The sequence below is a fragment of the Onychostruthus taczanowskii genome, unplaced genomic scaffold (genome assembly GCF_017590055.1).
Source record: "Onychostruthus taczanowskii isolate IOZ18803 unplaced genomic scaffold, ASM1759005v1 scaffold14, whole genome shotgun sequence".
Classification (NCBI taxonomy): Eukaryota; Metazoa; Chordata; class Aves; order Passeriformes; family Passeridae; genus Onychostruthus; species Onychostruthus taczanowskii.
In genome coordinates this window covers 122498-189043 of record NW_024498573.1, presented here as the reverse complement: position 1 = coordinate 189043, position 66546 = coordinate 122498, and the positions used below count along the sequence as shown (strand labels likewise).

Sequence of the window (66546 nt, the reverse complement as noted above, 5' to 3'; positions counted from 1 at the left end):
AGTTAATAGATGACCATTTTTTGGCCCATGACAATGGGGTTACCTGCTTGGTTGCTAATTGCTTTTAGATCTTGTGTCTTGGGGCTCAAAGGTATCAGTTGAGTGTGGTGCTAGTTTTGTGTGCTCTGTACATCTCACTATATCATTTGTTATATGACTGACTGGGACAAAATAAGGCACAAAGCAGTGGGAATAGTGTTTTCATCTGCTCCAAGGCCAGAACTCAGTAAGATGGGACCACACAGGGATTAACATTATGGTCAGTGTTCAGGATTATATTTGGAGGTGCTGAAGCTTCGTTACTGGCTCTTGGAGGCTCCCTCTTTATACTGAGAAATGTGACTCCTGGATGTGAGTGCATCCCCAGGGGGGTGCCTGGTGTGGAGGAGCCTGTTTCATGCAGCTGAGCTCCTGCCTTTGAGTGCACATCAAGCCCACCAGCTGCGTTCCACTTTCAAGATTGCAGTGGACCAGAACTCCATGCAGCATTTGAAGACACAAATGACCAAGAAAATGGTACAGTGACATTTTCCAATCTCCGTGCTTTCCCTAGTTATCCTTAAAATGGCATTCAGCTGTTGAACACTGACCTGCAAGGTCCCTCCCTTGGCAGAAGTGCCTCTCATAAATGGTAAACGTTAGTCTATAATTAGGGAGTCTGTAATCCATGGATTAGTGGCTCCGTGCTCTAAAGTCTCCATCTGTTGTACACACTGAAATCATTATATCTCTAGTCTCAGTCCTGTTTCAGTCTTCTAAAATGGTTTTCACAGGATTTTCTTTGTTGTGTAAAGCAGCTTGTTCATGGCTGGCGCTTGCTGTCCAGGCGCTGGAGCAGATGTAGCACAATGGCCTCTTGTCAGTTTAGCACAAGCTATGGGATGCATCTCTGCCCAAGCAGAAACAGGGCTTTGAAATGTATATGTTGGTCATGTGCAGACTTAGCCCCCCTCAACACAGAGCAGGGGGCGCATTGCTGGTTTTTAGGGCTTTTACAAGATCTCAAACAATGGAAAACTGTTGCCATCCAAAGGGGCCACAGAGACAGCCCAGAGACCTTCCAATGCATAGTGAGACTTCAGTCTAGCCATGAACATATCTGAACTCTGTCATGGTAAATAACTAAATCTAGATCCAAATTTCTGTATTTTGGACCCACTTAATGTGTTTCAGTCTTCTAAGAGCACTTTAAAGATATGAACATCAGTTCTTGGGGACTGGATCTTGGGATCTCCGGCCCCGCCCTCAGCTCCGGCCCCGCCCCAACATCGACCCCGCCTCCGGCCCCGCCTCAGCCGCGGTCCCGCCCCAACGCCTCAGTGCCGACCCCGCCTCCGGCCCCACCTCTCTCCCGGCCCCGCCTCAGCCGCGGCCCCGCCCCGCGCAGTCCCGGCGGCAGCCCGCCGCTCTCCGTTCGGTGCCGGTTTGTGCCGGCAGTGAGTTCGCTCACCCGGGCCGCTCTCCGTTCGGTGTCGGTTTCCGCCGGCAGTGAGTTCGTTCACCCGGGCCGCTCTCCGTTCGGTGCCGGTTTGTGCCGGCAGTGAGTTCGCTCACCCGGGCCGCTCTCCGTTCGGTGCCGGTTTCCGCCCCGGCCCGGCACACGGCAGCAGGGCCGTTCACCCCGGGCCCCGCTCGCTCTGCCATCGGTGTGCTCCCAGCCCCGGCTGTGTCCCAGCCCCAGCCCCAGCTCAGCCTGAATGTGATCCCTCTGAACAGGCTCCAGCTGTGCTGAGTATCTCCGTGAATGGAAAGTGTTGGTTGGTTTTTTTTTAAAAATGCTGCTGTTTTATTTTTTATACAAACTAAAACACCAGAGGTCATTGAATCCTATATTAAATACATAAATTAAAAAATAACCATTCATAAAACTTTACATACAATAAGGATTCTCTCCTACACGTTAATACATATAGTACAGGTACATGTCCAGTGTTTATCAAAGGGTCATTCTGCCAAGTAATTTACAGTTTTGTTCTGGAAGAGACACCAAAAAAATCTGGAACAAAAAGTATATATAAAACCACAGAGGTGCTGATGTGAGAGAGGGCAGGGGAAGAGAAAACCCTTTGGATCACCGCAGCTGTGTGTTTGTTCTCATGTCAGGAGAGCCTGGCCTGGGCAGTCCTCTCGGGCTGCCACAGAACTGAAAGCTTTGGGTGTCAGAGGATGTTTCCCACGGAGATAATGGCAGGTGGCTGGAAGATTAACAACACCCAAAAACAATTCTCCATTGTCCTCCAGGCGCATCAGTAAGAGAGGATGCACCTGTGAGCCAGGCTGGTAACCTGCAAATACCATCTCCTTACTGCAACCCCAACTGCCTACGTTCATCTCACGTAACCAGGCCCTCATCTGAAGTGCTTAAATTCAAAAAATAGTCTTCAAAGTCTCTTAACTTGGTCAGTGGGGGAAAAAAAGCAAGTCAAATTGTGGTCAAGCTGATTTGTACTACCTTCTGTGGCTCATCTCCTGCTTTGGCAGGATGGATAGCCTGGAGTGCTGCTGCTCCTGAACAGCCTTGAAGGGATGCACGGGAGGGATCCAGGGCTGCATTGCCGTCCTCAAAGGCTGCAGTAAATTGATTTTTATTTTTCTTGTTGCTTTTGGGGAGGGGAGGTTGGCTGAGGATTCTCAATCCTTTGTGTCAATGAACATCAGGAACAGCAGAAAGCCCAGGATTAACAGTCCAAGGAGAGAGAAGGGTCCAGAAAAAAAGAATAAGAAAATTAGCTGCCCATGAGAAGTGAAACTAAATCTGGAGGAATGTACCAGCTGTGGCAGCTAAACAATCTTGATTCAGTTCCCCATGCCTAGACTGAAGTATACTTTCGTAAGCTACAGCAATAATTTCTATATACAATAGGGAATTGGTAAGTATATGCATATATATGTATATATATGTACATATACATATAGATACATGTGTGTATATGTATACACACAGACATGAAACTCCTTTTGATCTAGCTGATAGCAGAAAGTTCGTATTAACGCACATCAGCATGTGTGTTTTAGGCATGGCATGTGTTAATTTTGCAAGGAGAGTAAAGCAGCGGAGGTTCAGCTCCCTGGAGGGAGGAACAGTCTCTGAAGTTTGCAGACCCAGGTCTGCTGCAGTCAGACTAGCAGCCCCCATCCCACCCTGAACCTTTGGGAGTGCAATACCTGCATGCAGGTGTATACACACAGCAGTAAGGAGGGCAAATTAGACCAAAAAAAAACATTAAATAAGATAACATGACTTAGGAAGTCTAAATAATGAAGCCTGCCACAAGACCAGTTAAGTATGTTGTGAAAGTGTGTATTTCTAACTGTGCCATAAACCTTCTGTACGATTGCCAGAAATAAATGTTTCTAGGGGTTTTTTTTAAACCAAACCAGTGGTGGAAGCTATTGCACCATCACTGAAACCAAGAGCTGCTAATCCTTCTGCAAGAAGCACTCAAGTGCTTTAATTGCCAGCCCTAACACCGAGGAAAGCCACCTGAAGGTGTGCAATTACCTGATGCCAACAGAGGAGAAAAAAGTGAGGTGGGAAGAAGGAACAAGCAGAGAGAAAGCTCCCTCTGCAGCTAACCAGCTGCTGTTAGCTGCTCAGTGATCTCCAGCTGTCACAGGAGTGGGACCACTCTTCCAGGGCTTCAGGACTGAACTGCTAGCTCATGGAAAGCACATGTACATTTGAGCCAACCTTATCCACAGAGTCTTCTGCTAGGGAAAAGGAATTTGAACAAAAAGCACACAATGTGCCTGCAATCATGTAACATATCTACCTACAAGCACATTTCTTTAAAAAATTAACCAGCAAGCATACAGCTTGGTGCCAGAACTCAGTAAACCCGTTGGCTGAACCAGAGTGTTTCAACAAGATGTGGTCATTCTATAATTTAAATTAATTTTAAGGAGTAGGAAAAAAAATCACTTGCTAATAACTTCTAATTTTCCATGGAATATTTAACACTATCTCCTGGCACTCCAGAAATAAGGATGTTAGCAGTCTTTGTGGAGAAACTGAGCCCAGAATTGCAATGCAGTTAGTGAAATAGATATTACTGATTAAAAGCCATTCTGGCCAAAAAAAAAAAAAAGTATCTGTGAGGGGCAGGCATCCTTGATACAGTTCCTTGATAGAGGAACTTCCTCCCTCCTATGGCTAAGGAACTGCTTTTGATGTGCTGAGTTGCTCTGGCAAGTGACCTCACTGCTTTGTGCCTCAGCTGCTTAGTCTGTAAAAGCAAACAGGCAATCAAATGAGAAAATCTTCAAAAAACTCTTAGAAAGCTCTTTAAAAGCTTCTGATGTGCGTAAGATGTTGGTGCATGTGATCCCTGCTTTGAAGGTGTAATGCACAAGCTGGATTCTGGCCCTTAATTTTCTAGTTTCTAGTACAGAAATCAATTTCTTCCAGTTAAAATTAAGGTTCCATCGCAGAAGACAGAACCTGGCTACAGGAATCCCAGTCTGAACAGGCAGGACCCATTCCCCAGGAAATGCCACCAGAGGCACTGAGAAGTGTACTGTCAGCCCATCAGGGAGAAAGGGAGGCTGGGTGCAGCTGGCTGCACAGGACCTCCCAGTGACTGCTGTGGGCATTACGCTCCTCAGGGAGCACTCTTCTGAAAGATGCTGGGGAGCAGGGACTACATTTCTGACAAAGTGCTGGGTGCATGGACCTATGACCTCAGGGAGGCACCACAGCTGGGTTCCAGTGATCACAGAGGTAAGTAATGCTTTCAAATGAAAACTGCTTTTAGTTATCTTAACTGTGGAAAAAGCTAAACAGACTAGCAGTATTTCTTATTTGTAATAAGGTTGTGTTCACAATGTTTTCCCCATTTTTGGTCTATGTATCATTGATCAGGAAGTCAACTAACAAAGTCACTTGACAAGCTCAACCAAAACATTTTTCCAAGCTGGGACAAAACAGTTGGAAGCTGATGCTTTGTGAATCATGTCACATGGATAAGGGGATTAGCTTTCCTCCCTGCCCTGTCCTCCAACATTTCTTTTCTTTCTCAGAAGCAACTCTGCAGGTCTAATTCAGTGATCCTCAGTGGTTACTCTACAGTGAGACCAAGTATAGTCATTATTATCTCAATGGCAGTCTTTAAAGAGTATGAAAAGTATCTGATAATAGACAGGCTGTTCTTCATGGAGGGATGGTGAGGAGAGAGAAGGCTTCAACTCCACTGGAAACCCTCCTTATGCCATTCACCCTCTTCTTCCATTTCTTGGCCAAGGCAGGTGGTGCTGTGTAACAATCTCAAGCACAAAACATGGTGACCTGTCCTGCCCATCCTGCAGTAACGCAGACTGGGGCTTTTTCCCTTTCTTCCTTCCACATTGCAGCTGTCATTTGTTCCTGAGGTTAAAACCAAAGAGGGAGAGCAGGAGTCCCTGCAGCAAGAAAGCCACACACTTCAAATCGAGCACTTAGTTGTCAGCATCTCTTGAGTCTCTCCTACTCTGATCTGTTCATTTTTGATCCATTTGTCAGATGACAGGGTGTCATTTAAATGATTGCCCTGCACAGCAGGAATAGATTTTTCTATTGTAACTTTGGTTCCATGCCCAAGACACACTGACTTGATCAGCTGAAAGTGGTTCCTTCCCTTTAAGTTCTTCCTAGGTGATGTAGGTTGTCAGTTTATTTTTCTTCCCCTTTTGTAATTTCAACATACAGGATTTCATTAAATGCAGCATATATCATAGCTTTAGACAGGAATTGTCAGGTAACAAATTTTGAGTGATGGCTTTAAAATACAAGGTGGTTGCAGTCTTGGCTACAGGTTGTTCATTTTTATACTTTTGAAAATAGGTGTAAACAATATTCTCTTCATCGAGGGGTGGAAGCATTTGCCTTTATAAGGACTTATCTGTGTGGTCGGGCACTCTAAAAGTTAAAAAAAAAAAAAAAGAAGAACATCTTATCAGTATCAGATAAGGTATAAGTTTGTAAGTTCCTCTACCTACCTATCCCAGATTTGCCAAAATACAATCAATCTATCAATCAGGAAGCTGAAAAGGCTAGTAGTTATCAGTGTGAAACTGGTTTTGTCTGCATGAAAAGCACTTGTGAGAATTCTGTGTATTTTGATAAGCTTGTTCATTTAAACCCCACAAAGTTCAACCCTGTGGTGCACAGAAGTCCCCACAGGCATGTTCACATGAGTAGTATGCGTAAGTTTCAATGACTCTTGAACCAAAGCTGCCTACAATTCACCTGTAACAAGAGCCACGGCAGCAGGCAATATCCTTGGGGTGTCAGAGCTTTGGCTAATGCAGCACTGAGGCAAACAGAAACTGCTGCTGTTCTGAGAAAGCCTACCCCACCTATAGAAAATAACTTTGGTTCTCAGGTTTGAGACCAGGGAAAAAAGGGCATATTTTGTCTTTGTTATCTCAGCATTCAAGCCTACATAGTAAAACTCACTGGGTACAAAATCCACACAGACCACACTTCCTTATGTGATCACAAATAAGTGAATACATATGTTCACAAGCACAGAGAAAATGCAGGTAGGAAAATCCCATATAAACAGGAATTCGAGAGCTTCTGGATACTGTATCTGCTGCACATGGCTTCCTTTATTTGCACATTCTTGTCCTTGGTTATTTCAGTACAGCAGTGAGTCAAGTGTTCAGTCTGGGTGAGAAGGAAACCAGAAAGTATTTTCTGTGACCACACTGGAGGTTTCTGTCTCCTGGCTAGAAGATTGGTAAAGGATAAACTGCACTGAGGCATGAACAAAACCAAAGACTTTTCATCATCAAGTGGCTGCTAGGATGAGCTGGGCTTTTTGTTTGTTTTGTCAGGGATCTGTATGAAGTCCCTTATGATAAGGCTAAGACAGTTCACTTGCATCCACTGGAAGTAAAGCAATTTTGCAATATATATATATACATATAGTATATTATACATATGACAAAATATACAGCTCAATAGTTGTAAGAAGAAATACTGATGGCACACTCCCCATGCCATGCTCACCTTTGCTGAATTAAATCACCTGGGTAGGCAGGTGTTTTTTAATGCAAATGGGCAACACAAATCAATGTTAGTTATTCTCTCCAATTCCACGTATTCAAGCTTTGCAAAATATGACTTTGCTAAAATCCCTCTCCATCTTGCCAATACCATTCCCAAATTGCTCGTGTCTGGAGATTTCCCCTCAGGTACCGAGGGGAGAGGATCCCATAGAGGAAAATGCAGGGGTGAAGGCAGGGGATGAGGAGCTTACCATTACCTTGTTTTTGAGGAACTGCTACAAGACTTGATGCTTTGCACCTGTGGAGTGACTGGCCTTGGTAAAACACTCTACAGGTGTCATGCGTGCTGTGATGCTGGGCCTGCTGCAGCTGTCTTTACAGTTCAAGGGAGTTCACAGCAGTGCAGATCCTCTGGAAAAGCATTGAGTTTATATATCCCCCACACACACCTCACCCATAAGATTTTTCCACCTTCATAGTCAGTGTCAGTTCTCTAAACCACTGTATCTCCACCACTGTCATGACTCTTTTCCTCTGTCACTCAGCTCACCATAATCTGTCTTGTTGATTCCTACCTGATGTTCATAAAGCCAAATATGTAAAAGCAGGATGGGAAAGGCAAAAGAACCCTTCATCTCCTGAGTGGTCCTAGGAGTGTCACTATTGCCTAGCAGGCTTTATGGGGCTGTAACCCACATTTCAGCTCCTGCTGATGCTTCTCATCTTCTCTATGTGGAACTAGACCCCTGTGTGCTCCAGGGACCAGCCACTATGTAGCAACAGTGACTTCAATGAGTGAAACTCATCTTGGCATTGTAGTTAGAGCAGCATTCCTGGGCTCAACAAAGTGATCTCGAAGGTATTTACACCTGCTAAACCTTAGATGTTATGTAAAACAGGAGTAAAACCCACTGAAGGAGATTGGGCCAGAATGGGGGTGGAGGGTGGGGAGAGAAAGGGCGTAGGGAGGGAAGTGAATTGTTGACACAGTCCCTAAGGGATCCATGTGAATTCCCCTGCAATGACATCAGTCAATGGTACAGCTGGGACAGCTTCGTCAGCCCTACAGACAGCACAGAAATGTTTATGTTGTTTTGACTATTAGTCCTGTTCAATGAACATGAAAGCAAGGCGTGCATCAGCTCTGAAGAGCGAGAGCTGAACAGGACCCAGCAGCCCAAGGAGGCAGGATGACTCCACGTGAAAAACAGCAAACTTAGGAAAAATATGGAGTTCTGACCTTAAGCATCTCATTAGCTTTTCTGACCAGCCAATACCTGCCCTCAAACTAGGGCCAAAAGGACGTAAGTGTTATCAGCAAATGGTATTAGGAGATTGGTATTGGTAATACCAGGACGTATAAGCTTCTCACCAATTCTGCAGCTGTACTAGAAGAGGCAAATACTCACTAGAGAACCAGTACCATACCCACACTGGTGGAAAATGTAGGTGCAAACTGTAAATATATAAAACTCTGAACCTCTTATTGCCCAAGTTTTTCTCATATGCTGCACAAGGACATTATTTTAGTTATTATAGGAACAGAAAACGGACAACAGTACAGGCAAATGGAAAAAATTCATGCAGGCAGGTTCTCACAAATGTCACTACCAGTTCCTGCGATTTTTCAAGGTGCACCTTAAATCCAATAATTTTTTTTATTTGGAATCTCTCTCTAGTTGACTGCTTGTTCTAGACTCATGATTCTGTGGTACAGCAAAAGACACAGTCTTATAAAGTTATTTGCTACTACTGTGTGCTGTGAAAATTCTGGCTTCTTAAAATTATTCTGTTTGGTCACTTCAGAAGAGTTTCTGATTTTTTTTCTTCATTATGAACACGGAAGAAACTGTGAAGTCAAACTTTCACCAGTCAGAGCCACCTAAAACATCTCACAGTCATACCATGCTGTACCATGGTTCTCAAAAATCCTGCAGTAAGAACACAAGTATGCAGTCATAACTTAATGTGTTTCATAATCACTGGATCAAGGCAGTATGTTTTAAACAGAAGCAACTTGAAGAAACATGATAATGATACTGGCTCTTGTTCACAAGAGCTGTGATCACTATCTGTCCACATTTCTCCTAATTCGTCTCTATCGGTTGTTCCCTGTTTAAGCCAACCTCCATGTGTATTGATGCCTCAGCCCATGGAAACATTTATTTTGAGGTCTGGTCAAACAAGGACACAGTGGATTCCAGTTGATGTGGATACTTCTGAGAGTTGTCTCTGCATCAGCACAAAACTGCAAATGAAAGCTCTGACCTAGTTGAAATGAAACACAAAGTAGAGGCTTTTCCTTAAAGGGAAAAGGAAAACCCACCAAACTGGACCCATGCCACTTAATTATAATCAACACCTTGAATTGTATCTGGAAACAAAGAATGAGCTGGTACAAATGGTGGAAGGGCATGGCAGAACATCTTTCACATAACTGCACCTCAGCTTGTCTCAAGTGGAGAGCAAAGCAATTATTCATTGACACAGCTGAAGCCAGAGCCAAGAGAGACAGAGAAATTTAACAGTATGGGTCTGTCCTCAAATCAAAAAATTATACTGTCATCACCTGTTCTTGAAACTTTAACATTATGTTTTATGTTAACACATACATTAAACATTATTTTTTATGTTAATGTTATACATATGTTAATGTTGTACACTATGTTCTACTTTTGTTATCCTGGATCAAAAGAAATATTGTCCTAGCCCAGCATCCTTGTTCTGGAAGTGGCTAGCCACAGAGAAAAATGGGACCATTATAATTCTGATTTATTTCCCCATCTTCACATCACCTTTTGCATTCTGAACTTTCAGCTGCTGAGTATACTGTGACAGCCAGAAAAATCCTTCAATTTCTCTCTCTCTCCCTTCTTGTCTCTCAGCAGCTGATCATTCTTCCTTGTCCTTCTTTGTATTTTTTCTGCTGCTGGACAAAGAGCCCTACCTGTTTTAAAATCCTGATCTCCTTCCTGAGTGTTAGTTCAGAGTGTGTTTACATTTGAGGTTATTTTAACTGTTTTCCACCTGTATCCCTTTGTAAACATCAACATTAATTTTCCCCTGCAATTCCCTTAGCTTTTTAATACTGTGAAATTCCTTGTTAGTTTTTATTTTTACAATTATGAATAGCACTATATCACCAGCAACTCAGCAGTACAACAACCCCCTACTGTGAACTATTACAAATTGACAACAACCTGCTGCATTCGTGAGTCCAAACATCCACAAGAGCACACAAGGATGTGATCCTCCGGTCTGTGCAAGAAGTGCTAGCTTTGACAAAATAAATAAAAGTCTTACCTTTCCAAGAGGCACATTGACATCAAGGCCAAAGAATAAAGGCAAGAGAGAAGAACAAGAACAGAAATAGAAACTGTAGAAGAAAAATAAGACTGTGTAAAAATGAAAGGTAATGGCACTGTAAGCATCAGAATTATTTTTGCACTCTGCAGAACAGTTAGAGTATTTATTCATTCAGAAAACACTGTTATTTCCCTTGTTACTTCTGTAAGTACCACACCACCTCCCATGCTTCGAAAACAGATCCAGATAATTTTGGTGATGGATTACAACTGGCACCACATTGAAAGCCTGAGGTGTAGCTGTCACATCATGATACCCCATGGGTTGACAAGTCATAAAGCTGGATAACAAAAATAGCACACATGGTATTTTTAAGCGTGTTAAAAGATAGTGGCTGCAATCCATACCAGAAACAGCCTGGACATATAAATACATAAATATAAATATATAAATATATATATGTACACATGTATGTTTATAGGTACCTACACACACACCCATTCCAAACACCCACCATTATATGTTTAATAATGTAATGTAGTATTTTAAGATTAAAGTCTGTATCTACTGACACAAACTGAAAAGAAGGGACAGTGGACCACCACCAACAGGTGCAGCTGACTGAGCAGAACAGAAATGTCATGTAGTTCAAGAGAACTGGATGATTACTTCAAAACAAAGTTAATCAGTGTGCTTCAAAGGATAACAGAACCAACCTTTTCCTCCAGATCCTTTATCTGTCTCTTTTGGATGTCAGTTTTATCTTCTAAATCTCGGATCCTCTGGAAATCAGAAAAGAAAGCATATACATTAAATTCTCAGTAAATCTATCCCACTGAACAAGTAGCTTAATGTTCCATGGGCCAAAAGCCTAGAAATCAACAAATCCACTCCTGTGGCAGGGACAATCTTGTGTCATACTGTGACTCCATCCACTCATCCTGCCAAACCACAGCTTTACCATGTGTGCAACTGCTCAAAATATCATCCTGCATATATGTAACTGGATCCTTAAATGCTGGAAATTAGTATCAATGATGGATCTGGTTTTGCATTATCTATTTATTAATACTGTGTTTAACAGACAACAGTGTAAGATCATGGTTACAATCTTTAGAATTCACACATGATTCATTAAGATTTGTCACAGTTTGATGTGTCGAAAGAGGATTAAAGTGGTATTATTAGATCCAAAATGATAAATGTATACAATATTATGAACATATTGATTCTCTGGTGAGTAACATATATGTAACTTATACACAAGGTGTGTATTTTTAGCAGAGTTAGATACTTAAAAAAAATTATGTAGCATGACTTAAACTTTTACCTGCTTGGGAGGAGAGATCCCCCAGAACAGAACTTCTAAGCACAAGAAATGAGGCCTTGAATCTCAGTATCTTTTTTTTTTTTTTTTTAAATTAAGTCAGGTCATAAGACAGCTGTCCAACAAATAGCAGAAACCCAAAGAGGCAAAGCAGGAAACACCTGATCACCTGGGAACAGGTGATCTGTGAATGTCTTCCTCAGTGTCTGGACATGAGATTACTAACTTATGGCAGCATTCAAATTCTGTGGAAGCACAAAATCACAGAATGGGTCAGGTTGGAAGGGACCACAGCAGTTCACCTGGTCCCACCTCCCTGCTCAAGCAGTGTCATCCTACAGCACATGGCACAGGATTGCATCCAGATGGCAGTGGAATATCTCCAGGGAGGGAGACTACACATCCTCCCTGGGTAATCTGTTCAGTGCTTGGTTACTCGCACAATGAATAAATTCTTTTTCATTTTCAGGTGGAACATCTCCTACAGCAGTTCTGCCCACAGCCTCCTGTCCTATTGTTTGGCTATCTCCTCCTTCCTTTGCCTCTCAGCCACTTCCAACTGAGGCTGGCTCAGTCATTCTGAGAAGCCAAACGAGCTTACCAAGTGTCCCTCGGGGCAGTGTCCCTCGGGGCAGCTAGCATGTTTAAAATCAAGAAGCTTCTTATGCGCAAAGGCCTGGGAACAAAAGGTAAGGATGGACCCAGTCTCAAGTGCCCAGCTCAGGATCTCAGGATCACACAAGACTGTGAGGATCACTCAGACTTCCTGTGAACCAAATCCCCCTAACCACTGGGGATGTGCTTCTTCTCTTACTCCCCTAAACGTCTGAGTCAGATCTGTTTCATGGTGCAGCTTTCATGTTATTCCATGTGCTGTGACAGTTTGCAATTTTACTCTGGGACATCACAGCTTGCAGAGCAGCAAACATCAGTCTTCTAAGGTGAAATGCAGTACCTTATCTCAGCAGTGAAAAATCCAAATGCCCACTTGGAAGGGACAAGTAGTATCTGGAAAAACAGACAGCTCTCCTGTGCCATCAGCATTTACTCCGTTTCTCTTGTGCCCAGTCCAGTAACTAGGGATGACCATTTTTATTACAAAGCTATCACTGTGCAGACAGAATTCTGGATGAAAACTTTAGGCTAGAATTTGAAAACTCAAAATATGCCAAAACAATCTTGCACAAGCTAGTATTATGTGTGCTTGCATGCACAGGAAAGACAAAGTATGAGACAATTCAAAAAGCTGGATGCCAGGCTCCCTTATGGCCTGCAGCTTGCCTAGATTCGAGCTCAGACTGTGTTCTTACACAGAAAGGCTGAGTAGATACCACACGTGTGTGATTTCTTCTTCTTACTTACCTGATGAGCCTGCTGGAGCAGCTCCATCCTCTCCTGAAGAATCTGGCAATCATATTCTCTGCTTTTCCTCAGCATCTGACGTCTTAGCTTTTCTACTGCTGTCCTCAGCTCTTCCTGCTGTTTTTCAGTGAGTAGTTCCCCAAACTTTATTACTGTTTCTTGCTGCAAAGCATTGTACAAGGTGGCTTCAAGCTCCTGGATCCTCTGGTTGATGCAATACCAAAAGTCAGTTAGAGATGAAACATGGTTTAAACCACATTGGAAGCTGGGGGATTGGTGGCAGATTCAGACCCCTGCATGAGAGGCAGTCCCTGTGCTCAAGTGTGCAAAAATGTGAAAAACTGAACTCAGAAAATGGTTCTATGTTCTGAAAAAAGGACAGGAACTTTTAAAGTATTTTAATATTAACTTTCACTGAAATCCTTCATTTCTACTCTTTTTTATGGAGTTAGAGTTGGATGGAATGTTCGTATCTGAAGTGTAAATTATTTCACCAATTCTAAAATTTCCACCTATTGCACTAAAAAACTCCAGCTGGACAAGCCAATATTCATGAACAATATCTGCCTTAAACTGACAAGAGTTTCAGACTTCAGGAGATGTGCCTTTTTATGACATGAAAAGGTGAGCTATTGTGTTGAAGCTGTGCAGATTGCATGCTAGTACATCAGAAGAATGAGAAATTTTTAAAAACCCAATATTAACAAAAAAGCAAAAATTTCTCCTCCTGATTCAACAAACGTCTGTGTGCTGTTGCACAGTTGGCCAGTATGTGCACATGCTGCAGAATTTCCTTTGTACATACCATGTACGCTTGGTCAAGAGCTTGCTTTCTGTAGTCTAATTCTTCCTCCAAATAACCTTTTATTTTGCAGAATTGCTCCTACAATGAAGGATCACAAATTAGTTACTCCAAATACTTTAGGAAGTTTTATCAAATCATTTACAGATATCTAATTCAGCAGGACGAGGAGACTGGTTCTCAACTGATACTCAGCAGAGTTATTAATATCTGACTCAGGCAGAAAAGAAGGAAGGGCAAACAGCTGTAGATTGATCTTGTGGGTGAAAATGTCTGATGTACATGGAACTAAATCCATCCTCTCTGTTAGTTTCAGTGGTATTGCTTGGTGTTTCAGTAGTGATTTTTCTAAAGATACTTCCTCTGGCATCAGGAATTACTCTTTTTCTGCCTTCTCTTATTTTTGAAGAGGTGCAGAAGTGGACTGAACTAAACAGGAACTAACTACACATTCACATTCCTTGGGGGCAGCTGCTGTGCTTTATCTTATCAGTCCACCTTAAGCTGAACAGACTTAGGTACAGACATACCACAGGAACAAAACACATGCCACTACAGCTGTCTAATTCTTGTAGTTATGTTTGTTCATCTCGTAGGCTACTGCCATTAACTAGAATAAGAACAGGATAAGATTACTTAGTGTGTAATGAAAGCCAACAGTGTTATTATTCAGGTCAACAATTTCTCACATGCTGGTCCTGAATAAAATGCAATACAAGAGCTGATGTTTAGGCTGTGAATCTTATGAGACATATAATGCATGTATCTCTGAAAATTATTGAGAAACCTTTGAACCCTCTGTACTTGTTAATAAACAGTCATCCTGACAGAAAGAGAGAGGAATTTTTTAAACTTGTACTATTTCTACTACTGTTATTCTGCATGTGAACTGGACCAGGAACAATTTTATGGATTCTCTAATAATCAGAGAAATGCTGCATAGTTCATTTGTCAATACACTTTCCTAGTTATTTTTTTGGCACATCAAGTAAGTGTGACACAATCAGTGTCCCTAAAACATGTAATAAGGAAAGTTTTCTTACCATATCACTTTCCAGTTCCATCATCTTCTGATGCAGAGCAGCTTCAGCTCCCTCAATCTGCTGGATCCACTGGAGAGAACAGAATGAGACCTGAAACTTGCTGCTGTGTTTTCTAGCACACAAGCAGTGGCAAGTGGGATATGTACAGCATCTTGTTAGTCAGTTTTTAGCAGCCTATTGCTGCTGGGCTCATTCTGAGGCTGTTTGTGACAGAGGCCATGATGTCTGCAGGTAGCATTTGGCAGGGAAGCAAGCAAGAGGATTACCACTGCTGGGTCACCAGAGGATGGAAAAGCACACACCCTTGGATGGACAAGGAACCAGTCCATCCCATGGATAAAGGCCCACAATGGGGCTATAGCATCTCAAAAATAGCTTAGCTGGCTTTATGGCAGTTCTGTTTGAAGCGGAGGCATTGTTGTGCAGAGTCCTTGGAAGCTGTAATGTTGAAAAATCTGTATGCTGCATTTGAGCCTTAGAAAGCAATTTTAACCAACCTCCACTTTCTTCTTAATTTTTGAAACAAGAAATGTAGACACACACTTTCAGTGAAATCTTGGCATACAGAATTTTGGAAGCTTTAGAAATCTCAGGACTGTAAATCGCAAACTTTAACTAATTACAGCTCAATTTTCTGATGATTTCTCATTCAGTTTCCAATTGCAAGTTTTGTTTCATATTATTTTTGTATTTGTAGTTTCTTCTACTGCACAGCTTGGGCCAGCTCAGTTTGTTATTTTTGCTGCTTCAGCAAGGTGTTTGGGACTGTGCTGGCACAGTTCATCGGATTTGGGGAATACTCCCAACAGTAAACAGTTTAATGATATTATTGATGACAACAACAGGGCAGAAAATATGTTAGATGAGGCTTTAGATAACAAGAGAAGAGCAAGTACGTGATTTACCTTTTCTGCTAAGGACAATACCGTGGAAGCCTGAATTATGGCTACTTGTTCTTCATTCCTTAAGTTCTGTGAAGGGAAAGACAGGAAAGAGGAAAATTGGCAGCAGTTTCCTTCATGAACAAAGACAATCCAGCCTACAAACCAGGTCCACACTTTTCAGAGGATCCCTGTAGTACAGAGTATTCAGTTTCCATTGAAATATTCAGAGTCTGTTCACATATTAAGAAGACCACTGGTTTTGCCTTTCTACATGATATGGATTAATTGTGTCATTCATTCCATTACACCTTAAGAGAAATGTAAACTAAAATTAGACCCATTTGTTTGTCTTCATGCTAGTTTTACAAAACTGAATTTCCATTAAAGCTTTTGTAAAAATAGTGCTGATCTATATCAGCACATGAATAGACAATAATAATCCTTTGTTTTTATTTCTTATAAACTTTTTAAAGACATATCTAATGTTGGCCAGAGATACAGCATCTCTTTTACATGGGCAGCTATGCCCTCTTAGAAAGCCACACGGAATTTGGTATTTATGAAACTGTATGAAAGAATCCTAGTCCTGATGAAGAGTGGTTTATTCAGACTGCCAAACTCCTTCATGTGTTTTCCTGAGTGAATAGGGTGCAGTTGGGCCCAGTCCCAAATATTGGTGGTTTTTGGATATTCTTCCCAGTCTGCCAAACCATACGTCACAGACGCATAATTTAACAAGTATCTCTGAAAACAGTCATAACTACATAACACTTACTGCACTTTACAAAATGCCACTTGTAAAGACAAAATATCTCCCATTTCAACTTACCCCATTATCACCTAGGATGTCTAACTGCTTTATAAGGTCTGGGATGCTGACATCCTGCAAAGAGAGAATAAGGTAAAGCATGGCATCCACCTTTTGTCATGGCTGCAATATCCATCTATCCTATGAACCACATGGAAGCCAGCCATTTTGTTTAGCCTATGGAAATGCATCACACATTGATTTCAGTTGCCTTTGAAAGAGATTTTATCATTATGGAGAGAATTTTGAGTCTAATTGAACTGTGTCTGTCACCACACTCTTACATTAGACCGAATTTAAATACCTGAAGTCTAGTGGAGTTATTTGTAATGGATTATATGGGCAGCACCACCACTCCCTAGGGAGTAGCACTGTTTTATACAACTGACCTACCTTAACCCCTTCCTTCATGCAGTAGATCTGTAGAGCACTCACACCATCTGAGAATGGGTGAATCTGGAGATTAAATGGTGGGGACCGTCTCTCTCTTTCCTGCAAATTAATTGAAAATATGCTAGAGAATCTATTAGAATGAAGGAGATGCACATAGAGAATGCCATAGCTGCTGTTTATATCATTATTGGCTTGCAAAGCCAAGCTCTTCATTCTACAAGCCAAGAAAGAAACATGTAGACCTACTCTGAAAAAGTGAGCCAAGTGGGACAGGATCCTAAATCCAAGGTAACTGTTTTAACAGGAGATTATTTGATAAATCATGTCAATTTGCAAACTGGCTGTGGAAAGGCTGTCACCTAGCTAAGATTCAAATGATTTGCTTTATTAAGTGTTGAACAACTCTATATTGCTGTAAATACTCCCTTTAGAAACAGGTGTTTGACTTCAGACTATTGGGAGACTCAGATTACACATTTTCCTCATCCTGGTATGCTGTACATTCTAACATCTGTGGATGGGTATGGTGCTTACTATTTCCAGGCTATTAGAGCTGACATACTTCAGCTCACAATTAAAAATGCTGGGCCTGATTTGTAACTCTGTTTTATTGCTACAACACTTGCGTAAATCCTTGATTAAAGCTGGTGTCCAGTGCAAGTGCAGTCATTTAATTTTCCACCAGCTCCACTGTAAGAAGCCCATCCATCACCTCCAGCTCAAGGTTGCGGAACTCCAGCAGCTCGTTCTGGTCTCGCGCATCCTGCAGCTCCTGTTGCAGACGGTTGTTTTCCGCTTCCGTTTTCTCTATCTAACAGAAATATGTAAAATCATGACCTGTGTGACTGTTACAAGAACCATGAAGTATTAGGTGAGTAGTAGTTGAGGTAGCACAGGCTGTGCAAAATCTAAACCCTTAAGATGTCTCACGAGATCCAGATAACCCTTCAGAGCAAACATGCAAACCTTTGGAACCTACCTTGTCTAAAAGCTCTTGGTTCCTCTTAATAAAAAGCTGCTTATCTTCCACCCAGTGTGAGTCCTGTTGGATGAAGCAGTAGTATTACAGAATAATCAAATTCCAAAGGGCTGTGCACATTTATTGAAAATTGGAGCCACAATATTCAGACTTTAACATCCTACAGGGACAAGTTGTCTTTTACAGAACAACAACAACATTTTAAGTTTACCAAGATGTAGCAAGGCTTCTGAACTTGCCAGATCTGCCTGTTTACTGACTGGTGACATTACATCTCATGGAAGTTTATACTGAAATTGTGCTTGCTATTTTGTAAGCAGAGCGGGTAAGATACAAAACAGGGGAAAAACCACACAAGAATTACTTACCTGTCCTTTCTGAGCCAAAGTTTTCTCCAGATCTTCTATTTTGGCTTTATACCTCTGGACTTCAGCTTGAAGTTGCTCCTGAGCCTGTTGAAGTCAAGCACTACATTAAAGAGTAACAAAACCAGCAATGTGACTGGTATTAAAAGGAAACCAAAACCAGCAGAGCCTAGGTTCATGCTGTCAGTTCCACTGAGTGAGCAACCATTAGAAAGATTTATTACTTGATGTGATGTTTTGTGCCACCCCTTAGACTGGCACACAGATGACACAAGAGAACACAAGAGCAGTGGATCAGCCCCAACTCCCCACCCAAGCCTGCTGCACCATGGATTGCATCAGAGCAGCAAAACACAAGCTCAGGTATTTGGGGCACTCTGCTCCAAGACCCTCATAAGGGGCAATCCCTAAATTACAAAAAAAAAGTGCTTAGCAGATCAGAGTGGCAACAGGTAGTGGGAAGAGGCAAATTTAACTGCCAGGGGGTTCTTCAAGAGCTGACTCAACTAAATACTAAACAAACCAATACGATCTCACAGCTAACTGCTTTGAGCAAGAATTTGGGCTGGAGGTTCCTTCCTGCCTGAGGTTCCTTCCAGCCTGAATGAATTCTATAATTTTATTAGAGGGACAACATTTTTAGCCTTGGAAGGTTTACTGTAGGCTGCAGCACATTAAAATTAAAATGTAATTTGCATTTATCCATTAGAAACATTCAGATGTTCCTAAAGTTGGTGCAATGTGTGCCTTTGTGAAAACCCACAGGCCTTCATTTGCCTTTAAAACCCAACCCCCATGACACACAGACAAATGATGAGAAAACCCTTGTGATTCTGTGTCAGGCTGCAGAGTTGTCTGCTTTGGCATGCCTGCCTGACTGCAGAGTTTTCAGGTTCAGATGGAGGACAGCTTCCTGTAAACTGAGTGATTGTGTCCATTCGTAATGGTCACTCTCTTTCAAAACGTACTCACTAAATGAGTGAACAGACATTTCTCAGTGTTACGGATGCTGTATGTAGCACCATCCCATTGTATGTCCCTTTGAGGGGTTTCTTGTCCTGACAGCAATGAAATGCTGTTACTCAAACAAATACTGACCCTGGCTTCTCTTTCAGCATCTATGACCCCTCCTGTCTGCTCCTGCAGCAGTGCGTACGCTCTCTGCAGGGCCTGGTACTCCTTTGTCAGCTGTCGAAACCGCAGCTCTGACTCTTCTGCTGCTAAACCCTGAAGAATAAGAAGGGACATGTCTAAGCCATGGAGACCAAAGCACTGTCAAAGGAAAAAAGCAGCAGTGATTTGTTAAGAACAGTAGTTGCTTTACGGGTCTTGATCCGAATAGCGTTTTGGATCACAGTGAGCTTGCTGTGATCTGAAATTAAAAAAAATGGGGAGATTATACATCATTTATATCACAGTATCAGCTGAGTTGGAAGGGACCTAGAAGGATCACTGAGTTCAACTCCTGGCCCTGCAAAGCACCATCCCCAAGAGTCACTGAGATGTTGGTCTAAACACTTCTTGAACTCTGTCAAGCTTGGTGCTCCCCACTTCCCTGGGGAGACCACTCCAATGCCCAACCACGCTTTGGGCGAAGAACCTTTTTCTAATATCCAACCTAAACCTCCCCTGACACAACCTCAGGCCATTCCCTCGGGCCCTGCCACTGGTCACCACAAAGAAGAAATCTGTGTCTGTCCCTCCTCTTCCCCTCATGAGGAAGTTGTAGACTGCAATGAGGTCTCCCCTTAGTCTCTTCTCCAGGCTGAACAGACCAAGTGACCTCAGTTGCTCCTCCTACAGCTTCCCCTCAAAGCCCTTCACCAGCTTTGTTGTTCTCATTTGAACTCTCTCTAGCAATTAAATATTTTTCTGATATTGTGGCACCCAAAACTGCACACAATATTCAATGTGAGACCACTGCAGAGCAGAGCAGAGCAGGACAATAGGACAATCCCCTCCCTTGACAATGCTGGGTCTGATGCCCCCCAGGACATGGGTGGCCTCCCTGGCTGCCAGGGCACTGCTGACTCATATTCAACTTTCTTTCAACCTCTGGGTCCCTTTCCAAGCACTGCTTTCCAGCATCTCATTCCCCAGTCTGTCTGTACATCCAGGATTGCCCCATCCCAGGGGCAGAATCTGGCACTTTACCTGGTTGAACTTCATTTGGTTGGTGATGGCCCAGCCCTCTTGATTCATCGAGGTCTCTCTACAGGGCCTCCCTGCCTTCAATGGAGTCAACAGCTCCTGCCTATTTTGCATCATCTCAGAACTTGCTCAGTATCCCTTCCAGTCCTGTGTCCAAGTAATTTATGATGAAAGCATCATCTCAGAACTTGCTCAGTATCCCTTCCAGTTCTGTGTCCAAGTAATTTATGATGAAATTGGAGAGCACAGGGCTTAAGATGGAGCCCTGCAAAACCCCACTAGTGACAGGTCACCAGTATGATGTCATCCCATTCACTCTAACTCTTTGATATGTCTTTAAACTACAATAAATGTGATAGGTTTCCTTGAAAGAGGAGAGGAAAACCATCCCAAATTGCAGAGCAGTCATACCTATAGACTCTACGGCCTATATTGTGGAAGAAACTCTCAGCATTTTAGTATGAGTAACCAAAATAAAGGTCAAACTTAAAAAATAATTTATCATTCAGTATGCACTATAAAAACCTAAGTGTTCTTGAGAGCCTGACCACTTGTTTTCAAAGTCATCTCTTGAAAACCTGTAACTTGTCTATGGGAAGAGTCAGATCTTACCTCATCCAGATCATCATCTGGGGTTGCTGGTGTCCTGTCTGTTCTATATGAGGCCACAGAGGATGTTTCAGAGTCCATAGAATCATCATCATACCCAAAAACTGTATCCACCACATGTCTCTATAGAAGGAAAAGCATGATTTCTGAACCTTCATGTAAACTTGTAGCATGTGTTCTAGAGAGTAGCAGAGGGGGGAGTTGGTAGTTACTTAAAAGATGAGGTGTGAAAAGTGAACAGTGGGCTATCCCTGCAATTACCATCTTCACACAAGCTCAAAGGAAACCCACTGAAGATCAGGTCTTGTGCTGGTGAAGAGTAAGTTTGCTGAATAATTTTTCTGAGAGTCTGTCTCAGTCTAACTGGAAAACATAATGTGAGCAGCAACATGCCAGAGGAAAAGTCTATGCTCTTACAAAAAGGCAGGAGAATTTTTTCTTAACCAAGAAGCTCTTCATAAGGCATCTATCAACATGCCAAGTGTAGTGTAGTGTAGTGTGCAAAGGTTACATCACAAGGAGCTGGAAACACACAGAACAGGCAGCCCTCCTCCTTCCTGCACAGACACTGCTGATACTTTTCATGTCTAGGTGCTTTTGCTGATACGGCTGTTGGATCATGTGAGTGAAAGATATGCTAATACAAAACTAACGTGAAGGAGCTTTTATTGCATCTTTCCAGGACTACAGTAACTGGCACCCTTTATAAACAATTGCTCATGCTCCACAGTTTGGTTGTATGCCTGACACCTCGCTATTGCCAATTTCATAGCTGAATTAAATCAAATGAAAACTGTGAGACATGTCCTGTGAAGACACAGATGCTTGACCCTGCAGGCTTGGTTTCAGGGTACTGATTTGAGCCTTTAAATACTTGGCTCATGGATAATTCTGAAGACAAACTGATCAATGAGCAATTAAGATGCACTTCTTCTTAGCAACATCTTTCACTTTGCTGACAGGTTAAAACCTTCTAAACCTGGAGTTTGAATCACACAAAAAACATGTACCGAAGATGTCAATTAGCTTTTGCATATATTATAATTTTTGCTCATGGTGTTGTCAAGTGAAAATAATTGCCATATTCTCCAATGTTATAATCTCTGGTTTAGAAATAAAATTTACTGATGAAAATACTATTAGGTCCTTGTTGTGCCTGCTGTACACCACTTCACGACCCACACAGAACAATGTGATGACACAGCCAGGATTTACTGTCTGAAATTCCCAGCGTGTAGACAGTGCTGTGTGACTTTTACAGAACATGGCTGATGCACTAAGGGATGCCCTTGGAGGACTGAGTGCAACCAAGTAACCCATATTTCCACTTTCTGGAGGTGGTACATGAATGCTGCCAAGTCATGCTTCACATCTAGTTGATAAAGGAGCTATGCAAACCAGTCCTGACTACTCAGCTCTAAAATTGTTGTAAATTATACCAGCTTTGGATTTAACCCAACTCAGGGTGATACAAGGGTTAGTCAAAGGCATGTGGAACTGAGCAGGAGAGAATGACACAGTATCTCAGGCAGAAATTTCCACCTGAAGAATAGAGATGCACAAGGATTTGGCTTTAGCCCATACGTCCTGTGAAAAACAGATCGCAGGAAAAAAAATGGGAAGGTCTCTGATAATGTTAATACCTCTCAGCATAACAGAGCCTAGGACCAATACTTATAGAAATCAAATGGAAGAACAATTTTTACTACTGGGTAGGGAGATGGCCATAGGAAGGACGATGGATGGGACAGGAGCCCCATTTTGCTGAAAATAAAATAGCTGCACACCCTTAACAGAATTTCAAAGTGGATTTAAAAAGCTCTAAAGTAACTAAGGAATTTATAAACCTGATCACTAAAGCAGATTGTTATAATCCACAAAGCTCTCTTTAATCAGATTGCTAAAGTGTGTTTTCCTACACAGCCTACTTGAACACTGTAAATAAGAAACAATTTTTCATCTTACCTTGATTGGTTTTGAGCTCCTTTTATGCTTTCTCCGACGAATGAGTTTCTCCCTGTCCTAGAAAGTAAGATTAAAAAGTTACTCTCTCTTCTCTTCTTTGCAGCTGACAGATGGCCAAATATATGGAGAAAATAAGTAATAGAAGTTCCAGTGACTCTCTCCATATGTTCAAACAGGAATCTGATTCCAGGTAGAAGGGAGGATTCATATCCAAATCTGTATGTGTGTCAGCTAAAGACCACATGAAAAAAGCTCTTGTGCATTTGCCTTGAGCAGCTGTCAAAAAACAGGAGCTGATGGATTGCCCTCTAAAATCACTGGGAGGCCTGGTGCATGGGTTTGGGCACTGTACAAGGGGCTGTCTGCCTCCCCTGATGAGGAGATGCTGCCCCTATCTCAAAGTCATTAAATGATGGCAGTGTCAATCTCGTCATTCCTGATATCTCTATCTCAGAAGAGACAACAGCCTGTTTTGGAATCTTTCTCCTTCTCCTCAGTATCATAATGCAAAGTTCACTGACAAAGGCATTGTCAGCATTAAATGACACAAGAACTAGAAACCCACTGTCTAGCTGTACATGGTTTTCCAGCACATGATATGGGGCTGTGGGCCCATATAGTAAGAGAACTTTTTAAGCATGACTTAGTTATAATGGAAAAACACCTCAGCACAGCCCTGCCTTGTGAACATGTAGGTACCTTCCCAAGCTCCACAGCTCTTAGTCTGCATTCCTTTCTGGAACTCAATTCACAGTGTTATGGTTTGAGTTGTAGGGGCTGATGCTCAACTACAAATTCAGTAAACTGCACACATGCACACCTACAGCTAAACATCTGCAGATGTTAAAAGCAGGTAAGGTATTAATGCTCAGACCTCTAGTTATAAGAAGAAATACAATCAGTCATAAACTGTACACTGCAATCATTCTTAATTTCCTTGTGCTCTGGACATACCCTTGTTAACTCATCAATTATGTTCTGCTGTTCTATGACCTGAAGCTTTAAAAATTCAGTTTCTTGTTCCTCATTAGCCTGATCCAGGTCATTGAGAGATCTTAATTTCTTTAGAGGAGGATGTGATGTTATTTTTTCTCTCTGTGGTAAGAAGAAAAGATAAAAGAGATAAAATAAGATCCAGCGATTAAAAGAACCCCCTTTCGGTTAAAAACTAAACATCAGCTTTCATTTAAGCTTTAAATATGCTTCAGCTACACCATTTTTTTATTCATGTCCATCAGCACTTAACAATAAAATAGCACAGCAAGGCTGAGTTCTTCAACCAGAACAACAAAGCTTTATCTATTTAGTTACCGTGTGGCAATACAGCCTTTACAGCCCTTAAAGGTCACATAGCTCTTCCTTGGCCATGCATCAAGATGGCCCAACGTGTGGCAAATAAGAGTTGAACCTGTCCAGTGAGTAGGCAAATAGAATCTACTTTCACAACCCCATGTCCCTACTGATATTCAATGAGGACCATACACAGTGAGGCAATGGACATGCTTTACTCATGTTGAAGACATGCATCCAGTCACACCAGAAGGAAAGGCAAAAACTGTGATAACAGATCTATTTTAACCACAGGTCAATATCCTGCCATCTCCTGAGCATATGTGGGAAAGGAGATGGCTAAACCCTGTGAGAATTGCTCTAGCCACCAACAGCTTGTCAGCTTTCGTGATCTGGGCATGCATAGTGTGAAGAGCAGATATCAGGGAGCTAACTGGGCACGTGTACACTGTGACCACAGACATGCACCAGTGGTACTGCCCACTGATGCCTAATGCATGCAGGTTGCAGAGTCCTTTCTCTTTGCTGTGGGAGACTCCAAGGGACTGTGATCTGCACTGCCACAGCTGTGGAAGAATAATTCTGACACATGACACCTGCAATAAGTTTATCTGTCTTCTAGGCACGGGTAAATTGCAGTCTTTAAGTGGATTAGCTGTGTAACACTAAGGTCTTTTTTCTGTGGGACAGGAAAGTGAATCTGATCACCTCTGCCTAATCAGCAGGAAAGCTGCTCCCGTTGCAGGGCACTTAGCCTGCTCAGGACAGGTCAGGGCAAGGTCCATGAACACCTTTAGCAAGGGAAGTCGTCTCAGTCTGCCAGCTTACATCTGGAAACCCAGAACATCTACCTCCTTTTTCATTAATGCCAAATCCACACCTGTGCACGTGTAGGAACATGGGGCCTGGAGGCAGACTGATAATCAAGGCAATCCCATCTGAAGGATATACAGACATAACTGTTTTGACCCCACTTCATATGGCCCTGACATGGGAAATGTATAGCCCTAACCAAATTTAAACACCACCATTCTCCCTTTCCCACATCCACCTACTATGCATCTGTTTTATGGCAAGATTCCATGTGCTTAGTGCCATAACAGAAGTCTACTTTGTCATCACCTCTAAAAGGAACGTGTACATGATGCAAGAACATCATTCTGGCTGAAAACATCACTCTTTAACAGCTTCCTTTTTTGAGTTCCAGATTAAAAAAAACACAGTAGGACATGCCACAATGATATAACATTTTCCTCTTTCTTTTTTTTGAAACAATTGACACTCAATATTCTAACTTTGAAAATATAATTAAAGACTGTGATTATGCATTCATGTAAATATATTGCCTGCCCATGTATGCATAGTACACTATGTTATGGTACATAAATCTATAATAATACAGACCAAACCATGGCTGTATCTTAGCAATAGTATTACACACTATATACAATGCATATTCTCTATTCATATACATCATGCACTATGCAGATGTGGCCATCAACACACAGATCCCCCAGTAATACTCATTTTGCTCTTCAGTACCAACCATTTCTATATTTTCTTTAGTGACTGCTTTGAGTTTATCTTCCATGCGCTGCAAAGACTGCATAAGTTCATCATTTCTCTTTGTGAGGCACTTGTTCTTTTCCAGAAGAGGTTTACATTGTTTCTCAGCTTCTCGGACACGCTTCAGCTGGATTGATAATAGCAATTAATAATTGTCATGAGAAACACATGAATATACTTGTAATTTGCAATCTTGACATCTATTTTGCAATTATGACATAAAGAACATTGAAGCTGGCTAAACTGATATGAAAGGAATGCATTAAGATTTCTAGCTCAGGTATAAAAAAACCTATTAAGAGTTCAATTTATCACCCTCATCCTTAAGCAGAGAAGTAGGAATATAAACAGGTTAAATAGCCAGGGTCCTGATTCAACACACAGATATCACCACAGAGTAGACAATCAGATAAAGGGATCAATTCACAGTTGTCAATTCTTTCTAGGTTCAGTACTTCACTATTTTCAACCTGGTCAGATACTGGACTACAGACCTAACAGACATTATTTCATTTACAAGGTAAGTCTCACCGTGCACAAGGTAAGTCACCAAGTACATGGTGTGTGCTCAGAAGGAGGGAACAGAAGCACTCACACAGAATCCTACAAGCCTTGCTGCCTCAACCTCCACTGGGATTTTGTACTTAGGTAATTTCAATGAAATTACCTGTTTTATTCTAGGATAAAAAGTCCTCCTCAGCCTCCTGAGTGATGGGCCTGATGGATGGACAAGGCATGTTCATCACCCTTGGATCCTCCCTCTCTTTGCCTTTCCCCGTGGCTCTCACCCTCCTCTGCCTGCAGGTGCCAAAGCTCACATACCAGCTCATTTCGCTCATCAACAAGCAACGTGTTCCGGTCTTCCAGCTTCCGTATGGTGGCATTCAGCTCTGCTATCCTCTTCTGGTTTCTGCGCAAGTCCTGTGCGTGAGCACCAACGTCACACAGTTACTGATTCTCTTCAAAATGCATGCTTGGAAAAAGAATCCTCAAAAAAAACACACCGCTCAACCTAAGCTGTCATCAACTAATTATCTCCAGGGACCTTGACAGTACTGAATATGTTGGCAAATATATCTATATCTATATATCTATATCTATATCTATATCTATATATATATATATATATTTAGGAGGAAGTATCTGGTTTGGGGATACTTTAACTGAAAATTTTAAACCATTTTAAAAAATTAAGAGAAAGCAACCAAACAGATGATAAGTTTTTATGACAGAGATAAAAAAGCTAGAAGATTCTAATTTTTATTGCCTTTTCCTATGGGTTGCTTCTATTTGCTGAGCCACTACCTCAGGTGAAAAAGCCAGGACAACCCTTTCTGTATCAATTAAATTTACTTTCTTATTTCTCATTCGTATATATGTAAATATGCATTTAAATATGTATTGGTTGTGTAAACATCTTCTGTTTAGTCACACAGTGGGTGACTTGTGTGCTTTGTGAATGACACTCAGGGGCTGTTTGTGGGAAACAGACAAAGAGGAGGATCTCCTAAGGGTCTCACAGATTCTCCACGCCCAGCGTTTTCCTTGCCCCTCCCTGCTCATCCTTGTAATTCTATCTGTTTTTGAGGATGCATGCTACCTAGGTATTAAGTTCATCGATGATTCTTTCAAAGGGGCACTGATTATTTAGGATGTGTTGTATTTGTGACTAGAACAACTGATGAAAACCAGCAGTACAAAGTTTTGTCCAGCTAGCATGCCCTCTGAAGACTCTATGAAAATTAACTTGTCTTTAGTGAATGAGTGAGAATGTTTTCCTAGGGCCTGAGAAGGTACGTCAGAAAGAAACACACATCCATGCTACTGTTTTTCAGGGACCAGTAAAACCTGCATACAGGGCTGCTGCAGTGCTCCGAACCATCTCCAGCCCTTCCTGGGATCTCTCTCTTGGGACTGCTCATGTTACACTCTGCCTCCTTCACCAAAAAGAGCTGTTCATCCAGAGCTTCCTTTTGCAGCTGCAGCTTCTGCACATAGCCTGTCTGTGTCTCCAGTTCTTTCTCCAATGAAAATATGATCCTGTCTTTAGCCTTGATCTCATCCATCTGAATGAAAGAAACACCAGAACAATATTACTGTGTGAAGGCAACAGCATTTCTCCAATTTGTAATTTGTATTGTATGATTTACTTAAGAGCAGTGATCACCCCTCAAATCTGCTCTACCATACTGCACCAGGCCTGTAGAACAACATAGTCTGACCCATACCCTTAATTTGGCACAGGAGCACATTCATTGAGCATTTTGGCAACACAAGAATACACCTCTAGGATGCAGACTGTGAATGGAGGGGAGGGGGTGTATCATTCTTGACAGCTTAAATTCCCATTAATTTTACTTAATTCTAAATTCTTGAATTCCAATTTTTAAGCTACACTTTCCACCATTACAAGCAGGTCCAGCTGTCCACATGACAGTGTGTCCTGGTTCTGGCCAGGACAAGGTCAATTTTTGCAATATAGAGAGATTATTCTCTATCATCTCATGTCATTTTCTGGGTATGGGGGAAGGGCTCCCTTCTGGATGAAGGTAGCATGGCTGTGGTCAGGTTGCAGGCTCCATGGTGAGCATTTTGCACCTAAGTCACTCTTCTCTCTCATGTACATATCTCATTGCTGTTTCCAGTCAAGTGGTCTTATGATATCATCTTTACCTTTTGTGCCTCCAATTCTCCTCCCCAGCCCGCTGCAGGGACTGGGGAGTGAGCAAGTGTCAGTATGGTTTGGAAAGCCTAAGTGGGAGAACAAATTGGGAAGTTTCTAAACCACGACAGAGGGAAACAATGCAACCTACACCTTTGCTGGTGTGGGCTTCTTTTTGTTCATTTTCCACAGTAATTACTGAAGGCTACACCAAGGCCAACCCAAAAGGTATCTCCTCTCCTGCCATGGTTTATTGTGTTTAGGATACCATAACACAGGCTGGAGAAAGCAAAAAACTGCAAGTGCAGATGCAAATGCTCTTTATCTAACCCTTTGCACCTTGCATGTATTAACAAATCAGAGAGCCACATCCTTACGGATTAGGCCAATCACTCTCCTAATTTAAGCTGTTAACTGCCATAACAGTGTTATAGCTGACTTATGTGATCTATTTATTCCTGACAAATGACAGTGAGAAATCTGCAACACTTTTTCAAAGTGAGTTGCATTGCAAGAGATCTGTTACACAGAAAAAGCTAAGAGACAAAAAAGGCAAACTCAGTGCAGCCTAAGAGAACACATGAACTGTTCAGATTACTGACCAGGCGTCGAATATCCCTTTCACTCTCCCACTTGATCTTGGAAATGGCCTCTTGGTGGGACTGATGCTCACTCCGAAGATCGCCTGCCTTGATCTTGTCGGCCTGGATCATATTGTTAAGGGCCTCATCTACCTGCTTTTTGGCAGACTTCAGCTCAGTAATTTCCTGCAGCAGCTTAAGGCGCTCAGAGTCAAACTGTTTCCTGGCCTCTTCACGAGCCTCAATGGTCAGCGCTGTCCGTACTTTATCACTGCTCCCATCCCGCAGCGCGCACAGCGCCGACTTCAGGCGCTGGATTTCACTGTCTCGGACTTTCACCATTCTCGTCATCTCCTGCTCGTGCTGTTTGATGAGGTTCTCCCTCACAGCCTGCAGCTCCTTCATTTTCTCCTCATGGAGTTTGGCTTTTAGCTCTGTGATCTGCACGGTCTGCTTGCGTTGCTCCACTTCGCGGATACGCTTCGTTTCTTGAGTCTTTTCTCTTTCGAGCTTAGCAACCTACATTGAGATAAAATGAAAGTCATCTGCTGCCAACCTAACATTATCAAAACAAGCCCACCCAGACACATGCATGTCAAATTGAGAAAAAATCCCGCTGAGACCCGAGACAATCCTCCTAGAACAAAATATAGGCCAGCTCCTGAGGTATTCATGTAGATGACATTGTCTTTAGTCAAACAAAAAACCCTCTCTTCTCCAGGTGTCCTAGCTCACACAATGATGCTACATGTACTTTTAGTATTTCCTTAGGAAATCAGACTCCCTATATATGTGTGCATTTGTCTAAAAGCTTTTTAAACCAGCAGTCTAATTCACCAGAAAACTGAAGGGCTCAGAAAAAGCAAAATTCCTACAACTTTCACATACTGCTCAATTTGAGGGCCAGAGGTTTCTCCAACTTGTAGCTCAGTAAAATGGAGTCTTTTCCACAGAAGCCATAGGACATCCATAGTAAATGTTGTATGTTGGGAAAGAATCAGACCACTTTTTTAGGAAAAGGTTGTGTGGCCAGTGTTGAATTCTGTGCTACTATTTTTTCCACGTGTTTGTCTTCTTCAGCAGACACTTTTATTTAAAACCAAACTGTCACTGACCTTAGATTTCTCCTGATGCAGCTCAATTTGAATGTCTGTTAGCTTAGTCCTGAGTTCCTCATTGGCAGCCTGTAGGGCAACAATCAGTGCCTCAGGCTTTTCGCCCTTGCTCCGTCCTTTTTTTGACATGGTTTTTTATCAGAGGGTCCACACGTTTATTTCAAATATGGATTGCCATCTTCTTCTGTTCCTTTCAGTGTTAGTTAGTTCAACTACTACTGCGTGACATTCCTTAAGGTCCTGGAGTCAGCTGCTTTGAAAGCTCTGTAAGAAATAAGACATACTATTATCTGTCAGTGGATGCTGCATCTGGACAGCTCACATGCTTACAGAACACAACAGAGCGCTCCCATCTCCAAAACACTGCAATCTTTGCCTGAAAACCTACAAGGCAGATCCCAGCACAACCATGCTTCTGAACACCAGCCTGCCACGCTTTTGGGAATTCCACGCTTGCCCTTTTCTGTTCTCAGAAAGGGGCACCATGCATTGAAGACAGGTGTTCATTTACCATTAAAGATCAGTGCCATTGAGAGTACGAGACTGGAATAACAGGTTATTTACTCCAATCCTTGCAGTCTGAGGTAACCACAAACCAGACAATTTAGTGTGAAGGATCTACCAACAATATCATTCTCTTCCCCTTCCCACCCCTGATCCTCTTCAAGATCCTGTGCCAAACTCAAAGACTCTCCACAACACTGCTAACACCTGTCACACAAGGAAAAGGTTAAGTCCTCAGTCAGCATTCCAGGCCTCTGGGGAAGCAGAAAACGAGTAACATGCAAGCGCCTGTTCAGACTAGAAATTGTCCCCATGGAGTAAGAAATGAGTGCCTACACCTTCTGGAGGATTAAGATCCTAATTTACAAATGAGGCAAGAAATGCCAATATCACACTGTAATCTAACAACTGGGGTTTTAACATCTGGTTATTAACAGTAAAAAATAAAATTCTGGACAAACGTCATCATTATCCCTGTATTCATTTTAATTTTATAGCATTATTACTCCCATTTGTGGCCGCTAGCTGAAATAATGTTTGGAGATCTGGTATATCAGTTTAGAGATGGGCAAAGCACTGAAACATTAAGACTGCAAAGAATGGGACAGAGCACAGTGTAGTGGTAGTGGTCAAACTTTCCAGCAATAATGATTAGAGCTCCAGTGCTAGATTCCAGGCAAGCTTTCCTCCATTATTGTCAGGCTCCACATTTTTTTTAATATTTTATTTGCTTTAGGTACAAAAGATAAATAGAATTATAATCTCCCATGTTAAAACAGAAGGGACTTCCAAATATGAAAGACTGTTTAACTCAACAAAAACTTGCACACATCAGCAGAAGGAAGGACAAGAAAAGTACTTAAAGTCCCTGTGTTCCAAGAATGAATTTTGAGGCTGTTTCAGTAAGTCCAACCAAACAGTCATCTGGAGGCATTCCCTGCAGCACTTTACTCGCCCCTGTTCTTCTTTAGAGTGCTACAATGATAGCATCAGGACATTTTTACGGCAGCTTAATACTAAGGCTGGTAGAGAAAGATTACTTGCAAGCTGTAGGCCACTTTCCCTGTCATGCTCCAGCTGTGGAGTGCTGTTTGTACAACCAAGGGCATCCACAAACCTTGTTTAGGCAGAAAAACATGGGATTTGCCATCAGTATCACAAAGCAGGCAAAGTACAGTAACAAATCTCCTGTCATGTATGGTGATACAGTCAGTATGGAAACTAAGACGCATTTCAGAACAAAAGGTTCTGTTTCAGCAATAGTATTTCCATTCAAAGTCGAAGGAGCAATCTCACACACTAAAAAGTTCTCAAAATTAAGGCCACCCCAGTTAGTTATTACATATCATAGAGGTATGAGCAAAAATCTTAGATGTAGTCTCTGCCACAACAATCTTACAACTTGTTCAAATATCCAATTCACTTACTGTGAACCAAGTACTTTCCAAAACACAGAAAAACCCATCCATTTTCTAACACCAGACACTGCTGTCCATTTTGACTGCACACCATGCTTCTGTACCACAGCCACCACAGTCCTTTACTCTTAATGCATCTCCCAGCAGGCCTCATTACAGAAGAATATGCATATAGATGTACATTTATAGCAATTAGAAAGACTGCTAATTATGCAACAGCTGTCCAATATGAGAACCACCAAATGCAAGAGGCATCTGAAATACCAAAACTCATAGAAACACTTGTGTGAAATAACTTTACAGGAGGACCACTGAAATAATAATAATACAGGAGGACCAGCCTCATAATAAGAAGTTCCAATCTTATAGAATAGATATCCAATTGCCTACCCAAGTACAGTTTAAAAAAATCATACTTGAAATACGAAAAAATGCCTGCAGCTGAAAACCACTTTACCAGTCTGTAATAAAGTGAAAGGGAACTTGGCCATTGACTAGAACAGGAACAGAAACGGGAGGGCAACATGCCTGCCATGGTACCTAAATCCATAAAATGTACTTACAGATGAGCCTGGGGACTCAGAAAAAAAGAAGGAAACAGAATTCCATTACCTCTTAGAATCTTAATCAGCCATACTGCCTTTCATCTTGATGAATGAATAAATTAATGTACGCATGCTTCTTCTTGCTTTGAACAATGCCCCATAATTGTACCAGAATGCTGCAGTGATGGATATTTAGGATGGACTGAGAATTCATAGCTCTGATCTGACTAAGAACACTTCAATAGTGTTAAACAGTATGCAGACTATTCATAATAACACATCTTAATTTTCTTTCCCAAGAGAGATCCAGAGAAGCACCATTTAGCCCAATTAACTTTTAAATATGAAATAAGGTTTAAAGTAAAACATAACTGAACAGTTCCCTTTGTTGCATAGGTGCTATCTGCTCTAGGTCTTTGTTGAAGATGGGCACAAGTACCCAACTCTCATCTCTGCTGAGTAACCTTTCTGGTTTGGATGCTTGGGCTCTTTTCAGTGTCACTCCAGCTCTCTCTACCACAGACTTGGAGGTTAAAAACACATTCTGTAATCATAGGTGTGTGGCATACTACAGTGAGATTCAAATGGAAATAACCTGGACTACAGTAGACAAGACTTTGCAGGACAAGCTGGAGAGAAGAGAAGAGAAAATATGCACTGACAGGTGTTGCATGATGAATTTAATTGCACTACAGTTCAAAGTGGTGATTTATCAGACCCAGGCATGGGTCTCTAGAACACCTTGGGCTATCGTGAAAATCAAGAACAGACTCAGCAGTCTTTCTTTTTCCAAACAGGAAGCAGGTGTCTGAGATAAGAGATTAATGGAGTACCTTTTGATTCAAAGCAAAGGAAGGGAAACAAATGCTGCCCACACTAAGTGAAGTGTAGCTTGGTTGAATAGTTGGTGTAGGCTGCTACACAGTGGCTGAACTTTGCATTTGAGAAAAGTTTGTTTGTGGGATGAAAGTCTAGAAAGGGAAAGGGAAAGGGAAAGGGAAAGGGAAAGGGAAAGGGAAAGGGAAAGGGAAAGGGAAAGGGAAAGATTAGGCTTGTATTTTTGTTTCCAAATCTAACAACATTTTACTTTATTTTCCTAATCAATATTATTTACTTCTTTGTCCCTCCAAAGACCTTGGTGTCATCAATAAAGAAAAGCCAATTCTCTGCACAACACATGAAGGTTTTCGCAGAGTCTCCTAAGTTCACAATATCACCCTACTAACCTGAGGGTTGCATCTCTCCCTAAAATTGTACTGGCCCTACTGAGTCTGAAGGCATCATATTATACACCAGATCATAATTAAGACTGTAAGACAAATCTGTTCTGTGTAATTTCTAAATCTCCTCCTTTCTCAGCATTAAAAAATTAGAAAGTGCGGCAGGATAGGAGGAAGGAAGAAAAGAGGTAAAATCTAAGTAGATTTCAATACAGCCTCCTAATCTAGAGCTTTAATAAAAGTCATAATTTGTGTAGTGTGAAAAGTCTTGTAAGTTAAGAATTTCCCTGCCTAACAGAAAATAAATTGAAACCTTGATATTTTTCTTTTGGAAATACTGGAAGTGTCTTATTAAAATGCCCTGCTATTGAGAAATCAATACATCATTGCTGAGAATATTATTTTGATTTATATATTTTCACACTTGAAAATGAAACAGCTGTGTGAAAACCAAGCAGGTCCTTCAAACCATACACTAATTAAACACTGCTGAAAATGGCAACCAAACTATTACTTCAGTTCACACCACCTGTGAGTTTTGTCAAGATTTATTTAACAAAACTGACATCAACTGGCTGTCTGGCAGAAATGCTTTTACAGCATAAAGGAAAAGACCACAATCAATAGCAGCCACTCTTCCCCTTCATCCATTCTCAAACTGACCTACACAACTGCAAGTCAAACTTCCTGCTCTCATGATAAAGGAAAGCAGCCTGAAGAAGCTGCAAACCCTTGTCGGATTGGATTCTGTTGGTCAGTATTGCCAAGCACACATTTATAACCACACCATCACTGCATGCTAACTCTGGAAAAGACTCTGCCTCTGAAAATTACTGTCTGTCTAGTCCCTCGCCAGGTTTGGGTTTTGTGACCTGACTGAACCTCAGTTGGGGTTCCAAACCTCACTGGCCTTTCTGAAAAGTGCTAATGTTCCCCTTGTAGAACAGAGTAAGGTGCTCAAAGTAAATCTGCTCACCATTCATACTAGTACACTTGATTCTGTAAGACTTACCAGAAAGGAAAAAGCATCAATGGCCCTCAGGTCTTCCAGAGCAGGAAGGCAGATTCAGACAACATAAAACTGAGCAAACTATGCAATTCTGCCCAACTGACAATCACTTCTTACCAGCGTGTAAAAGTTAACAGCCCAGCGAACTAATACATACAACCTGTTCTATCAACAGTGAGAAAAACAGGGCACATGCCAGGTTTGCTTACGTACCCAGTATTTGACAGTCCTCTTCCACAGAAGTCCCTATCACAAGGAAGAACATACTTCCAGAAGGATGCTAGTACAAGCACCAGCTCACCAAGCACCAGTATGTCAATTTCAAGGATCAACCAATCACCTCTGACTGAGCATCTCTTACTGACTCCTCCAAAATCTGCAGTCCCAGGAGGAAGTTCATAGGAATAACACAACACCTAAAGTATTAGGGAGGGACTATCAGAAATTTTTTAATTGTCTCGTTTGTGTGATCATTTATGTTTTACTAAAGAGGAACTTGCCGCATGATCAAATAACTTTATCACCAATGAACAAGGTGTGTATAGCTAAAATTGCAATTAAAAGAAAGGGACTTTTATTTTTCTTGCCCATAGGAAAGCCCTGCCTCCATCTGAGCTCACACCAAGAGGGATACTTTAAATTCAGTTACAATTTTCTGCTTTCTGAGGGCAAGAGCAGACAGAAACCCTATCTCATACATGTGCTCCTCCTAACACCTTGCTCTCAGACAGTTGGTTCTGCCCAAGGAGTGGCTGCACTGTGAACAGGATTTACCTATGTGAACAAGCAAAAACTCCGATCTAAACTTGCTTTTCTCTGAGCCTAGAGCCAGCAATTCAGCTCTTGCCAAGACAACGATTAACATGCTAATTTGGAACCCCACTGACCCAACTCTCCATCAGAAAAGAGTGCTGTGATTCAGGTCAGGTAACCCTAACATGAGGGGGTGCTCCAAATCACAACGGCTGATCCAAGCACTCTGGCTCCAGATCCCAATCTTCACTCTAGAACCAGGAATTTCAGAATGTGGCAAGCATGATGAGAGTATTATGAGAAGCTTTTTCATCCTTGGCAAATCCTCATGACCTTTCTAAGCTTCACCATCTCTGCCAACAATCTGCAACAATTCTGAGAGAGGCATTTCTATTCTCACAAAATGGTGAAAATCCCTTGGAACTAGAGGAGCTGTTAGAGTGCTTACCTGCTGGAAATTCCAGTAGCCAGACTGGATTCATGCTTGTTGATTGATCCAGTCTTAGGCAATACTTTAAGGAAATAGTATTTCCACATAAGCTAATTCCCATTACTGCACCAACTCTGTTAGCTACAATGGGAACACCAGCCATGCACAACTCCCCATGCCTCCAAAATCTGTCTCATTTGCCTAGTGGGATTTGAATTAATCCTAAATTAAGTCTTTGCTTTGGATTTTATTTACCAAGTTTCATCCATGTTTTGTGTTTTTTCAGAATAAAATTCAACTCCTAATTATTGCATACCATTCTCTGTGTGTTACGACACATAACAAAATACATAATTAATGAAAACTGTGATTAAAAGCATGAGTTATATTATTTTAGTATTGTATCATAATTCAGTGTATCAATATCAACGCAAAAACTCAGCTCAGACTTGACAAACAGCTCTTAAGAGCAAATCCTAACCATCTCTGATTTTGACTGCACAAAAATCACTATATTATAGTTAGATTTCTAATCAATACCATAATAATTTTCAGGAATACTAAAATACTTTCTGAACTGAGCTCACAATATCCCTTGGATATGAGGCTCTACACAAGGAATACGGGATGAATCTGGTGCTGCTAGGCTGCTCATGCTAAAATTACCATTGGCCCTTGCTCTAAAACATGAACCAAAAAAGCCCTATCCAAGCTGGTGACTCCATGGAAACAGTAGAAAGGGTACAGAAGCAGTATTGTTACCCGCAGCAAAGCTAAGCAGATTTGTTAAAACAATATTCTAGTATTCTGTGGCTAAAATACCATCTGTCTCTTTCTCAGACAGTTATTTTCCTAGAAGTTGGCATAACACAATGCAGACGGAGAACACTACCAGTAACAAAGAAAATCCTGCCCTATCCCAAAAGCAAGTGGACATTTTTCAGAATCAATACTTTTCAGCACAAGATGCAAATGCATACTGACTGGAGGCTCTACTTAAGAATGGCAGGATTGTCAGAACAAGCTCTAACAACCTGCTCAGCTCACTGCAAGATGGGGGCTTAACAAAACATTTCAGTGGTTCTGTACTTTGTGTGTTATTTTATGGAAGTGGATCACATTCAACCAACACACAACATGTGCCACCTAGAAGAGAAACACTGCAGTTCATGGAGTTTATTGTATCAGGCTCTCCTTGATTTGACTTCAACAACCCAACAAAACCCTCTTTTAATTGAAATGCATATAAACAAGAAAACAACAGAAAGGGAAAGTTCATGCCCCAGATCCTTCTCCTGAAAACCCGTCCTTTCCCTTCGAAGGCTGTATGAATGATCACCTCTTGTCTTACAGATACCAGAGGAAGGTATCTTACACTCACTACTAAAAATTGTCAGATATTTAAGTGATTTCTCCACTTAAAGGAATAAGGTTAACTTTGGAAGTTTTTGCCATTTTTAGCTCAGCTCTTGATATGGCCAATAAACGCAGACATTGGTTTCAGAACAGATTAAAAGAATCTGTACTCTGGCCTCCCACAACCACTTTTAACAACACAGATCTCTACAATGAACTGTTTTCTTTTTTTGAATACCTTACTTCCAACCAAGGTAGATTACTACCTTCTGTTTCTTATCAACTTGCAGTTCAATATAGCTTAAAAAAATGTATTTTCTTCCCCCACTCTATTGCCATCAATGCCTTAAAAAACCTCATGTACACATTGCTCTAATTTCATGTGTCCTGTATCCCTCTTGCCTTTTCCTTCCATTTTCTGTGAAAAGAATATGGATGTTCCCATTGCCAGGGAAGTTCATCAAAATCAAAGCTAGCTATCTCTTCACATTAACTTTCTAGCAGAAATGTAAACACATCTTTTACATTAGTCATTTCTATAAATCTTTTAGACTCAATATACCTCTAAAAATAAAAACATTACAAGCAATAGTTTTTTCTCATTTGCAAATTGTTGTGAATCTTACCCTTCCATCATATGAGGAAAGATAGGTTCCTTTATCATCCCTACAGGCTGTGAACTCTTTAAGAATGGTCTGAAACAACAGAAATCTTTTCCACCAGTGTCACAGCTCAGCTGAGAAATAAGTACCTGTCATGCTTTGCCTGTGTTTCCCAACAAAACAAAACAAATTAAAACATTCCATGTAGCACCACACATGCTGACTTAAGTAGCTCTGCTCATAATGGGAAGAACAGAACTTGACAAATAAACAACTAGAATAAAGTGAAACTCATGTTAAATGTAGAATTTATCCTTACATTTTACTATTTAAAAAGCACCCCTGAAAACTTACAAGATGATATTTAGCTGAACTCTGCTGCTTTATAAATGAAAGCACCAGCTTCCATTTGTATTATGATGACCAGAGCAGCAGCACCCTCCTCCCATGTAAGTAGGTGATGAGCTGATTTCTCTGCTGGAAAAGGTGTAAGCATGAAACACCACCCACCAGATCAGGCTGAGATGCTGGTTCATACATGATGTGACAAAGCACCAAAAAAATTAAGAGGTTTCAATCATAAGGCATTCAGGAGAATGGGCAGTTTTTCATTAAGGCTGAAACCAGAAAAAATATTCTGTGGTAATTTCAGAGAGATTTGAATAAGCATTAAGCTACTGTATATAATTTCAAATAAATTTCCAAGGACAATGCTTACATCCTCACTGAGTTCACCTAAGATAGGCTACCATGCTGGTCACAGATACCCACCACATATTCCAAGGAAACATGTAGGTCACACTGCAGCCCACAACCCGTGACAATGCAGAAGGGATCTGCAAGCAGCCTCGCTGGACATGGCTGGGGCAGTGATCCAAGCACAGCACAGGCACAGATGTTTGCCAGCTCTCCACTGTGCCTCTGAAACAGGTACTGGACACACTAAACTCACAGCTTTGTTCTTGAAAGCGCTTCCAAATAATTACACAGTCTTTCCTTAAGTTACAAGCTACCAAACCGTAACCAGCACAATTATTCTTTCAGATGTAAATAATCCAATCTTTTTCCAGTGCAACAGTCCCCACATACTCTTTGTTCACCTAAGACTTATTGTAACTGATCACCATTTCCTGTCAGAGAGGGGATATGAAAAGGGGATATTATAAAGAGCTATATTAAATAAGGCAGATTCTCAAAAAAATGACTGCATCTCATTTTGTTCCTCACAAATGGATGGAGATGGAATAGAACATCTTACAGAACCTTAAATATTAAGTACAAATAAATACAGGGGAAAAAAACCCAAGGACTTACCTACAAACCACAGAACATAAAAATCACATTCATGTTCATGAAAATCTAAGTGTATGTTATGTATTAACATCACTATAAGTCATTTTATAATTTTTGTATACCAAGCCTACCCCAAATACATGCCAAACAGTATTAATTTCTGTCAGTTGTAACATTTAGAGTTCTTAGTATTTTGCTTACATTACAGAAATGAAAAATTAAAAGTATTTCTGTATCCATAAAAAAAAAAAAAAAACAGCTTAGTGAGTATTAGCAAACCAGTGCACATATAGGAGAAAAAAAATAATCCAGAAGCCCTGACTCTACCATTTCTCACAACATTATATGCTCACTCATTACTGGTTACCCTAAACCACCTAGTACCTCAAATGCAATTTTCAACAACTGTTTTTTCTTTTCCATGTTTTCCAGTTTTAATTTCCATGATATTTAGGCCCTTTGTTTACAGTCCATGCAATGTAAGCTTTAACAGGTCTTTCCCTTAAGCACTTTAAGGAGTATTTTAATATACAATTTCAAAAAATAAACTAATAGCTTGAAAATGCAGTATGGGGTGACGATATTACCTCCTGGATGGAGATGGAAGGAATGCATAAATGTATAATGTGAATGCATAATGTGAGCCAACACACATTTTAGCATCAGCTGCTCTCAAGTAATTCAAATAATTCATTACTTTTTATAAAATAATCTGAGATGCTGTTATACTTTGCATTATCATTTTTAACATAAAAGAAGATGTGCCATACCATACTAGCTCTTCTATCCTAACAACTTTCTCAAGCACATCAGTCTGCTTTATTATTTATTAAAGTACATTTCATCCAAAGTTAGAAAAGGAACTGTATTCTATCTAGTCTTCATTTACATTCCTTATTTGTTGGTATTTGTTAAACTGTTAACTGAGAAGGTTTCACTGCACAGCTGTGTACTAAAGTGTGTGCTGCACTTGTGTGTCTCTTTCTTGTGAAATGCCACTGTGTGGATAGTCACATGTATCAGTTCACTTTGCTTCTCTTGTGACCATGGCTGATGCACGCTGTGATGTCCAAATATGATCTTCTAGAGAAAGTGCAGATCCTAAAGTTTACAGGATGAGTGATGGTTTCTCAGCAACCCACCAGTGATCCAAATGCATGGCAAGCAAACCATACAGCATCATCACTTCTAGCAAGAAGAACTGAAAGCCCATGTTCCTGAAAATACTGCATATATTATTTTTCCTTTCAATTGGATGCTTCAGAGTCCAAACTGCAGACTATGATCGCTGTGTCATTTCCAAAGAAGCTGTGTTTACACTCATCTGACCTGACAGCGTTCAGTGTGGCCACACCATAGAGCTTTCTCATGGCTCTTCTAGCACGCTGTTGAATTTTCTATTTAGAGCCCTACCTCCTGGAGCGAAGATTTCTAGTCCTCATATTTTAAAGGAGAAATTCAAACAGACTTTAAAGATACAGAAACTAGAAGTACTACCAAAATTACATTCTTCTACCTCACGGATTCTGGATTTTGAGAGCTGATGACACAGAACTGTACAGATGCTTTGCACAGACCTGTAAAGAGAAGGTAGCAGAGAATCCATCTCTGAAGATAGGGAGATAAATTTGCTATAATCTGATAAAAACCCGACCTTGAAGGGATATAGATTTATAGAGGAACTTTGAAGATGTTACCTGCTTGGAGGCTATTGATTTCAAAACACATAATGCAAACATGTAATTATAAATTCAAGTAAATAATATTAACATAAATATTTTTAAAATTTGGTTTTTAAAACAAAAACATTTGGTTTGCAGTCTTGTAGTACAAATATTGCATTGCCATGCACAAAGATTAAAGAGAAATCTGATGGATGTAGAAGATACAACATCACTGGAAAGTGACTCAAAATTTGGGCATCTGGCAAGCACTATTTTGCTGCCTCACAACTTCACAAAGCCAATAGGAAGAAAAAAAATTACCACTATTAAAAATTACCGTGACTGAGTAGTGAAAGCATCTTCAGGCTTACACAGTTTGGTTAAAAAGAAGAGGGGAAAACCCCAGAGGTTATAATTAACAAACTATTTGGATTTCAACTGCTCAAGCTACATCTGAGTTATACCAGCCTTACAGCAGTGGAATCCATCCCCACACCTTTGTTACAGTTGGAGGACTATTTTTGTAACTTTCTAAACCACAATATCAACTATTAAATGAATTAATAGAGGTCAAAATTGAAAATTATTTTGGGCATCATTCTACGGTTACATTTCACAGCATTTTCCTAACTTGAATACCCCGAGGTCCTTATGCAGCATCTTTCCAGCTACACTGAAGTCTTGAAAGTAAGAAGTCTACCAGAACCCAGCATATATTTAATAATTAAAATAGCCAATCACCTCCTTAAAATACAACCATACACAACCATACACAACCATACATACGTAAGCCTCACCTTATGTTCAATTCTTAATGTGCAAAGTTCTTACACAGAAGATTGTTTAGCTGGGAATGGCCTCTGAAAGCAGGAGGATTATCAAAAGCCACTTAAAGTGACAGGGGCAAGGTTCTCAGAAGGGAGGCTGAGTCAATATATTAGCAGTATCACAGAGCTTGAACTTAGTCTTGGAGAGGACACTGGAAATACCCGGCTCAAAATCATCTCCAAGGTGAGAGCCATATTTTTCTACCTTAGGCACCACCAAAACAGTCAGTCAGAGAGCAGGAAGTCAGAAAGGTTGCAGTACTTCACTGACAGTCTACTCCTGTCTGCTAGGAGTTCTGCTGACAAGCAGGGAATCCCAGCAGACCACCACATTGCCACAGTTCTGGGAAACAGACAAAGTCAAAGGGGCAATTCACCAACAGCTCCTAGCAGCCACCTCCACTGGGTAACTCCTATGGAAATCCCAGCAAAAACTTTTCAGCCTTTCCTCCCTGAGGCTTCTCCCTGGGATTTTGCTTCCTGTGGAAGCAAGGGTGGAACTGGCTCCAGTCACACAGCTTGAGTAGAATAACAGAGTATCTCAAGTTGGAAGGTACCCATGAGAACCACTGAGTCCAACTCCCTGCTTCTCAGAGGACCACTTAATACTAAACCACATTGACTAAGAGCATCATTCAGGTAGTCTTTGACAGGTTTAGTGTCCTGACCACTTCCCTGGAAAGTCTGTTCCAGTACCCAGCCACCCTCTCAATGAAGCAATTTTCCTACTGTCCAGTCTGAACCTCCTCGATGCAGTTTCATTCCATTTCCTTGTGTCCTACTGCTGGTCACCAGACAGAGGAGATCAGCACCTCCCCATCTGCTGACCCCCTTGAGGAAGCTGTAGGCTGTGATGGGGTCATCCCTCAGCCTTCTCTTCTCCAGGCTGAACAAAGCAAATGTCATCAGCTGCTCCTCCTAATCCTGGTCCTCAAGACCTTTCCCCATCTTGGTCACCCTGCTCTGGATCCACTCTCAATCGTTTGATGTCCTTGCATCAAGGTGCCCATGGCATCTTTTGATTGACACAGAACTACTGATAGACTACTTGTGTCTTGTGCCCTCTTCAACAATGACTGTCTCATCACTCCCAGATTTCACCAAAATCATACTTACTCCTAGAAAACCTTTTAAAATCACCAGGTGCTCTGTCTGAGCCAGGTTGAGTACTATTTACAGGACAGCAGCCCTGGGTTTGAAATTCCTATGCAGACCAGTAGGCCAGATCAATAGAAACAAAACCTGAGTCAGAGCATAAGCAATAAACCTCACATTATTGCCTGAAAAGGAACAAAACATCCTCCTGATAAGCTACCTTGATGCTTAGATCAAGCATGATACCTGCACCACAGCAGAATCTGACCCAGCAAATCAGAGATGTTGGGAATGGGAGTCCAACATGTCACTTCACAGTGCGGCACAGGACAGCATCAGAATGCAAATGTTCTTTAAAAATGCACCTCTCTGGTTTTTTTTCCTTAGAAGAGGTCAAATTAAATTTTAAAAGTATGTTTCTATGTTCCCAACCTCTAAGGTATGAGCAGCATGTTTTAAATACTTACATTCTCAGCAAAAAAACATAAACAGGCTACAAATGTCATACAGGCTACTCAGTGTCATAAGGTAACTCAAATGTAGGATCTAGACCTGTCATAAGTGGCCAAAATGAAACTGAGGAATGGCAATCCAGCAATTTAAGCATAAATTGCACACCACTCCAAGAGGCAGGTTTCCTCCATCAGTGGCTGTGAAAAAGGCATGCGCTGCATGTACAAAGAGATGCACTCTGCAGGATCTGTGTTCGCAAGACAGAATGCCTTCTCACATATAGACAAGCCAGCCCTGACAGCCCAGGACACGTACAGGTGCAATTACGAACATTCCGCTGGGCAGGGAGCCTTGCCTACCGCCGTGGGAGCGGTGGAGCGGGCACAGATGCACGGCGAGCGGAAACCAGCGCAGGAGCGCCCGCAGGGCCGCGCTGGCCCCGCTCCGCTCGGGCTCCCCCGCGGCGCCGAGGCCCAGCCCGGGCTCCATGGAACGCCCCCAGCCCCGGAGCATCCCTTCCCTCCCCTGCACCAGCCGCCGCACCCAGCGCGCCGCGCCCGCTTCGGGCGGACAATGACCGGCGGGCATACAATGGTGCAGGGCCGCGAGAGGCTGAGGCGGCTGCGGGCTGCGCCTGCCACACCTCTCGCGCCATCTCCTCTCCATCACCAACGCCGGCTCTCGCTCGCGCTTCCCTCCCGTCCGTCACCTCCATCGCTTCCTCTCCCCGTTCGCGCCGCCGCCCCGGCCCCCCGCAGCCGGCCGGTCATTGTTCTACCGCCGCGGGCACCGGGCGACACTCTCGGCGGCCGCCGCCGCCGCTCACCGTGCCGCCAGGGAAAGACGCCGAGCAGCGAGGGACGAGCACGGCGCATCCATCTTCCTGCCGGCGGCTCCAGCGCCCGCACCGGCCCCGCCGCCGCCCCCCCCCCCCGCCCCGCCGCAGCTGCGCCCCGGCAGCGCCGGCAGCGCCGCGGGGAGCGCGGCCCGGCCCGGCCGCCGAGTGCTCGCGGCTCCCTCAGGACTCCGTGCCGGCGGGGTCTGAGCCAGCCGGCCTCTGAGGGCGAAGGGCCGCAGCCCTCAGACCACAGGTGCCTCAAGGCGTCCGGAGTCCCCGTGGCCTCAAGCTGGAGCTCGTCCCAGGCCTTGCGACTTTCGAGGGACACACCTCACCACACTCCATTTGGACAGCACGCCAATGGCCACAGTACTTGGGAGTGTGATCTTCATCACCCTGGGGTACAGCTATCCAATCCACCTCTTTCCAGCTTAGAGGCAAGGACACTGTGTGGAAGCAATACCATCAAAAGCTTTGCACAAGCACAGGCAAATGACGTGAGTCACTCTTCGCTTACCCACCAGCAAGCACACTAACCCCCACACAGGGAGCCTGTACCAAGTTTATCAAGCACAATTTGCCCCTAGTGACAACAATTTTATAAATGGTCTCATTGAAATCTTCAGGTTTGCATGGAATTAGGAAAGTTCTTGCAAAATACATCAAGATCCACTTTTACTGTTTAAAACTATATGCAGTAGAAATGGTTGTTGAATGGACACTATGGAACATAAAACAAGCCGGTAATTTCTAGAAATGCCCAGAACTAAGAACATGGGTTTCCTCTGCTCCACGGACATGTTGCAAATGCATTGGACAGAGGGCCCAGGGCTGTGATGTGCCCACCTGTACAGCTGGTCTAATGAAACACAGGAAGCTATGGCTAAATGGGAAGGGTTTTTAAAGTGCTTCGTCCTTGATTTACTCATGCCACAGACAGAGGGGTGTGGCTGTAAATTTAAAGGGGTGAACAAAGACACCAATTCTGAAACAAAGGTATCTTTTTGCCTCCTTAACAAAACAATACGTTATAGTTCATTTGATTCCATTGCTACAGTGCACATGGAAGCTGCACCACAAAGAAGCCCAAGAACTGTAATTTCATTATTTTTTTTTAATTGTGCTATCCCGACTGCTTTTCTACTGAAAGCCAAAACTATCCATCAGAACTACAGTGAGAACTCAGACAGCTGTCACCTGTAGTTACTTGGGATTCCTCTGACATTTGCCAATACTTTAACATACCCATGGAACCTATCTCTAAGTGCCTATTCTACTGCTTCAGTGAAACATCACCTGTGCAGTTCAAGACAAGCAAAAGTCTCTGATGACAGCCGTGATACCACAAGAGGTCCTCCAAAGAAATGCAGTAAAGACCAGAGGTAACTGGGCAGAATCAAAATGTATTTTAACTCAAGCACACAAGCTCTTCCCAATGCCTCCCTTAGGAGCAGTCCTGTGTAGTGGGACATGTCTGCCCTCTGACTGGAATGACTTGGTGAGAAGTAGAGCAGGTTCTCACACCGCAGCACAGGCACTTTCACATCAGGCTCCCCTTTCCCTGTTTTCGTCTGTCTTCAGCTGTGGACTCTGCTAACTCCTTCCCTTTATGTGAGGGCAACAACAAGAGGAGGAATTTCCCCAGAAAGAAGTAAGTGGTTGCATGTTCCATTTGCAATGTCACATCCAATGCACAAGTTAGAAGTATCAGAATTGTTCATGGTGTTACTGAAGACAGATTGAGAGGGGAGACACGGCGTGTGGGGGTGTTGTTGGCTGACAAGGATGCAGGAAGGAAAAAGGGAGCAGCAACATCTGTGGATGATGTTTCTCCTTGGTTGCGAAGCTGTAAGATCTGGCGCAGCAGGGCCTTTCCTTCTTCTCTAGTCTGAAATTAATTTGTAGAAAACAGAACAATACAACTATGAATGGATGGTTTCTGGGTCAAATTTAATATGTAAGCAGTGTAACTTAAAGTAGCTTGTCATTCTGTAAGGCTACAAGCTATAAAAGCAATTCTCAATTCTTTTTTCTTCTGCTCCTTCAAAATGTTAAGGTAAGTCACTTTTTTTGTTTTAGTCTTTCCTCCTTTTACTCCTGATTGGTGTGTTTCTTGGGTATTTCAGAGAACAGAACCATCAACCACTGAAGCTGTATAAATATTCCAGCAAGAAGTAGATTGGGAAAACTTTCAATAAGGTGAATTCAGGTTGTAGAGAGCTCCAGGCAGCTTTGTCAAGGATAGGCCAAACATCCTGCACTCATGGTTAGTGTCTACCATTAGGCTGAAATTAAAAATCCCAAACTGCCCACTTACAGATACATTACATCACAGAGTATGGAGCTGCACACAAAACCCAATTACTATTATACTCTCTGCACCATCTACACACAGAAAATGAGAAAAAAAAGTTTTAGAAGTATCACCACTACACAGTGTGTGGGAGTTTGTGACCATTCAGCTACCTCCTCACCACCAGCATTTTTAGCAGCCTTAAGACTGCCATGTGAAGTTTCAAATTCTTTTACTTAGTGAATTCCAGTGAGGTATGGTTCAATTTCACTATCTACACCACATTCCATGACTTTTATCAACCATACTCAGCATAACTGATCAGGTACACATGACAACCACCACTCAGGATGTGACCTGTATGGCAGACAGACCTCATTTCTTCATAAAGGATTCCTTCTACTCTGAGGGGAGCCACGATCAAGGTCATAGATCCATTAAGAAAGAAGCACCAAAGACTGCACAGGTACTCACATCATTGAAGGCACAGCATTTCTGAGCACATGCTGAGGCTTCATCCCAAAGCTTACATTTGAAGTAGTACTGGGCCAGGTAACGAAATGCAGTGCTGACCTCCAGGTGCTCCACTACCTCCTACATTGAGTGGGGTAAAAAAAATCATTTGTAAGTGCCTTCCAAAGTAGTTGTACACCATGTTTACTTCTCCTTTTAGTCCCAAGCTATCTTCTTACCCCACAGGAATAAATATCCTGGATGTATTTGATGTAGCATTGAGCTGCCTGTTCAGATTCATTCAGCTGTTCATGCAACCTACAAAAGGAGAAAAGTGGGTCACTGGAACAAGACTGCACTGTCGAAGACCTTGGTCTATGAGAATGTACCTGCTCATCCTGACCTGGACTAAAGCCAGGTCCTTTCCTTCAGAAATTGCAGGACATGCAATATGTACTACCTCTTGTGGAAAGAGATGATCCAGTTTGCATTCAGGCTGACAGACACAGAGGCAGTCAGATAGTGACTAGTCAGCTAGAAGCAGGGACCTTTGTATATTCTGTTACATTTTAAACCTTTTAACAGACCTTTGACATTCTACTTACTCACTATTTCCTCCAGTGCTCCTTCTTCCCCTGCTACAACCCAAATTTGCACAGCAGTTTCACTTTTAATTTGCCCTTTTTTTCCCCTCTTCACTTTTCCCACTTTATGTTACTTTATCCCCACCAAAAGAAATTAGTGTTGATGTCACAGTATTCACATTAGACCTTTCCAATGTCACAGCCATATACTAGAAAGGAAAAATAAAATCAAACCACAATTTTGAGCATCATCTACCATCATGGGCTGCTTTTAAGTTGCAGTACGACATATACAATTGCTAGTACTGCATGCTCAAAACACCTCAGGATTCAGAAATTCTTTGCAACCCACAAAATGCCATCATTCTCTCTAGTTATCCTGATGGAAACAAAGATGAAGCTGGACACCAAAATTTGCAGTCACTACAGCCCTAAAGACACCACCTCTTACACAGTTCCAGAAGGAATATTAGCTAACAGCAATTCCACTTGTTTTATCACTGGGTATCAAAGTGTGACTTGCATTTAACAGAACCGTGACGGTTCAGTGAGGGTACATACTCACTTGGCAAGTTTCACAAGTGCCATTTTCTCCACATCTCCCACAGCATAAGCTCTCCAATAGCACTGTCAAGGAAGGAAAGTCAGTCAAGCATGCCACAAAAATTAGTCCAGCTCATGACTTCAGCATGCAAATCAGAAACAAAAAATTACAGGGATTGTCAGCAAAAGGGGCATCTATCTGTAGACAACTCCTTATTTATCAACAGCTCTAGTTATATTGCAGCAGTACTTCCCCAGCTGTAACTGCCAAAGAGTTTAGGTAGCACTAGCAACATAATTTTGCTGCAATTTCACCCAGTATTCTGGAAGACACCCTAAAGTCTTACACCTCAGTTCTCACCTTCTTAGCTTCCACCAACTGATTGAGTTTTTCATAGCATTCTCCTAGAGCAACCAGCATACGAGAATCATTTGGTCTGTAAAAGAGCAATTCTTCAGGTAGTTTTATAGACAGCCAGCTGATCTCAGAGTGAGGGAAAGATGGGGGGTGGTCAAGGGAAAAAAATAATCTACACCTGGCAGTCTGTCATCCTTTTGCATAAAGCATCACTCTTACTCCTGACAAATCATCCTCAACATTTAACTGACAAAGCTTTTGTTAACAGTTAACTAACATCACTAAAAGGATTTGGAACAGTGGGACTGCACACATCACAAAGCATCAATGTTTGTTTCCTTCCTCAACTTAGTTCTTGCATGTAAATTCCTTAGCCAGTATCAACCATGTCAGAATGAAGACCAGTGAACACGGCTCCATTCTCAACTCTACCTGAGCTGGTGGGCCCGTCGGTAATAGTAGAGACAGTAAAATGGCATTTTGAGGATTTCATAGGTTTGCCCCAAGCCATACCACGCTCTGTAGTCCCTTTTGTTCACCTCTATTGCATGCCTGTCAATGAAAAGGAGATAAGCTAGACAAAAAGTCAGAATCAAAACCAAATCCAGCATAACACTAAAAAAAAAATAGAAGGCACTACTTCAGAAGCAAACTCCATTTTGTGCAGTACATGAGCGTTACCTATAAGCCTGAATAGCTGCAGATGTGTTCTTCATTTCCATATACTCATGTCCCATAAGTGTCCAGGCTCCTAGATAACGAGGATTCAGTTTCAAGGCCCTCTGGAAATAGAGTGCTGCTTTTTCATGTTGGGAACGCAAGCTATAATAATTTCCTAAAGTAAAAGGCATAATATTTAAATAAATTTTAAAAACCCAAAACCAATCAACAAAAAAAAGCAACACCAATAGAGAAGTAGAAAAAATGATGTAATGTGTACTATCTACTACCTCCTAACAAATTATAAAGAGTCCTAATAAAGACAGAACTGATTCAAACTTCAAGAAACCTAATTGCACTCTGTTCACCAGTGTTCTGGTCAATCCTTTTCCAGCTGTACCAATCAATTTATGATTCCATCGCCTTGGAGTGTCCTGATCTAACAAATCAATTTCCTGCTCCTCACACACAACTATTTCCACTGGAGTTTGAAGACTATAAAGGGATTTTTAGGTACATGGGTCTACTTTCTACCCTAGTACTATTACAGCAGCTTTCAGAGAAAAATGAGGGAAAAGGTACTCTGTCATTTAGTCTGCTTTTCAGGCTGCCTGAATCCACATTCACCAAGTGGTGATTTTGACTGCCTTGTTGGCTTATCACTTCCACAAGTGTTTCCAAGATTCCCTCACACAGCCTACAGACAGCAAACTAAGATGTAAAAATAACATGTAAAAGAATTGGCTCTCACCAATTACACAGCAGGTCTCAACACGGTACTTGTCTATCTCACAGAGATTATGAGCCAGGTAGCTCAACTCAGGCTTCATGCTCTAGTGGGACAAAAGATTAAAGTGATGAGAGAGAGAGTACATTATGCTTTGAAAGAAACTGCAATAAGCAATTGGTAATGTGTACAGTGCCTCTCCTCCATGGAGGTGGGAAGAGGCAAGCCAGTATTCAGAGATGCCAGACAGCACCAGCTGCTTTGCCAGTGTTTAACATACCTCCAACAAACACCATCACTATGGACAGGCCACAGGAAGAATGCTTACCCTTACATAGAGCAAGTTGGAGAAAGTATCCATGTTTTCTATCCTGTAAGGATCTTGTTTCCTCAGTTCATTAAAGATGGATAAAGCTTTGTCAATATCTGAAGAAAGAACAGCATATGGAACACCAACAACTATAAATGCCAAGTTTTGCATTAAGGGGGTCATTACTACTTAGTCTCACTGACCTCTTATATTGTGGTAGGCAACTGCAATCTGAGAGATGATATAAGTGCTTTTGGAGAATCCTGCATCAATGAGAGACTGGTACTTCTGCAGAGCTTCCTCTATCAGCTGCAGCTCTGTATAAATGTGTGCAAGAAAGAACTCTTTCATCCATGTATCTGGCAAGGACAGGAACTTCAGCTAGCAAGAATCAAAGAAGAGGAGGAAGAGATGACAATCAGAAGTATTCTACAGGCTACACGTGGCAAAGACTCCATTATCTTCCCTCCCATGACTTAGTAGGTGGTCCTGAGGTAGGAGACTTTCCTGCAGTCACTTTCTTAAATCCATTTGGTCAATCAGGGAAGAAATTGTCTTCAGATATGACATTACCTGGCTCTTGCTTCAGCTATTAAATTCAGACTGCATTTCTTCCTATGTTTGAACATCAATATCATAACACTAATTTCAATGAACTATGTAAGCAGACTCAAAAGTATATAATAAAAAATGCACTTCCCTTTTTCCACAAATTGGTAACACACTCTTCTGCATCACTTTTTACAACATTTTTTTTAAAGTACAGTTTTAAATGCTTCATAATTCAGAATTTACTGAAGAATTCCAGACATGGACTCAAATTCCATGCAGAAAGAAAAATAATATATTTTGGTTTTATATCTGAAGTTTGTTTCTCTGATACAATTCACCTCCTATGTGGCTTTATACATTATCTTTTCAAATTTTGAAAGTAGTGATTCTACATATCCTTTCAAGCTATGAGAAGTGCTCAATAACTGAGGAATTAGAAACAGATTAAGAAAAAATAAAAAAGGGACATCTCTTAGGAGGATCTTCTTCATGTGACAAGATGATAACCGCAGTAACAACTGCTTTCAAAATACATGAATTGGAAATTTCTTAAACCACTTTGTGGGGGAATGATAAGAAACTAGCCATGCCAGTATAAAGATACTCAAGATACAGCACGACAAGCAATCGAAGATAAAGAGGATTTTACAATATAATTTACAGTTGTGGATTGCCTTGCCTGACAGTGTCTCACAGAATGAAGCAGTGGGCAACATTAATCTCGTGGAAACAGAAACACTGGTCACTGAATCAGGCTAAACTCTTGAGATTTGTTACCACATCTTGGTATCTGCAAAGTTTTACCATCTCTTTATCTGTAATCAAGTTGCAAAGTTCCAGCCAGGCTCCCCAGTGCAAAGGCAGGACATGAGCAGCTTCAACAAACACATCTATTGCTTCTTTCACCAGGTCCAGTTTCCGCAGCACAACACCATACCTGTAAAAAAAAAGTATCAGGTTGACAAGAATCACGCAATTCTGCATATCCACACAAATATATAAGAAATGCATGCAAACACTTACAGATAAAGGCCAAAGCCATCCAGTTCCTGTGCCTTGTGTTTCTTGCTGAGCTCAACTCTCAATTCTCGTAGAGCTTCATTTTTCACCTGTCCTTTTTCCAGAGGTCCTACATGAAGAGAAAGTCACACAGCTAGCTTTCAATAAGGAGTCTTCCACAGCAATGCCAAGTCCAGGGTGCAATCAGAATTATGGCTGACATCTGCCCAGCCTGTGTTTATGTTCCCCATTTTAAAGAAAATTGCTTAGTCTGGTCACCCAGTTTAAAAGAAGACCTAAGAGATGAAAATCTGCAACCTGTAATTAAGCCAATGAATCAAAAAGAATGAAAGAAATCATGTTACAGCACCTATTATCCAAAAAATTGAGGGGAAAGCCATAGACCCAAGATGAGTTACATGCAGAGTCAACAGCAAAAGCTTCATTATCTCATCATGCATTTCTTGACACCAGAGACTTACCCAAACTATCAACTGTCTCATCATCCTTTTTCTTTTCCCCTGACTGTGGAAAAGAAAGAAAATCCAAGATTATATTATAATAGTATTTTTCCTAAGTTTGCTGCAGCACTTGCAGCAGTGTGTAAACTGAGTTTTCACAGACAGCACGGTTCTGAAAAGAACAGCCCTATCTTTCTTCACCCCAACACAGAATTTGGACTTCAAGGTGGTCATTAAAACCAAGCAAAAGAATAAGCAAAAAAATAAGATATGCCAGGGAGGGGTGGGAAGCAGAGGAGTTCAGAGCTAGGAGGCAACCTTTTTTTCTACCTTACCAGGTATCTGGAGTACATGTACAAGAAGTAAGCTTTCTGGCTCTTGCAGCCCTGTAAAAAGTAGGCAGCCCTGTCATATTCCTTGAGATCAAAGTAAGACTTGGCCAACGTGTAGGCATCCAGATCACGAGCATCCTCCTGCAGGGACATACAAGAGTTTTAAGACCCAAGAAGCTCTGACATACTTTAGGAAAATCATGGTTACAAACATAGCAATGAAATTGCTCCAAAAGCTAAAAATGTAGTTTGTCCATCTTTTTAGATGGTTTGAGTACTATCAGAAAAGTTCCTCCAGTCCCTCACATGATCCTATTCTAGAGTTCTCAAATAACAAGTACAGACTATGTAAGAACATTTAAAATAAATGATGAGATTTCAGAAACAAATTGTGGCAAGCTGACAGAAGGCAAGGCCTAGCTGTTCAATTAGTATGAAAAGCCATAAACAAGAAACCTGCTCAGGAATTCCATATAAGAGAATATTAATCTGCTAACATACAAGAGAACACCTCCCTGGTAATTATACCTTGAAATGCATTTCTGACATGTTACACTTCTATAATACAGCAGGACACACACCTATGACTTCTACTGTATTCCTACAGAGGTGGGGATGGAGACACAACTTGTTTTTCTTGTGTCCTAACGAGTACAAGTTTAATGGCAAAACATAATTTGTATTAAAATCAATTTGACCTCAGTAAAGAGGAACAAAAATAAAGTAGCATGCATGTGATTTCAAATTTGGCTTACAGAGTGCTTCATTTAGGACACAGCAACAGATAATGCTTTCATCTGGGAAAGCACATTCAGCTCTCTTGCCCTGTTGAACACACTATGGAAAGGATGTTCCCAGCATCATGGCAGCATTGGAGCTCAGCGCAGACTCCCACCCGTGGGAGTGGGAGATTGCAATCACGTATTTTCCTCCACAGTTCAGATGAAACAGCCCACCCACATGAGCTGCAGCACCTTGTCGAGCTCACAGCCACTGTCCCCCAAGCACAGCCTGGGCCGTACCTCGGTGAGCACGGGGGGAGGCGGCAGCTCGCTCAGTGGCAGTGGCTCCAGGGCGAACGCAAGTTCAGCAGCCCTGAGGGAAAGAGAGCATTAGAATCGTTCCACTGCCAAGGTTGGAGACCTGTGAGATCATCGAGTCCCACCGCAGCGCGAGCACTGCAATCCCTAAGCCACATCATCCAACGCCAGATGCAGACACCTCTTAAGAACCTCCAGAGACAGCGACTCCATCACCTCCCTGGGAAACCTATTCCAGTGCCTGACCACCTGAACATTTAAAAAACATTTTCCAGTATCTTACTGAATCTCCCCTATCTCAGCTCAAGGCCGTTTCCTCTGGTTCCCTCCCTGCAGGCACAGCAGAAGAGACTGGCTCCCACCTCACTGCAAACTCCTCTCAGCGAGTTGTAAAAAATGATGAAGCACCCACGAGCCTCCTCTTCTCGAGACTAAACAAACCCAGCCCCGTCCCATCCTCCCTCCGGCACAGAACACGTTAGCCCGGGGCCGCCGAGCTAGGCCCAGCCAGCTGTGCCCGGCCCCGCTCACCACTTCCCGCTGTGCTGCAGCCCGCGCTCGCGGCTCCGCTCCGCCACGCTCAGCAGCTGCTTCTTGATCTCCCGCAGATCCGAGAAGTCGCCGCCGCCCGCCGCCGCCACCATTGTCGCCGCCGCCATCGCGCCAGCCCGGCCAATCACAGCCCCGTCCGCCGGTCTGGCCAATCACAGACCCGCACCCTGTGTGCCCGCCCGCCTATCCGGCCAATCAAAGGCTCGCGCACTGAACCACCCCGCCCCTATACGGAGTCCTCTGCTTGGACGAGAGCGAGAGGTTTCGTGACCAATCCCAGGCGCTCCCCGGGGCTGTGCAGTCTGATTGGCCGGGCGCGCCCGGAGCTGTGCAGTCTGATTGGCCGGGGGCGCCCGGAGCTGTGCAGTCTGATTGGCCGGGAGCGCCCCGGGGCTGTGCAGTCTGATTGGCCGGGCGCGCCCGGAGCTGTGCAGTCTGATTGGCCGGTTGTGTCTGAACTGGCGCTGGTTCGCTAGTGATGAAAAGTGTCGCTGTGAGCGTGGCGTCTTTGTACTTGATTTGTTACTATAGTAAGAAAAGATTTTTGGTTTTTTGATGAGCTGTGGATGACACTAATTCTTACACTGACTCCAGTGTAGAGTCTAAGGCTACCACTGGCCCTCACTGTATTGATGAGTACTATGAAAATTGCATTGGTCTGGAACCGTTTCATCTGGAACCACCTGCTGAAATTAAGATTGTTCTACAAAGGTTTACAGAGATAGGAAATGCCCAGTTTGTCGTTAAAGTGGGAATTGATGAGTTATTTATAGTCTTCAATGGTTTTTCAAATCGATAAAGCAAATTAGACCCTGATTTGAAGTATAATTTCAGCGTTACATGGGTTTTTCCCTCTCTTAATTTTAGCCAAATGTTTTGCAAATTCAGTTGTAGCTTTGACAGAAAATACTTCTATTACTTTGCCAGCCCATACATCCAAAACGGGAATAAAAACTTCGTTGCTATTGTTGTTACCACACAGATGGGTCTAGTCAACACAATACCTAACTAATACCTCATTCTGTCTCTTTGACCCGCCCCAGAACACATGTGAAAAGAGCCTCAGAATTATTTTCTGATGATAAATTTTTGTTGTACTTACCATCTCTTTTGTGTTCTCCATATGTAGGGATCAGCTGTTAGTGTTCTGTGCTCCTAAACATTGTATTTGGTACTTGTTTGAGTCCCTTAGTTGGACTCAATAATCTTATCCAATCTGAATTATTCTGTGATTCTCTGCTAGTTTCAATTTAAGGACGTTCAGTTTTCACATGAATACAAAGAGTGATATTTAAAGAAATTGGTACGTGTGTGTGAGATCTATGAAGTAATTTTATCAAGGTCTGTATATCTCCAGTTTTGGGGGCACTGGGTATTATGTGCTGTTTTTCCAATGGAAACTGTGACAATATTGTTGAAGTGAGATTTCAGTTCAAAATACTGAAGCTGCTGCAAAAATGCACGAAATGCTAATTCTCTTCTTGATGAAATCTAGGCAAAATACCCTTAGTGTCACTCTCCAGCGTGTGAGTCCTGGGCAGCTGCGATCCAGCTTTTCAGAGGAGCGCTCCTGGCAGCCGTGGCACACAGCTGTGATCCAGCTTTTCCCGAGGAGCGGCGCTCCTGGCAGCCGTGGCACACAGCTGTGATCCAGCTTTTCAGAGGAGCGCTCCTGGCAGCCGTGGCACACAGCTGTGATCCAGCTTTTCCCGAGGAGCGGCGCTCCTGGCAGCCGTGGCACACAGCTGTGATCCAGCTTTTCAGAGGAGCGGCGCTCCTGGCAGCCGTGGCACACAGCTGTGATCCAGCTTTTCAGAGGAGCGCCTCTGGCAGCCGTGGCACACAGCTGTGATCCAGCTTTTCAGAGGAGCGCTCCTGGCAGCCGTGGCACACAGCTGTGATCCAGCTTTTCAGAGGAGCGCTCCTGGCAGCCGTGGCACACAGCTGTGATCCAGCTTTTCCCGACGGGCGCTCCCGGTCCCGCCGCCCGGCAGGAGATGGCGCTTTGCGCTCTCCAAGCGGCGGAGGGAGGGCGAAAGGAGAGTTCGCCTTGGCCGAGCTGAAGAATTCAATTGCTAAGACTTGCTTCGTAAGGAGAACTCGTAATTCTTCCTGTCATTCCATTCTTTAAAAGATGGGTCTGAAGTGACACCCGAGGCTGGCATTTAGAGCCAGGAGACGAGTTAAATCCTCTGGGCGTGAAAACAGATAGCATCTTGGAAATACAGATTAACTGCGCAGCGCTGGGTGCTCTAGGAGAGGGGAACTTGTACCCCGTGTTATTCCACAGCTACATGGACGAGATTTTCTCTAGTCCCTCAGAGAAACGAATTGACAAAAACAAGGAAGGTCGCTGATGGAAGGGTGGGAATTGTGTTCATCATACCAATAGGCTGTGTAGGTGCTTTAAAAGGAATTTTTTTTTTTTTTTTTGAAGTGGAAATCTTCAAATGTACAGCTAATGCTCGGTAAAATCCTGTGTAAGTGATCTTTAGCAAGTGAAGCGTCTTGCCAATACAGTTAGTTTCATCTGTTGACAGAGAATTTAACTTCTTTATTATGATGCTGTAAAACGGTGCTTTTTAACTTTTTTAAAGATCAACCATGATTACAGTTGCCTGTATAATTTTACACTGAGAAGTCTCTACTACTGGTTGTATTCTCCATTTAGCATAGTTAATGCAACTCCCACTTTTGCTTTTTGTTGTCTGTTGGGACATCATTAATGTTAAAACTTGGAAACCATGTGACCCTAAAGTATGAGGGAAACCATTTATACTTTATTTAAATTGAGACAAAAGAATAAATTTGCACCAACTGGGGATAGTTCCAAAGGGTAGAAGATCTGAATTCCAGGAAATCTGCCTATGACTCAGTTAATGTAGCATTGTGACATCAGAGTAGAGAGAGTAGGCTATTGTGCAGTCAGTAATGTTGTTTTTCCCCTCTCTCTCTCTTGTTCAGGTCTCAATTGTTTTCTTGGGAGGTTAATTGAGATGAAGTGACATAAAATGTCTCTGAGAGCTGTGGACTAATGCAGCAAAAGTGTTTATGTCTGAATCACTTCTCCATATCTGAAAAATTCATTGACTCATGCCATGTATTTTCTGGTTTTAGGAGATTTGGTTTAATTGCAGCTCTTGATGAGCTTGGAAGTAGTAGCAGTGAGGCGTGCATATCTAGCCCATATGCTCTGAGAAAACCAGCATGCACCATTTTATAGCATGTTGCCCACTAAGACTTCTGTGGATATCACAGTGAGGTTGTAAAGAACCATGCAGGTGCTTAATATGCTGTTATTCAAGAACCTTCACATTGTAGCTAAACTGCAGTTCCCTATTTAATGGAGCATGGACTTGCTCCCTTTTCAGGAGACCCAGAAATTTGTTCTAACCCATTGCAAAAGTTATGGTTAGGCCAAACATTAGGAACTAGGAATTTGTCTGACTGGGTTGTATTTAGTGTGCTGCTGTGCATCCTTGAAGTCATGGAGGAGAAGGGAGTCTGGAGACGACACAAGGAGTAGCAATCATTTTGCCACGTGTGCAGCTGGGATCTGCAATTGCTGAGAAATGGGCTAGAAATGTATAGCCAGGCACTGCTGAGGTCCTGCAGCCTGTGGCTCCACTGGCACTGCCATCTGACACAAGTGTGTGCTGTGTGCTGAGAAGGTCAGTCCTACATCTGTCATCCTCCCTCCCGTGCTACAGACTGCACCTAGGCAGTAATGAAAAACTATTTTGGTTTCAAATCCATTGCTGTTTTTCCTTGGGGCCACTGAAGTCAAGAGTGAGGCAGGTGAATTTGGGAAGGCAGAACTGCACCTTTTGTTATTGGTGAAAGCTTATGCTGGAATAAATAGAAGTCACTGATATGCAATGATTTTTTTTTTTCCTACCCTCCCTCTAGGAGGGGAGTAAATAGTACTGCTGGGGAAAAAAGAAAAAAAAAAAAGAAAAAAAAAAAAAAAGTAAAAAAATTGCTGCTAGTTTCTTTATGTGTGAGCTTTGTCATTGAGAAAGTCAGAACAGATTTCTAAGTCAGGAAACTTACAAATTCTTTCTGAAAATCCTTATTTATATTTGGGTTGTCCAGGCAGTTCCCTCCCCCCCCTCCCCCCTTTTCATTACACTTACTCTCCATTTGAGAAAAGAGGAGGATGTTTTATGGTGAACAGCATGTTGCTATGTTTTAAGGCAGTACCATTTTGTACAGTTTTGACCTTGCAAAATAACTAAATGCCTGGTACCCACAGCTCCTCCTGATTACAGGAGGGGACTTACAGTTGCTCAGTGCAACACAAAATCAGAATGCTTGGCAGCATTTCTACTTAGCATGAGTGTTACTGAGACGATATATATTTAATAGGAATTCATCCTTTTAAACTATTTCTGAGAGAGTTTTGTGAATTTTGTCTAGATGCCCAGGTAAACGTGTATAGATTATGTCTTTTTCCCTCCCTTTTAAGAGCAGGAAATATAAAATCCCCACAAAGCCCACTAGACTGCATCTCCATAATGGAGATGCAATATAAGGGAATTTGGAGGGATGTTTTTGATAAAAGTAGATTACGTTTTTATCACCATTAAAAGTGAGGATTAATCCCAGTAACCATAAGCGTATATCAAAATACAACATTACAGCAATTCCTGGTAACTGCTTTGGTTCAGGAAAGAAAAATACCACTTTATGTAGGTTTGCTCCCAGTGGCACATGATTTACTGCTTATCCTCAATCTGTGTTGACATGATCTGGAGTAATTCTATGGCACTTGAGGCCATCTCTTCCAAGGTGGCATAGTGTCATTTGGTCAGATGACTGAAATCATTAAGTTCATAGTGATTTACACTACCACTACTACTCCTCCTCCTCCTCCATCCTCTCTGAAAGATATCCCTTTATCTGCTGAAGGAAGGCAGCTGAACACAAATTCTTCTCTCGTCTGTTATCACTAAAGGGAAAGTAGGTTAACTTACATCACCATGGTGTTTCAATGGGCTAGAAATGTATAGCCATTTGAAGGATACTCATGTTTTTAAATTGCTCAATATTTGTCAGAAGTCATCTTCTCACACTGCTGTTGCACTCTTGAGGGAGATGAGTAAGAAGATTCTGTATTCAAAAAGGAGGCTTTTCATGCTCACTGAATCAATGCTTTCTGCCTAACTGAAAACTGAACCTAAATCAGGTGCCTGCATTTCTGCTTATAAATTGAATTTCTTCTACTAGTTTCACTTCAAAAAACGTTGGTGTCCTGTCCTCCTTCGATCTCTTGGCCACTCCAAAGAAGTGAGCTACAAGAGGTGTGTTGGTACCTAGCTCGTATGATTAATTCTGTTCTACACCCATATCAAATCAGTAACTAGCAAAGAAGGGTCCAAGGAGGACAGAGGCTGGAGTGAGTGACAGGTACAATAAGCAGAGATGATTGGACTGAATCCAGCTGGTTTATAAATGGAGAAGCACTGGTAGCATGTCACAAGAGTGTAAGCACAACATTTATTCAAGGAATATTTAATTAAACTGGAAGGTAATGGAAGATACAGTGTATAGCTCTTCCATTACAGAAAGCACTAGATTGCTTTGATGATTTATTACTGGGGAGAAATAATGGCTTCATATTTTTTTCCAAGACACAGAATGAAAGTGATATGGCATTTTAAAGCTACACAGATTGCATTGATATAAACTTAAGAATTTTTGCCAAGCTGAGTACTATCCTTCTGTTGATCTACTTGTTTCTGATCTTGTTAGATAAAACATTTCAGAGAAAATATTTGACTTTCAAATTTGCAACATCTGCTCTACGGTTCAGCAAATTTGTAGTGTAGCTGCTGTGTGCTGCCTTTAAAGATAAAATTCAACACGGTAAAAATAACTTCCTGGTTAGGGGACCAAGATAGTGTTGCTGCAGAATGGGAAGTGGTTCCAATTTTTGTCATGAGAAGGTATGCTGAAACATGTAATGTTGCCATGTCAAATCTCATACCAGTTACAGGAGTTCTCAGTTGAGTATTTTACATTTTCTGTTTTAAATTTAGATTCCTATTCTCTGCAGAGGTGTTAAATACAGAATGAAAACTGTTGGTCTGGTATGACTGATGGGCTCTTGAGTAGTGATGCCTGGCATTAATGGCAAAAAGGCATGAATCTGCTGTTGCCAGTATGGGGCTGCTGAGTCTTACAGGATGGAGCAGCTATATGTAAAGATGCTTTTCAGCCACTCTTAAGGTAGCTGGGAAAATAATACTATTAATACATGTTGGAAAACCAGTGAGGTTTTAATAGAAGTAAATGTGCTTCTCCAGCCTGTGGGCTGCTGGTCCCATTTGGGAAGGCATCTACGTTAATCTGACATCTTGTTTAGCACTGATAACGCTAGAGAGTCCAATTAAAATATTTCAAGAAGACATCCCCACACAAGACTACAGAAGACTACAATGATTGTCCGCTAATGTGTATTGAATTTTAGCTAAATACAGCCCCGGGTGCTGTGCTGGAAAGCAGGAAAGCTTGCTTTTCAAGCTCTTAATTCCTTTTATATTGATTTGGCTGCTAATGATATAACCTTCTACTCTAATTAACTGACATCTGCATTAGGCTGAATAAGAGCCCCCTGCTTGAAGCTGTCCACTTGTTTGTGTTATGAAATGTGTCCTTCTGTTACATTTTGCTCAGATTAGGTCAGTCTGTGCAAAATAGACCATCTAAACGATTGACTTTCCTTTTAAATACCTTGTAAAGCAAGTTTATCTGTCTGCTGTCTCCATTTCTGCCTGTTTTTCCAGGGTGTGTGTTGCTGGGAAGCCTGTCCAGAGCTGGTTCACTGACTGGGTGCTTTTCTAAACCTACCTTCCCCATGGACTATTAGCTCCTTTGACTGATTTGAGGCTGCCAAGAAAGGTGTAAAGTGAGATAAAGATGGGCTATGAAGACCTGAGGATAATGGGTCATTTTATATGGTTTAGGTTATGAAACAACTGAGATGTAAGGGACTTAAATCAAGCTAAAAACATTGCTAGGTTGGAATAGACCATCTGCTTATGAAAGCATGTTGCCAAAATTACAAACCACCAGTTCTCAGTTTGGGAAATTTTGATATCAACATATGAAAAAAATAAAATAAAATACATGTTTTTTAGCTCAATAAGTTAAAGTCACTAGTTTGCAGAAGTCCAGCATGAGCAGCTGATTGGGTTCATTATGTGTGCTGTCTCCACACATATGTTTGCCCATTTTTCTTTAGGAGAAGGTTGGGAGTCTCAGGCAAAATTATGTGAAGTCAGGATTCTTTCACATTTTTACCTCTGTAGAAGCTTCAAACCCAGTCAGAGGTGCTGCAGGAAGCTGCTTTCTCTTGCTGTGGGGACTGGAGCATCTCTCTTGCGACATCTGAGGAAGAAAAATTAAAACAGGGCATTAGACTCAGTCTTGGTAATACCTTAACAGGCAACTGGAATCTGAATTGAAAAGTTCATGCTTGAAAATCTGAATTAAATACAGACTCAGGTAGCTACCTGAGCAATACTCTTCTATCTTGAGTAATAGCAGGACTCCTGGTGACATCTGCTAACTGAGATCAGTCAAAAACAAATGAAAAATAGACCAGCAAATCAATCAACTCATCATCTTGTCCATTTCATTACCATTTTATTGTGTCTGATTTACCAGGTGGAAGATGTAACTCAGTGATGCTTGAGAAGACAGGCCAACCTTCAGCTCTTAGTGTTAGCATTTCAAGCTTATAGAGGGACTATTATGTCCTACACAGTATGACTAAAACAGCTCAGATATTACTCTAAATATTTTAGTAAATTGCTTCATGACAAGTCATAGTCTTTCTCTCAGGGCCTTTCTGTATTCAAAATGTATATAAAACTGACATTTTCACTGTGATTTGTAGTTCTGTATTAGTTCCATTTACACTGTGATTTGTATTTGCATATTGAAAAAGAAGTGTTCAGTGCATGACAGAGCTTCTGTTGTGATACCTCTGCAGCTCCCAGTTGGGAGTAGCATTGCAATTGGTTGTGCAGTGTATTGGTGGAACTGAATTCCTTGTGCATTAAAATTTTTGCACAATAATGGATTAAAACTGAGAAAAAAAGATGGGAAATCTCTTAGCTGGTTTCTGGTAGAATTATCATAACATATCATATCACATTTCTGATTTGGAATGATGGGTGTGGAATCCAGAGAGTTTGTGGCTGGAAGAATTAGCTGCAAATCTCACATTTCTACAGAAAGACTGAGCAATTCCTGTTTTGTAGCCCTGAAAACATAATGGAGCCCTGGGGATCATTGACAAAACAAGCTTCTTAGAGCCACTAGCACTTAGCAAAATTGACTTCAGTTAATCAAAAGATTCTTTAGGGAGAGGGGAAAAAAAAGGAAGAAGCTGGTGGTTTGGAAAACTGGAGAACAAGTAACTGTATGCAGATGTTTAAAGAAATTCCATTTTCTTGTGGTGAAACTCAGTGACCTATAATATCAGTATCTAATGGGCAAACTTATATTGAAGAAAGTCATTTACATACTAGACTGGTGGGGGAAAAGAAGGTGGAAGGGAGGAGAGTACAGTGGCACCTTTCTCAGCCTGTATGGACATGAGGCATTGACCACAACTCTCTGGTTACATCCATCCAGCCAATTCCTTATCCACCAATTTGTCCACCCTGCAAACCTCTGTCTCTTCAATTTGGAGATAAGGATGTCATGTGATTTACTAATCAATTTTGATTCAGCCATATTATCAGTAGAACATTTCTCAGTCTTTTTACAGTTATCTCTGTATATAAATAATCTTCTCTTGTGTTCTCAGGCTCACTAGCAATTCTTCTTGAAAAGTGCTTCTAGAGGTCCAGTACATAGCTCTTCAAGCATCTCGTGGTGTGAACTCTGTGATTCTGGCCGTAGAGTAAAGCAAAGGCAAAGATGATTTGCTCTACATCAGGATAAGTGATTGGAGTGTTGCTTAATAAATTTTGTCATCTGATGGGGGGAGGAACAGCTGAATCACATGCCTTACAGGAAAACAGGTGGGACCAATGGGAAGAAAGATGAGCCAAAAATCACACAATTATTTTGTGCTAGCTTAATGTCTGCTTGTTCTGCCCAAAGGTAAAGACATAGTTATCAGAGCCATTTATCAGGTACACCATTTTAGTATAAACTTGTTTAAAAAAGGGTAGAGCCCCTTTGTCATCTTAATTAGACAGTAACCCATTGATTCCAAGCGGGCCTTCATTTTCTAATTATTTAGTATGTAATGTCATTAAACATCTTCTAGTGGACAGGATTGCTCTAAAAGCTTTAGTTCCAGAGCTCTAATATTAGGCTTTTGGCATTCATCCCTGTGTGTGAAAAGCAGTCCGTTTGTTTACCAGGAATTTAGATTCCCATTACTGGCGGAATTAGCAGTGAGCTATTAGTCTGATTCAAGCACTTAACAATTGCTGATCATCTCCTCCTAGCTTGGGGATAATGGAGGTGATCAGCTGTAAATGGAAAGTATGTGTGGCTATTTTCATGGAGGCACTTGGAGAAAGTGCAGCATCCCCTGACCTCTGCTAACCCTGGGGTTTGCAAGAAACCCAAACACCAAGTCACTTCCTGGAGGAGAGCTAATCACCTATCAGAAGAGCTTCCATTAGAGACTAACCAAGCTCAGGCTCAACAGACCCTGCCTCAAATGAAAAAAGGTTCAGCCACAAAGTCCCTGGGGTAGAAATGATTAGCCTCTGATTGTATTTACCAGGATCTGTTTCAGTGGGGGAAGCAGCTGTGGAATAGCTGCGAGTTGTGATTCCATAGCAGTGCTGAACTATCCTGTAGAGCTCCTCTTTTTCCACTGTTGTCCCCAAAAGTTTTGCCTGGTTCATGGGCACCTCAAAGATTACTTTGACAATTCTCCTTTTTATTCTGTGTAGTTTATTGTGTAAAGCTGCCTACCATTTTGGCAAATCAATGACATGATTTTTAGGATGTATTGAAAAAGATACTTTCATTCTTTATAGATGCTGAACCCATAGCCCTTTCCTATCAATTGAAGTTACCTTTTATTGTCAGCTGATTTTGAGAGAGGTGTGCCAGATATCTGCAGCCAGGAATCACTGTTTGAAACCAACAGTGCTTTAGCTTTTCATCATCTGCAATAACATATTGTTCCCCCTTCTAAAAGGAAAACTGCAGCCACTTGATTTTTACTAAAACATAGACATTTCTTGGAGGCAGTGGGAATTATTTGAATGAGGCAAGGACACTATTTTGGGACATGCAAAATCAAGGTTTATCTCTGGCATCATCTGGCTTATGACCTCGGGCAAAAAATGTGAATTGGTTCTCCCACTTGTCACAAGAAACCACTTATCTAACAGTTGGCTGAGCTCACTGCTGGAGGACTATATGAATGCCCTTTGTAAATGCTACATTAGATGATGCTGAGAGACCTAGGCCTCTATCAGAGTTCTAGAAGCCACATCTGGAGTACCTGACAGTGAGTGATATCTGTAAACGTTAAGATTGCTTTGTAAGAGATTCTAACTCTATTCTTTACATTTCTCTTCCATATTGCCTCCAGCAGTGGAGACAAGGAGTGTAGCTTCTATGAAATGCAAAGGAAGGCAGAAGACTTCTAGAGTTGCATGATAAATTTTATTAGTCAGACCTCACATTATTTTACTCTTTAAAAAATAATCTACATTACAGTAACTAGAAGGTTCCCTCCTCCTATAAGCTTGCTGAATGCTCATTTTTAAGACTGTCTGGATAGAGAATTTTTATTGGATTAATTTTGTGTTTTGTGGATTATCATTTGTGAGACCATAGGTGCTCACAGGATGTTGTTTTCCACTTTTTGGGAACAGAAGCTGGGGGCGGGGGGGGTGTCTTAATTGCCCTGTAGTATGGTTAGTAAGCTGTTCTGAATGGGTTTAGGAAATGTGCCAGTCTTGGAACATTGATGGTGCTGGCAGAATGGAATTGACAGTGATACTGGCATGACATTTCTAGTAGCAGTTAAGTTGTGCATGCATATATGCTGTGTAGTTGAAAAACTGTGATATATGGAGATCAGGTGTTAGAATAGTCTAAGTGAAAATGGGTTTGTACTCACAACAGTGTGAGTACCTGTGAATGAAGGTGTAGTTAGAAGTGAATTTTGCTTGCAGTTATTGATGAACAAGCTAAGAGGCAGCTGTGTGTATAAAGGTGCATTAAAAAAGGAACAGGACACTTGAAAAAAAAAACAACAAACTGACATGTTTTGTTTCAATTTCAGTCTGGAGTATGATTTGTCCAAGTGTCAAGCATTTTCCTGTAAAATCCAGGATATGACAGAAGACTGCAATTGCAATCAATAACCTTCTTAGTAGGAATTTAGTGCCCTAGACATGAACAAGAAAATGCTAATCCCTTTTTCCATATCAATCTGTTTTACAGCACTAAATTTGGGAAAGAGGAAAGATCACTGCAGAGATGAGTGGGAGATCAATGCAGTATATTGTGTACCAGTACTGCATTGTGTGTGGTTCAGATCACTCAGAAATCTACTCCATTATTCTCACAAATATTCTCTCTCTCTGTTGTGTGGAATAGTGAAAATAATAACATTTTCTTCTTCCCTGTCACTCTCCATTAACTTCCAGAGATGGCAGATGCTATTACATTACAGTCAAGAATCTTGATACATTTCTAAGTCCCACCATATGGAGGATGGTCTAATGTACATACTATATTAAGGGTACACAGACTCTATTTTTATTAACTAATGGTGGCAAATATGTGGAAATAGTGCTGTCTCTTGCTCCAAATAGCTACATTTCAGTAGGTAATGAGAAATATCAGCATTAGTACACCTGTTCATTAAGAAAACATATTTATTCCTACTGCATGTAAATAATACATTGCTTTTCTGTGTGACAGAGGAGATGATGCTGCTGCATGCATGATTTCTTTGCTCTACCTGCCTAGGAAATACACAGAAGTCTGGAATTAGAGATGTAAATATTACCACTGCAGGAGGATAATTACTTTGATACACGACTATGTAAGACTCTTTAATAAGGTGTCTGACAGTGACTGTGCTTCCCTGGCAACAGATAAAACACAGGATAAAAAAATACTCAGCTACTCTGCCTCTGTTCAGGATTATAATCTTGTTTGGATGTGTATAGTATTGTTCAGATCTGTTGGCTCTCAGTATGAGCAATGGGCTCTACATGTGTGCATGGAGAAGCTGCTTGAGCTGGGTTTCTGGCTATTTGAAAATGTTGGCTGGCTGGTGAGGCAACTCTTGCACACAATTGATTGTAGACTGTTAACCTATGCTCAGAAATCAATATTCGCTTAACACCACATTTTAACAGACAAACGCAGTACAAACTAACAGCGGTTACGCAGCGCACACGTTTACATTCAGAATAAACAGGTTATGAAACAGTGCTTGGCAGGGGCAGGTGGCTGGAAGGTGACAATGGT

General features: G+C 41.8%; 3 protein-coding genes across 3 annotated transcripts in view; all 3 read right to left on the bottom strand.

Annotated features, from left to right (window-relative positions):
• Positions 1-5799: 5799 nt before the first annotated feature.
• Positions 5800-44291, bottom strand: JAKMIP2 (janus kinase and microtubule interacting protein 2). Its single transcript, XM_041397623.1, has 22 exons — positions 44194-44291; positions 30199-30462; positions 29105-29602; positions 27697-27906; positions 26663-26761; positions 25821-25967; positions 23939-24079; positions 22985-23041; positions 21023-21142; positions 19358-19486; positions 18263-18346; positions 17895-17957; positions 17628-17726; positions 16916-17014; positions 16544-16597; positions 15736-15801; positions 14831-14899; positions 13791-13868; positions 12986-13189; positions 11013-11078; positions 10294-10366; positions 5800-5893 (listed from the first exon to the last, which is right to left on the bottom strand). Exons 2-21 carry the CDS (start codon positions 30325-30327, stop codon positions 10316-10318), a joined length of 2463 nt encoding a protein of 820 aa, XP_041253557.1. The 5' UTR covers positions 30328-30462; positions 44194-44291; the 3' UTR covers positions 5800-5893; positions 10294-10315.
• An 859-nt stretch (positions 44292-45150) lies between these two features.
• Positions 45151-54191, bottom strand: CDC23 (cell division cycle 23). Its single transcript, XM_041398015.1, has 16 exons — positions 54049-54191; positions 53500-53572; positions 52481-52618; positions 52167-52209; positions 51709-51814; positions 51490-51622; positions 50337-50514; positions 50152-50249; positions 49848-49929; positions 49118-49271; positions 48869-48988; positions 48440-48515; positions 48101-48162; positions 47191-47269; positions 46973-47092; positions 45151-46093 (listed from the first exon to the last, which is right to left on the bottom strand). The coding sequence occupies exons 1-16, from the start codon at positions 54174-54176 to the stop codon at positions 45923-45925; spliced, it is 1761 nt and encodes a 586-aa protein (XP_041253949.1). The 5' UTR covers positions 54177-54191; the 3' UTR covers positions 45151-45922.
• Positions 54192-64967: 10776 nt separating this feature from the next.
• The window catches only part of GFRA3 (GDNF family receptor alpha 3), a 10226-nt gene continuing 8647 nt past the window's right edge, over positions 64968-66546 (bottom strand). Inside the window, exon 8 of the mRNA XM_041397760.1 lies at positions 64968-66546. This exon is cut by the window's right edge and continues 1659 nt beyond it. The gene's annotated coding sequence lies outside the window, so the exon portion shown is untranslated.

Bases quoted from the DNA above. Each gene is read 5' to 3' on its own strand.
- JAKMIP2 (XM_041397623.1), bottom strand. From the start codon at position 30,327: ATGTCAAAAAAAGGACGGAGCAAGGGCGAAAAGCCTGAGGCACTGATT. The intron at 17,727-17,894 runs GTAGGTTCCAAA...TATTTCTGTTAG, and splicing joins ACCAAGAGCTTTTAGACAAG to ATAGAGAAAACGGAAGCGGA. The intron at 13,869-14,830 runs GTAAGAAAACTT...CCTTCATTGTAG, and splicing joins TGGAACTGGAAAGTGATATG to GAGCAATTCTGCAAAATAAA.
- CDC23 (XM_041398015.1), bottom strand. From the start codon at position 54,176: ATGGCGGCGGCGACAATGGTGGCGGCGGCGGGCGGCGGCGACTTCTCG. The intron at 51,623-51,708 runs GTAAGTGTTTGC...TTTTTTTTACAG, and splicing joins GATGGCTTTGGCCTTTATCT to GTATGGTGTTGTGCTGCGGA. The intron at 46,094-46,972 runs GTGAGTACCTGT...AATTAATTTCAG, and splicing joins AATGCTGTGCCTTCAATGAT to ACTAGAGAAGAAGGAAAGGC.